Source organism: Sycon ciliatum, chromosome 3 (assembly GCF_964019385.1).
Source record: "Sycon ciliatum chromosome 3, ocSycCili1.1, whole genome shotgun sequence".
Taxonomy (NCBI): Eukaryota; Metazoa; Porifera; class Calcarea; order Leucosolenida; family Sycettidae; genus Sycon; species Sycon ciliatum.
This window is the reverse complement of record NC_088645.1, coordinates 12,130,339-12,202,427: the sequence shown is the minus strand read 5'-3', so window position 1 is coordinate 12,202,427 and position 72,089 is coordinate 12,130,339. Positions and strand designations below refer to the sequence as shown.

At 47.2% G+C, this 72,089-nt stretch overlaps 2 protein-coding genes across 3 annotated transcripts; both read right to left on the bottom strand.

Annotated features, from left to right (window-relative positions):
- Window positions 1-12,190: 12,190 nt before the first annotated feature.
- Window positions 12,191-51,056, bottom strand: LOC135811451 (TNF receptor-associated factor 3-like). 2 transcript variants are annotated; one of them, XM_065324694.1, is made up of 7 exons: window positions 50,760-51,056; window positions 31,626-31,841; window positions 29,118-29,169; window positions 28,357-28,461; window positions 22,423-22,668; window positions 21,367-21,444; window positions 12,191-13,972 (listed from the first exon to the last, which is right to left on the bottom strand). In XM_065324694.1, exons 2-7 carry the CDS (start codon window positions 31,811-31,813, stop codon window positions 12,992-12,994), a joined length of 1,650 nt encoding a protein of 549 aa, XP_065180766.1. In that variant the 5' UTR covers window positions 31,814-31,841; window positions 50,760-51,056; the 3' UTR covers window positions 12,191-12,991. The 2 variants fall into 2 exon arrangements, with proteins under 2 accessions (XP_065180766.1, XP_065180765.1); XM_065324693.1 differs by lacking the exon at window positions 50,760-51,056 and adding an exon at window positions 32,302-32,687.
- Window positions 51,057-53,599: 2,543 nt separating this feature from the next.
- Window positions 53,600-70,477, bottom strand: LOC135811449 (uncharacterized). The gene is made up of 12 exons (XM_065324689.1): window positions 70,273-70,477; window positions 67,763-67,898; window positions 66,683-66,864; window positions 65,624-65,809; window positions 64,479-65,167; window positions 63,413-63,875; window positions 61,815-62,478; window positions 61,313-61,364; window positions 60,520-60,624; window positions 59,569-59,814; window positions 58,630-58,707; window positions 53,600-56,228 (listed from the first exon to the last, which is right to left on the bottom strand). Exons 5-12 carry the CDS (start codon window positions 65,028-65,030, stop codon window positions 55,248-55,250), a joined length of 3,141 nt encoding a protein of 1,046 aa, XP_065180761.1. The 5' UTR covers window positions 65,031-65,167; window positions 65,624-65,809; window positions 66,683-66,864; window positions 67,763-67,898; window positions 70,273-70,477; the 3' UTR covers window positions 53,600-55,247.
- Between the last annotated feature and the right edge of the window lie 1,612 nt (window positions 70,478-72,089).

Genomic DNA, 72,089 nt, shown 5'->3' with positions numbered 1-72,089 from the left:
CAGGACTTTTGCCAGCACACTCGTGACGTTGCAGATATGTGGCTTGATTATTGTAGTTGACGTTGATTTAGTGACTTTGGCAACTTTGAGTCGTGTCAAGAAGTCAGGTAGGATTCAGTACTAGGCAGTAGTGAAACGTGAGTGGCAGTCTTTGCCGGTTTCTGAGGGCATCCTGGATTTGGTTTGCAGCGCTGTGGAAATGGCTTGCTGTGGAGGTCCCAGCACTGGATGTTGTATCAAAGGTACGACCTCGTAGCACGTGCCAAACCTAAAAAAATTCAAAAATTGCCTTGGGTCTGTGGGAGTCCGTGAAAGAACGCCCACTCGTTCCGTTGTGACAGATTCCAGGGCCACGTTGAGGGGCCCTACCCCACCACCCATGGCTGCTTCTGGACTAGTTTTAGGTTTGGGTCCCGCGCACGGACAGAATGGGCACGAAAATGTGAAAAAAATGTAAATGCATTTGTTTGGCTCCTGGGTGGCTCGCACACCGTAGCACTATGCCGGAAATTTGAGTTTTTCCGGCCTGGAAAGCCTGTCAGTGAGACGCAAGAACTTGTAAATCATGTCCTGAGGGCCAGCATAGTGGCAGGAGTGTGTGGTCAAAATTTCACTCAAATCCACTGAGAAACACCAAAGTTACGGTCAATTGAATGCCATATGAAATTTTTGGGTGATGTGCCCCCTTAAGTTATACGTGCGACGTGACGTGGAATTTTGCCTGGCAGGATTCGGGTTTAGTTCGCACAAATATCAAATCTTCCAACAAACTCGATAAATTTCCATAAAATTCCGGAAACTCACACAAATTCGGTCGGGATAACCAAGCGAAACGTCCAAAAACTCACGTCATGAACTTACGTGCGGGACAGTCAACTCACGTAAAACACGTCAAATTTTACGTGAGTTTTTTCACTTTTTGACGTAAAAGTTCACGGACGTAAGACTTTTACGTGAAACTTGCGTGAAAATGCCGGCATATTACACGGGGGCCTAGCTGCAGCTCGAGCGCGCGCCCATGATGAGTCTCGCGCTTGCGACAGGCTAGCCGGCTACATGTAGCCGCTTGCGACAAAAGCTGTCTTTTTTTACGAATTCTGTGACGTCATGTTTTGGAAGAATGTCCCAACACGGGCCAACAGTCATTCGCATATCCGTATACGGAGAGCTTCTCTTACAAGATTGGGTCTGTCACCACGGACTCACAAGTCCTCTTCACAGTGTACCTCGAGGCAGCCCTGAGGAGTGTACGAGAGAAGTTTCCTGCCAGACCAGCAGATGACATCAGATTCTCTATTCCCACAGATACCGAGTATGCGGATGATGTTGACTTTCTGAGTACGTCCATGCAATACCTACAGGATTGTCTACCCGTCGTCATCACAGACACCCTCAAGTCCTGGTACCTCGACGTCCACGTATCAAAAACCGAATTTACGACCATCGACCGCCAAGCAGACCGTATCTCCGAACAATGGAGAAACACAACAAAGCTGGGATCCCTGCTAGGTACCGATGAAGACATCAAAAGACGACAAAGCCTTGCAACTGCAGCCCTAAAGAAACTCTGGGCACTATGGGTCAGACGCAATCTTGTGAGAGAAGCTCTCCGTATACGGATAAATAATGCTATGATCCTTCCCAACACACCTACGAGGCGCAAACCAACAACCTTCCAACTATTATAGGAAAAATTCCAAAGAGGGTACGGAAAGCACAACGAAGATGAGACAGGAGTAGTGGGACATTCAACAACTTGACATGTACATGTACACGTACATGTACATGTACGTGTACGTGTACATGTACATGTACATGTACATGTACATGACTACATGTACATGCACCTCTAACACGTCTACGAGGCGCAAACCGACAACCTTCCAATTTAGAACGCTTAGGTTCGGAAAGGTCCAAAGAAAGGACCGGTTTAATTATGGTATTTTACTACTCCAGGGAGGGCAGCCTGGAACCACTCTGTTTTACTCCATAGGTTTTTAATAGTCCCTGATGGCAACAATTGTCATTTGGTGGAAACAATTTGATGACCGGCTAGCTACTTGTGATCGCAAACTTGTGCGTGAAACTCGGAGTCACAACACAATCGTCCTCCTCTTCCTGTTGCTGAGATTCAATTCCCCGTTGTTCTGTCACCAGATTTCGTGCGATGTGCCTGTTCACGTGCATCACTATCCTCTCGTACACGGCCCTTTGTACTGCTCGTAACTAAACTACTCGTAGCCAAAAATCTCTTGTACGAACTCGGGTGCCTAGGAAAGTAGTACAATCATGTAGTTAGTTACATGATTGTACATTTCATAGATATCACGTGCCTGTTGTCAGGTCGTTGCTAGCATTTGGCCAATCAGAGCAGCACCGTACCAGGGCATTATCAGACGATAATGCCCGGGTACGGCGTACCCATGCCCATTAGGAATGACCCCAGGCGTACTACGTACGCTGGTGCACTGCCAAATATGCACCATGCCATGCCTTTTGGGCAGTGACCTGGCACATAATTGGCATCACTCCAGCGGACATACATGTAGAACACGTGGGACCATTCCTAAGGACACCACATGAACTCGCACACACCACACAAAACGAAACTACTTCCGTGCACCGTCCAAAACAATTATATTTTACTAGCAATGTCGACATAGGAGAAGTAATTTATAACAACGTGACAATAACACACAGCATGTCATTACCATGCAATACTAAATTCAAGTCAATTGAGACGAACAAGTCGACAGGTGAACATGCATCACAAAGTTACCTATCTGGAATAGATCAGATTGTATCTCGAACTCCTACAAAACATACAGTTACATCTACATGTACATATACTTCAAATGTACCCAGCTACATGATTGTCCAGTGTACATAATGGACCTCAAGTAAACTGAAAGCAATGCGAACAAAATCTCAGATGTACATGTATGTGAAAAAGTATCATTGTTCCGAATAAGAACACTTACAATGTACTCTCAAAGCTAGTCTATTTACTAGTGCCACTTGGTCAAGGATGTTTGCGGCCAACGTTAACTCCAAAGCAGCAGCGAATCAGCTAACTTCTGTACCGCCCAATAGGCAACACTAACACCAAAATGCAAAGACATATTCCTGGAACTGCAAGTAAATCTGACACAAAACGTTCTATCATTCCACGGAGAAAGCTCCTTCCGATCTTGTTCGACCCTTCATTCATATGACAGCTGATTGGAACCTTCCTCCTCCCTTGACCATGTTTACCTTATTTGTCTACAACTAGGCACGTGGCATGTATGAACTATAATAAACACATGGTGCGTCGTGCATTATGGCTGATTGTATGCCCTAGTGCGTAGCCCTCGGTCGTGCACCGTAGCCCGCGGGCCTGCGGCTCTTGGGCTATGGTGCACGACCTCGGGCTACGCACTAGGGCATAAATCAGCCATAATGCCCTCCGTACCATGTGTTATTATATACGTACTTCTTGCACCTTCCAGACTCCAGAGTGTGTAGTACACACTGCATTGCACAATACAGAGATCACACAGCAATGAAGCAAACGAAATCACTATAATATTATAGTACCATAAAGTACCGCCAGAGCGCCCCGTCTCGCGAGAGCGCCCCACCTTGATTTTACGATTTACACCCAAAACAGCGCAACCATAAACGGCGCGTGTTCATATTAGCACCCCCAGTACAGCGCGACCTAATGTGACACGGTGTCACTACAGCTCGTCTCATCTCTTGCACGCCCCATTTTGGCGCGACCAATTACGTTAACGTCCGAATATAAGCCAGCTCATTACACACGTGACCCATAATGTGCAGGCTCATGTTAGCAAGCGTGCATAACCAGTTTTATGTACTCTTGATGTTAGTATTGATTGATTGATTGATTGATTGATTGATTTTTATTTAAGGAGTGTCCAAAGGCCGCAGAGGCCTATCGAGGGGCTCTCCTGTGTGCTGTGTAAGGAAAGGGAGGAAGAGAGGAGGAAGGGAGATGAGTGCAGTGTATGGCTTGTTAATCAATACTGTCGGGAGAAAGCGGGAATACCAGAAACAGAATACATACAAGTAGAAAATTCTTGCATTATTATTATTATTATTATTATTCTGACTGGTTTGAGGGAAAGAGACAAACGGGAAAAGTCTGAAGAAAAAATTGACTGTCACCACCAGGACTCGAACCAGGGACCCTCGCTTGTATTATTATTATTATTATTATTATTATTATTATTATTATTAAAAGCAGAAAGGAAAAGGACATATGGAAACGAGTTAAGAGTAACTCTCCACCACTGTAACTAGATACTATAATACAGTCAGAAAGTGCAACAACTAGGCACAAAACTGACAGAGTACTGAGACATTCGACGTCCTGACACCTAGCTTCAACACATCTCCGTAGCGCTAACCGACAGCCTTCCAACTTGGAAGGTTCAAGGTTATGGAAAGACCAAATAGGGGAAGGCAAGCGCAACGAAAACGAGCACAAGCTACAGTCCCAACGGAACAAAGAATGTCGATTGTCACTGGACGATGACGAGACCAGTAGGCGATTTGACAAAGCGGTCTAACTACAATTCGAAGCAGCAAAGCAGCACACCACCCAACTTGGGTGGGTCAAAAATATCAAAGATAAGTTAAGAAGGGGGAAGCTTTGCGAGAACGAATTGTACAAGCCGAAATCTAAACTCCTACAGTACTCCTCATGCATGACATTGTGATGGACTAGTTGACTACAAAACAAGTTGTTTCACACGACGTACGTTTCGCCGTATGGTTCGTGACGGCTCATCAGGTGTGCAATTTGAAACTCGGGTATTGAGCCAATAATAAAAGCAGAAAGGAAAAGGACATATGGAAACGAGTTAAGAGTAACTCTCCACCACTGTAACTAGATACTATAATACAGTCAGAAAGTGCAACAACTAGGCACAAAACTGACAGAGTACTGAGACATTCGACGTCCTGACACCTAGCTTCAACACATCTCCGTAGCGCTAACCGACACTGGTACACTGGTACTGGTCTCATCATCGTCCAGTGACAATCGACATTCTTTGTTCCGTTGGGACTGTAGCTTGTGCTCGTTTTCGTTGCGCTTGCCTTCCCCTATTTGGTCTTTCCATAACCTTGAACCTTCCAAGTTTGAAGGCTGTCGGTTAGCGCTACGGAGATGTGTTGAAGCTATAGGTGTCAGGACGTCGAATGTCTCAGTACTCTGTCAGTTTTGTGCCTAGTTGTTGCACTTTCTGACTGTATTATAGTATCTAGTTACAGTGGTGGAGAGTTACTCTTAACTCGTTTCCATATGTCCTTTTCCTTTCTGCTTTTATTATTGGCTCAATACCCGAGTTTCAAATTATTATTATTATTATTATTATTATTATTATAAATTCGGAACGACGCTTCACGCAGCTTCATTATAGCAACTTGTATTGTGGCAACACTGGCCAACACTCAGATGCACTGCTTCTTCACACAGCTGAACAATTCTTCTTTCTTCTCAACGTTTCGGTCACTCTGACCATCTTCAGGATGAAGCAGACACGGAAGCAAGGCAGACTTTAAAACAACAAGCTGGCTAGGTGCGTGCGGAATACAGCGGGGAGAACAAAACAAAAAAACAACAACTCCCAAGCGAAAAAATGACACATGCCACATGATCACAATAGGGGTGCTAGTCCTCCGTGTGAGAGACTAGGGCGGTGATAATTATGTACAACCTGTGCCACATGACTACAGTAGTGTGGACAGTGCCAACATAATGCTAAAGTCTAGGGTGGTGATACGTACAATTTGTGGGTGCTAAGGTTTCACATGAATAGCTATCACTCCAATGAAAAAGCCAGGCAACCAGAGTTCACAGGAGATCCCAACCACTGCTGGTGTTGATATTAGGCTCCATGTCCCGGATCTTGACCGCTTCCCGAATCCTTCTCCTTGCCCTGTCTGGCTCTGTCGCAAGCACACAGACGTTGGCGAATCCGGTCTGCCCCAGCGACAATGGCTCATCGGCATGGAAGATCCGGTAATGCTCACCCAGCGCCTTCCCTCGGACCTCGTTGCGTGCATTATCGTATATTTTTCATTGGAGTGATAGCTATTCATGTGAAACCTTAGCACCCACAAATTGTACGTATCACCACCCTAGACTTTAGCATTATGTTGGCACTGTCCACACTACTGTAGTCATGTGGCACAGGTTGTACATAATTATCACCGCCCTAGTCTCTCACACGGAGGACTAGCACCCCTATTGTGATCATGTGGCATGTGTCATTTTTTCGCTTGGGAGTTGTTGTTTTTTTGTTTTGTTCTCCCCGCTGTATTCCGCACGCACCTAGCCAGCTTGTTGTTTTAAAGTCTGCCTTGCTTCCGTGTCTGCTTCATCCTGAAGATGGTCAGAGTGACCGAAACGTTGAGAAGAAAGAAGAATTGTTCAGCTGTGTGAAGAAGCAGTGCATCTGAGTGTTGGCCAGTGTTGCCACAATACAAGTTATTATTATTATTATTATTATTGGTAAACAGTTTCCTCTGAGACAAAAATGCGATAATACTCATAAAAAGGACACACTTCAGGCTCATTACAAACATCTTGAAAGTTTTTGTCTTCACAAGTATACTTTCAAGCCTTCTCGTCAGGTGAAATACAGGCAAGGGAAAAGGAACAGGAACAGTGGATTAAATACAGTAAGAAGGTGGTAAAACAGCGCAAAAAAAGAAAGAAGATAGCTAAAGTAAACAGCGAAAATTGCAATAATGACACAAAGGTGCAAGTGCGAGAAAACTCAATAAGCGTGACATGTAGTGCGACAACAAGAGACAACCACTGGACATACATGTAACTAACGAGGTTTTGACGACCTACCTAACAGCCTAAGTGTGAATTTGATTTGTTTCTGCTTGCAAAGGTTGGGTTTCTTTGTGTGGATGTATACAGCTTCCAAAACATTCAGCAATCTAGCACTGCGTACACGTGACACAATCGAAAAACAATCATCTGAATACACAGCACGACAATCAGGATGCTCAAACAAATGACTAGCAATGGACGACTCATACTTATCAGAACTAACACCAGAACAATCAGCATGTGCGGTGGACACATCCGATTTCACATGGCTAGTAGAGTGGACCCCAGCCGTTGCCTCTGTCTGTACTTTAGTCGCTGCATTCGCCGCCGTTGCCGATCTTGTCATTCTTCTGGTTGATGCGGTTCCTGTCACTGCCACGCCAGTAGGTGTCTTGTCCGGTTGTTTTTCTGGTGGTCTAGTTAATTGTGAGGTGACGTTGCTTGGTGTTGATGCCGCTGCGTTGGACCATCTTGTACCAGGATGATTCTTTGCTGGACGTCCCCTCCGTGGTCGAGTGGATCGTGCGTGTTGTGGAATAAGACCACCAGAAAAACAACCGGACAAGACACCTACTGGCGTGGCAGTGACAGGAACCGCATCAACCAGAAGAATGACAAGATCGGCAACGGCGGCGATGGCAGCGACTAAAGTACAGACAGAGGCAACGGCTAGGGTCCACTTGACTAGCCATGTGAAATCGGATGTGTCCACCGCACATGCTGATTGTTCTGGTGTTAGTTCTGATAAGTATGAGTCGTCCATTGCTAGTCATTTGTTTGAGCATCCTGATTGTCGTGCTGTGTATTCAGATGATTGTTTTTCGATTGTGTCACGTGTACGCAGTGCTAGATTGCTGAATGTTTTGGAAGCTGTATACATCCACACAAAGAAACCCAACCTTTGCAAGCAGAAACAAATCAAATTCACACTTAGGCTGTTAGGTAGGTCGTCAAAACCTCGTTAGTTACATGTATGTCCAGTGGTTGTCTCTTGTTGTCGCACTACATGTCACGCTTATTGAGTTTTCTCGCATTTGCACCTTTGTGTCATTATTGCAATTTTCGCTGTTTACTTTAGCTATCTTCTTTCTTTTTTGCGCTGTTTTACCACCTTCTTACTGTATTTAACCCTTTATGTACTGATTTCCAGCACAGAATGAAGCAGAATTTGAATTTTCAGCACAATTTTCACCTTCAACAGGCTATAAATTTAGGCCTCCTTTGCTCCATTTCCACAATCTTGGGCTCTTTGGAAAGCTCCTGGCGAGAGCAACGCCAGGGTACCAGGGTCCATCAACTAGCTGCCATAAATCAGGCGCAGGAACACATCAAAGTCGTCTCCAAGCCCAATATGCGAGCAAATTTCCCCATCAACGCCATTCCACTCTCCTCTATCGCAGAACGCTCAAATCTTTTCGAGGCAATTCAAACTTCAGCCAACTACGTCATTATCATGTGCTGAGTTGGTCAAAGAGCACACGAAAAGGGATTTCCCCCTGAAATGGCGAAAAGATCGATAAAAAATTTGAATTTGCAAAGACAAGATTACGGCGGGCGATATCTCTGGATTCGTACATCGTAGCTCTTCGGCGATTGTTGCATTGGAAAGCGTAGAGTTTTCGCTACTGAATAGACCCTTCGATTGTTGAATTCGGACAAGACATGATGGAGTTACGAAGGTTTTACGGATCGATCATGAATCGATCATATGTGATCGATTCGCGTACACACCGTACATAAACAGTAAGTGTAAATGGTTAATCCACTGTTCCTGTTCCTTTTCCCTTGCCTGTATTTCACCTGACGAGAAGGCTTGAAAGTATACTTGTGAAGACAAAAACTTTCAAGATGTTTGTAATGAGCCTGAAGTGTGTCCTTTTTATGAGTATTATTATTATTATTATTATTTGGAAAGGATTGGGAGAACTTCATATTCAAAGGATCAGTCGGGGAAGTGAACTGCCTGAAAAGAGAAAAAAACGCCAGACCCACCAGGACTCGAACCTGGGACCCTGCTTGTCATGAGCAATGCTCTAACCACTGAGCTATGGGACCAGGCTGAACCTAGAAGGCGCTGACAAGTTTTTCACTCCAAAGGCAGCTCACAACACGTGCCACACATACTGATGGCACTTGGGTCTTTTTCCCTCCCCCAGGGGACCAACCACGGTCAGTTTCTGGAAACTACCAGAGGTGAAAGAAAGTGATTAAATTTGGAAAGGATTGGGAGAACTTCATATTCAAAGGATCAGTCGGGGAAGTGAACTGCCTGAAATTATTATTATTATTATTATTAATTCAACATCTCCTGGCTCGTCAGAAGACTGCCAATATATATGAGAAGTCGGGTGGTAGCCAACCACGGCGAACTGAATAATAGGGAGAGAAACAAAGAGCATGAGGTATTACAATGGTGGATATCAGGAGGAAACCCGTTCTTAAAAAAGATATGCAAAAAAGAGAAGAAACACATGAGAACGAGTTGTGCTTCAACTTGTGCAGCAACTATCCACGACTGTAACAAGATGATAAACAGTCAGAAAGTGACTGTGCGATAATAGGGCACGAAACTGACAGGCCACTGAGACATTCAGCGGCCCGAGACCTAGCTCTAACACATCTCCAGTGCGCAAACCAACCTTCCAACTTGGAAGGTTCGTGGTTCGTGGACTACAACCTATTTGTATCTGAACCTGTTAACGTCCATCCAGGCAATATCGCCATTTAATACTGAACTGGTGTTTTTGAGTCGATAATTGCTTTTTTTAGTTCATCATTGCTTTCTAGAGATGATTATAAATTGAGTCCAGGCAATATCGCCCTTCAATACTGAACTGGCCATTTCGAGTTGATCATGATTTGAGTCTTTGACAAGTCGAGTGTCCATCTTTTGGGTTTGAGTGTAAATGAGTCGACCTGTATTGAGCGTGCGCGCTGACGGGGTGGTCTGTTTTGGGGATGTCCAGTTATGGGGATGGGGCTTTTGGGGGGCGCTGAAGTCAACGGCGCTGTTTTGGGTCGCGCTCATGTGGGGGCATACCGGTGCATCCCTCGTGATGTCCACGAGTGTGCGTGTGTGTGTGTGTGTGTGTGTGTGTGTGTGTGTGTGTGTGTGTGTGTGTGTGTGTGTGTGTGTGTGTGTGTGTGTGTGTGTGTGTGTGTGTGTGTGTGTGAGTGTGTCCCATATGGTGCAGTGGTATGTGCAGTCGATTTCCAATCGAGAGGTTGCGGGTTCAATTCCCGACGATTATGGTCGCACACGTCTTTCTTCTCTTTCTCGGTCTCTTCCTGACTTTTCTTTCATTCTCCTGGGTGGTTACCAACAGCCAGTGTATGCCGGAGTATGTGGTGTGGTGTGTGTGTGTAGAAAAAAAGAAAAAAGAAAAAAATGGAAAAATGGAGAAATGAAAAATAGGGATTCACTGGCCAGAAAAAGTCACTTCAATCAGCTGTGTGGTGGATACCAAGCTAAGAATAGTGGCGGTCAATTCATCAGCCTTGCAAGCTGTTGAATGGTGTAATCCCAGCACAAGTTGCTATGTCTAACATAGCTGTTCGCTACCATCGCTTCCGCGATGGGCAGGTCTGAGGTCTGAGGTCTGAGGTGAGTGTGTGTGTGTGTGTGTGTGTGTGTGTGTGTGTGTGTGTGTGTGTGTGTGTGCCTCCTCCTGGCTTTTCTTTCATTCACCTGGGTGTTTACCAACAGCCAGTGCCTTGCCGGAGTATGTGTGTGTGCGCGCGCACGTGCACGTGTGTGTGCACGCATGTGTGTGTGTGTGTACGTATGTGTGTGTGTGTGCACGCATGTGTGTGTGTGTGTGCACGCATGTGTGTGTGTGTGTGTGTGTGTGTGTGTGTGTGCGCGTGCATGTGCATGTGTTATATTCATGTATAATGTATGGGTGTGTTGTTCACGTTTGCGTGTGGCAAAATGCAGTGTACGATCAGATGCTAGAGTACTTGCCAGGGAGGTCAGGGAGATCCGACCACACAATTAAAATAGCACCAGGGCAATGGCTACTCGGTCCTAGCACCACACACACACACACACACACACACACACACACACACACACACACACACACACACACACACACACACACACACACACACACACACACACACACACACACACACACACACACACACACACACACACACACACACACACACACACACACACACACACACACACACACACACACACACACACACACACACACTGACACACACACCATTCCGCACGATTTAATTTTAACTCGTCGTTACTTTTACTCATGAGGTCGTATTTCTCTGGCCAAGAGGCAATATTGTACAACGTGAAGCTTCTCAGCTGATTTCGAGTGAGAGCTAGCGGGTGCCGTGTAGTGAGAGCTAGCGGGTGTGTAGTGTGAGCTAGCGGGTGTGTAGTGAGAGCTAGCGGGTGTGTAGTGAGAGCTAGCGGGTGAATCACTTACTGCATCCTACAACACATTAGTACCACAGTCATACCTTGCTCAACCGCACACATCCATTCTGCAAACAAAATATCCCGATAGGCAAGGGAACAGGATAACCGAACACAGGGTATGTTGGATGCATCGCGTATGCTGTTAGTCTGTAACCGGCTATTTTCTACCGGTTGGCGAGGGATCCGGATAAAACTTAAAAGAGGACCGGATAAGCGAGGTCTGACTGTGCTACACGTAGCAGAAAGGTTATACTAGTAAGGTTGTCATACTCAATCTCCCAACAGCCAGCTTCTTCAACCTTGCCATAGGGCTTGAAAGTGCTACGTCACAGCATAGCAACAATTTCAAAAATTCAAAAACTGGATCCACTTGGATCCAGTTTTTGTATGGATCCAAGCACATTTCAAGCGGTCTTACCCACAGCATGGTGATGTAGCCAGTGAAACTGACTGATTTGGCTACTGGGGGCGGGGTTACAACTGGTGGCGAAAAAAAAGTCACACCTGCATTCGACGTGAGTGGGTTGTTGTTGTTGTTTGGCTATATTTAAATGGGTTGCTATGCACCCACATACTTAGGCAATAGCAAAGTGTTAGTGGATCCAAAAATAGAAATCTGATGTCAACTTACTACTCCCTGGCCATTTTGACGTCATCACTTTCAAGCCCTATTACGCGATCAGATAAGGGCTGGCTTTTTCTGGCAAGCTACGGTTTTGCCAGGTGATCTGAAACCCGATCTCATGGATAATGCGTTACAGACCCCCCCGTCTCCATGGGCTGGATTAGAGTTTGTAGTGCTACAAGCACAATACCCCCCCCCCCCCCCCTGTCTTCCTGAGCCCAGGTATGCAACCACTGTTTCTCACAACAGCGCTTGGTTCATGGTTTCGCATCAGTCATAAATTATAATAATTATCATCACCACTGAAGAGTAGGCTGATTATGCATGCAGCAAGCGACACAATCAAAAACAGAAACGTGAGAAAGATCATGGGTGTCAATACAATTATTTCCTCAATTCCAGTCGGTAGTCATAAAAAATCACGTGGATCCAGAACATCAACAACAATCCACGAATTCATGTCAACATCCATCAAGGCCGCTAAGCCATTCTTAGTAGGGGGGGGGGGGGGGCGGTGGAAATGTGGTGTGTGATGGTGTGTGCGTGCGCATGCGTGTATGTATGTGAGTGTGTGTATGTGTGTGTGTGTGTGTGTGTGTATGTGTGTGCGTGTGTGTGTATGTGCGTGTGTGTGTATGTGTGTGTAAGCATATAATGTGAAACCAACAGGTACACAGCCAGTAGTGGTAGCATAAGCCAGAGCATAAGCCAGAGCATAAGCCAGAGCCATAAACATTCCTTTTCAACAGAATCAATTACGATAGTGAGTATTCAAAGCAAGTCCGCAGGGAGCATGTAGCCGCATCGGCGCAGTCTTGGATCTTCAGAGTAGTCACATTCTGACAGATCAAAGTATGTAATGCATTCAAGTTCATAGTAATTTCAGTTCCAGTACGAGACTCGCAGGCAAGTTCGCAGAGTGTTCGGGACATTGGGCTGCAGAGACTGGCGCGTTGCCCAGGACAAGCCTCCTCACAGCCACAGCTGATGTCAATGGCTCACAGGTTCAGAGCTGTTCTAGCGCTGGGAGTAGCTTGAAGGGATGCGCCGGAGGTCCTCACAGGCGACTTACTTGCGCTGGCAATTGGGCCACATCGGCCATCACCCACAAGCAATCACCCGCCAAGAAGTTCTCGGCTTGCCTGTAGAGCTCGCAGTGGCTGATCATCTTCGGGCATCCGCTGGCAATGTTCATGTCGTTGACGGGTTTCTGGAATGAACTGCTGTTCGGGTCCGGGATGAACGACTCAATGCGGTGATGGCGAGCTGGTCCCTGGTCAAGGATGGCAAACGTCACCTTGGCCCTGAACGGCCAATCGAGCAACGCGTCAAATTCTCCCTTCATGATGGTGAAGAAGACGGAGATGTGGGAGCCTTTGCCCGAACCATCACCATTGAGGTAGACGCGGAGGCAGACTTTGTAACCGTGACGGCTGGTGTAGAACGTTGGACTATAAAGACTGACTCGTCGGCCGGTACGCGCCTCCTCGTGCCTTCGTGCAAAGTTGTTGATCTTGAAGATGATCAGACCATTGTGGCTATTGGTTTCCACAGCAAGCAGACGTAAATCAACTTCAGCCAGCGCGGCATCGCTGCGTGCTGCAGTAACGGTCATCTGGCCCAGTGGGTTCGCACTTTCTTGAATTCTTTCCCTCAGTAGCTGGCAGCTTTCATCGGCCTGCATGCTCCTCTGTTCGCACAACTGAACAGATATCTGGATGTTCGCGGCCTTAGTTGCCATCCTGGATTCAAACTGGTCACCGAGAAAAACCTTCAGCGCCGCTTGGAACCGACTGTCAGCCATCAACGCAGCAGGATCGAGAGACGCTGACGATTTTTGCATCTCTGCCAGCCGCTTCCATTCTGCTTGTTCTTCTTGGAGCTTTTCTTCCAACAGGGATATAGTTTGCTGCTGAAGGGACAGTGAGTTACGCATCTTATCCATCGTACCTTCCAGAGACTGGGTTTGCTTAGCGACCATGTCCAGATGCTGTTCTTGGTTGTCTTGACAGTGCTTGTTCATTTCCTCACGTGTGGCCTGGCCAAGAACAGAAAAAAACTGAGCAGGTTAAAACAGTTGTGGATGGGCGATATCAACGGGATAGTTGAGCACAGCAGTTAAAAACCATCTCACGCAGAAGCACCCTACAGTCCATTAATAAAAAGATGAACTTTAAGCCATAAATGGGTCAAGCTTTGAGCTTTTAGAAAATTTTCTGCAATCCCCTATGGAATCCTCTTCCAAATATGGTTCTGAAGTATATTTCTCCAAAAACAAGCCGTAACGAGAATAGGATTTCGGCCAGGTTTTTGCCTCCAAAGTACTGAAGTAGGAAAAACAATGAAAATCCAGTACATTTCACTCCGCGTTCAACAAAACATTATGCGTTAAGAACCCCAGTTGAGGTACCATTTTTGGACCCTTTTTCAAATTTCAAATTCTTTCTTTGCAATTACCGGAATCTACTCTGCCTCATTCTTTCCGCAATCGGAATCGGAATTTCACCGAACAAACGCTGTCGCGTGCATTAAACAAGCGCACCAGAACCAAAACATGGCGGAATGACTTTGGAATGGTGTCGCAATGGCACCAAAGAAACGCTGCCTTAAAGGGGAAGTTAAGGCAAAAATTAAAATGTCACCAGTTGTAGTCTTCGGGGTGCTGAGTCGAATGGTCTTGGGCCGAGAAAGCTGAGACGCTCCCTTCCTACTTGAATCCCAATCGAACTCGCGCACTTCCACCGAAACTGGGTGACTGCGCCCTACTAGATGGGGATTTGTATGCAAAATGTCACTAAAAGCACCATTTCGTTCTTATAAAAGCACGGATGACCGCGATTGGCCCATATGTTGTAGTCTTTTGGACGCTGAGTCGACTGGTTGTGGTCCGAAAAGGCTGCGATGCAGCGTTCCTCCTGTATTCCCAATCGAACATGGTTGAACAAGCGGTCACGTGCTCCTGGGTGCCAAAATCACCTGGTCACCACGCCAGTAGGCGACAACTTTCACACCAAGGTTCAACTCGAGTTCAACTCGAGTGACAGGACTGCACCCAAAAAAGGTCAAACAGGCTAGTAAGTTGTACCCTGCAGGCACGGTGACCAGGTGACTGGTGTACGCAGGAGCACGTGACCGCTTGTTCAACCATGTTCCATTGGGAATAAAGGAGGAACGCTGCCTCGCAGCCTTTTCGGACCACAACCAGTCGACTCAGCGTCCAAAAGACTACAACATATGGGCCAATCGCGGTTATCCGTGCTTTTATAAGAACGAAATGGCGCTTTTAGTGACATTCCCGTCCTCACAGCATCCCGCTACCGCAAGGTCCACAGCCTCAGACTGCATGTCAGAACTGCCGCAAGTGTCTTTTGGCGAAGTAGAACGGCTTCTCCGACAGATCCATCCTGCCAAAGCAACAGGAAGCGACGGGATACCTGGTCACCTTCTGAAGTGCTGTGCCGATATCCTAGCTGCGTCCGTGGCCACGTTGTTTAATGCCTCGCTTGTCAATGGCACTGTCCCCACAGCCTTCAAACTCGCACACGTTATCCCGCTGTTCAAAGCTGGGGACCCGTCTATTCCCACTAACTTCCGTCCAGTGTCCCTACTTCCCATATTATCAAAACTCTTGGAGAAAGTCGTACAAAAGAAGCTAGCCCAGTTTTTGGACATATCTGGTACCCTCCCCACGACTCAGTTTGCATTCCGCGCAGGCCACTCAACGGAGGATGCCCTGGTACTTATGCTAAATCGTATTCTTAGTGCACGGGACAAGCGTTTGTGTACTGGCATATGCCTTCTAGATATGTCAAAGGCATTCGACAAGGTTCGTCACGAACGGCTACTCCAGGACCTATTCGATATCGGCATAACAGGGACAGCCCTAAAGTGGTTTTCCGCCTATCTGTCGGGCCGTACTCAGCGTATCTGTATTGGACGGGATCAGAGTGCCATTTCTGCACCATCCTGTGGCGTGCCACAAGGTTCTGTTCTAGGACCGATCCTTTTCAGTATCTACACCCGCGAAGTTCCAACCATAGATAACCAGTCTTCATCAGTTCAATTTGCCGATGACATTGCGCTGATCAGCAGCAGCACATCCCTGGACACGGTATCTGCTACGCTATCGGCCTCGGTTTCTGCACTTGCTGACTGGTTGCAGACCCGTGGTCTCATTTTGAATGCAGCCAAGAGCCACGTGATCCCTGTATACCCCAACAGGCAGCCTCAGCAGCCCCAGCATACGATCAATGTAAACTGTCATGAAACGCCGATTCCTGTCGTTACTGCGGCCAGGTATCTTGGAGTGCTCCTCGACTCGGATCTGTCATGGACGCCCCATGTTGATCGCTGCACTGCTCGACTGGCCCAGACGATCGGAGCACTATGGAGGTTGCGTCGCTGCTTGACTCATCAGAGCCGAGTTCTCTACTCTAAAGCGATCATCATGTCTGACCTGATGTACGGATCCAATGCGTTTTCCCCGCTTCTTACTGCCAACCAATTGGATCGGCTACAAGTCATGCAGAATCGGGCGGCAAGGGCGGTTTTCGGACTCTCGCATCACACCTCCGCGCGTGCGCTCCTGCTGCAATTGGACACCTACAGAGTATCCGAGATATTCAGGCAGAAGTTCATCGTTCTGGTCTGGAGGTCTCGGAATGAGCACGCAAGTTCTGAACTGCAAGCCCTCCTAGTTCCTTCGTCAGCTGGCCCAACTAGGTTGCACTCCACCATGGGTCTGCGCCAACCGCCAGTTTCCACCAGGTTCGGCAAGGGTTGCCTCGCGTTCCGGGGCGCCCAGCTGTGGAACACATTACCCAGCGATGTACGTGCCATCTCCACACTCCGCCAGTTCCGCGCCAGCATGATCCCGCACACACTTACTGGCCTTTAATAGTACCTAGAGTACCAAACGTCCTGTTTGATGATCAGCTGGCTTAGTTTTTCTCCACCTCTATCCTAATTACATCAGTCCCCAATTTCATTTATTACTGCTTTCTATCTGCATTCGCCACCTTTTCATTGGGCAGATCTGCCCGTTTGGTTTGCGAATTAAAATAAACACAACAACAACAACAACAACATTTTGCATGCAAATCCCCATCTAGTAGGGCGCAGTCACCCAGTTTCGGTGGAAGTGCGCGAGTTCGATTGGGATTCAAGCAGGAAGGGAGCGTCTCAGTTTTTTCGGACCAAGACCATTCGACTCAGCACCCCGAAGACTACAACTGGTAAAATTTTGATTTTTGCCTTAACTTCCCCTTTAATCTACCAGCAATATCACGTGTTGACATGTGTGTGCCATTAAATTTGTCATTGAATTGTGCTAATTACTGTAAAGTTCGCTGCAAACGCCCACCCCATTTTGCAAGATCTGCTGGCCTGTACACACTGACCCCATGCACTGTCACCCCTACTGTACGAAAGTGCTACTCAGGAGACGAATCGCGTCCTGTCAGAACAGCAATTTGGCTTCCGTCGCGGCCACAGTGCAGCAGACCTGCTGACTGCTCTCCACCACCAGTGGGTGCACACCGCAGGAGATCAAGGAGCTTCTCGAGTGCTGGCCATCGACATTGCTGGAGCATTTGACCGGGTGTCTCACACTGGTGTATTGCACAAGGCTAGAGCGTATGGCATCTCGGGAGACCTGCATCGGTGGCTCCAAGACTACCTCTGCAACCGCACACTTCAAGTCCTTATCTCCGGCCAGACATCAGCCAGACGCCCAGTTAAGGCTGGGGTGCCACAGGGCAGTATCCTGGGCCCCACCTTATTCTTGGTCTACGTCAACGACCTTGAAGACCACCTCCCAATCGGCTCCAACCCTCATTCGCCGACGACACAACCCTTTACGCCGAAATTGCAAATCTCGCTGCTATTCCTGACAACGGTAGAGTACTCCAGGCTGCTGTTGACCTAGTATCCAGTTGGGGTTCAGATTGGAAAGTGCAGTTCGAGCCAGCCAAATCTCAGGCCCTTACAATTTCCCACCATCGTCGGGACTGGCCAATACCCCCCCCCCCCCCCATTGTCTTCAATGGAACTCCTGTCGAGGAGCAGCCCTCCATCAAAGTACTCGTTTGACCATCAGCTAAAATTCAGCCAGCATATCCGAACTGTTGTAGTCCGAGCAACGCAGAGACTTGGAGCCTTGCGCAAGGCATTTCACTTGCTGGCTATTCCTGCCCGGCTTCGAGCCTACAAAGCCTTTGTCCGGCCGGTTATGGAGTACTGCCCACTCGTCTGGATGGGGGCAGCTCCTTCCCACTTGAATAGGCTGGACTGGGTGCAGGAGCGAGCCATCAAGGCAATACATCCGCAATGCTGGCTTCCTAGCCTCATAATTCTCCGCACCATTGCTACCCTCTGCCTCCTGTATAAAGCCCTTTGCGATTATTCTTCCTCTCTTCTCTCGAGAATGGCTCCACCCCCGACTCACCAACCCAGGACCACACGCCTCACCCACCAGGCTGTACGACTGTCCACAGCGCATCCCCATCAGTTACAGAATGTTCTTCCTGCCAATTCCCGGAACAATGTGAGCCGAGCCTTTTCCCACTTCGTCATCCCAATTTGGAACCAGCTGCCTTCCTCTTTCATTCCCCACCCATCTCACCCAAAGATCATCCAAAAGTTCAAGACAGCAGCTTATCACCATCTCCTCAGAACGAACTGGCACTGGGCCACTCATAGCATACGCGAGTAAGAGGGTACAGTGTCCTACCCTGCTTGGACACACGTGTAATCTCTCCTCAAAGACAGTCTCCTCTTGAATTTAAAAGTCTAACAGCGTTCACATCAATACTCAACTTATTCTTTTGCTCACTGAGCAATACAATCTTTCCACTTTCTTTCTTCTGTTTTCTTTCTCAATTTAATCCTCCCTACCCAACATCCCTTTGGTGCGTCCATGGAGCTATGAAGCCGAGACCTCTGGTCGGCAGCGCTTAATGGGCCCCACCACCACACTCCATTATTCACCCCAGTGTCTGGAGATATGTGGATTTTGTAGAGAGCAAAAAAACTCACACTGTAGCACGAGAAGCGCTTTGCTACGGTAAACTAGGTCCACTTTCATGGTTTCAAAATCTCTTTGGCCACTAGCAAGAGTACTTAAAGTACTCTTGGCACTAGCTAGTGATTTTATGATGACGGTTGTTTTAATTCGCAAATCCAAACGGGAGTTTCTTTCGAATAACAAGGTAGCGAAGAACAGAGTATTGCAGGAACCAAATACACTTCTGACGGTCATTTCTAAATCACGCAACGCGCCAAGGCAAGGAATTTTCTCGAGCACTTCAGAGTTTTCAACAAGTTAGCAGCGACTGTGTAGGTGTGGCTTCTGTGACATGCACCCCTGTTCGACTTGCAACTGCAATACTGCGACCGGTCAAGTCGTTGAGTGACGCTTCGTCAGAACAATCACCGTTCCATTCTGAAAGCGCGACATCGTGGCACTGCAGAAATTTCAAGATTTGAAAACCAGATTGATCCTTACGCATTACCACATGGAGAACGAGCTAATAACAAAGACGACTCATTTATCGAATGAAAGGAAATCTTGACAGAAGTTTTCTTCGCAGCATGATGATGACAAACGCTTTGGCAGAGCCTCCTGGTAAAGCCTAGTTCACATTCAACGGGGCGCGACGGAACCCGATGTAAGGATCGACGGGAAGCGACGGGACAGTCGGACGGCGTCCAATGTGAACACCAGGAACGGGAACGCAACCGTACTGCCGTACGGATCGGGAAGCGATGGGAAGAGTTAGGTTACGTTTGGTTGGTCACATTCCCAAATGGGAATCACTTGGAATCACTCAGAATCATTCTCGCTCATTTGGTTGGTCAAAAAAGTGCGTTAGGTTGGTCACATTCCACATGATCCCAGAATGGGAATCGCTGAGAATGATTCTTTTTGGAGAATGATCATTCCACCTCACATGCTAGAATGAGCATTCTCATTCCGGAATCAAAAATGATAATGGCTGCCACGAGCCAAACAATGTAGTAACAGGTTCAAGTGCCTCAAATCCTGCACTCAGAAGTACCATGACTCTCTCAAGGAAACTAGAGTCGGGTAAAAGAAAAGACAGCCGCCGTTCCACAACGACATCATGGAATTGTTATGTCAAGTGATTCCTAATTGATTCTGGCGCGTTAGTTTGGTCAGGTGATTCTTGCCGATTCCCATTCCAGAATGGTTGTCATTTACATTCAGAAAATGCCCAACCAAACGCAACCTTAGATCGATCCAACTTTTCATACCGTAGACGGGCGTAGACGGGGACGCAAGCGTACAAAACAGCTGCATTTTGAGTGTGAACAGGAGACGGCGGCGTGCACCGACTACTCCCGATTCGTACTTGGAATGTTGTAGCATTTCGAACACGGTGCTTCCCATGATAACTCGCAGAATGGCTAACATGACTTGAGTTGAATTTTAGCAAGATAAAGTCTGATGTCATTTATGGTATTTAGGGATAGTTGAGGAGCGTGACAGACGAACTGTTTAATCATTTCCTGGAGCTATTATTTGAATGGCACACCTTTCGAAGCTACTTTTTTGGTGTTCATGAAAACCGGTATTGTGAACTTGATTCCGCTTTATTCAAGAAGAAATACAGTCAGACCTCGCTTATCTGGTCCTCGTTTATCCGGATCCCTCGCCATCCGGAAGAAAATAGTTGGTTACAAATGTACAGCATATGCCATGCTTACATACAGTATGTGTGTTCGATTATCCGGTTCCCTCGCCTATCCGGATAATTTTGTGGAAAACGGATGTGTGCGGTTATGCGAGGTCTGACTGTAATTGAAAAAAAGTCTCAAAAAACAAGAAATTAGGTCCAAAAGCCACCCTGCCACGGACCGTGCCTTATGACTGGCGCCGTTCGCTGTTGAATGACGCAACGACTGCAGCTTGTCGTGTCGTAGGATCGTACACGATTTTTACAGCTCACCTCAGCCTTCCCGACAGGCCCTTACGCCCCGTACCGTCAGCGCTCCGTCGAATGTGAACTAGGCTTAAGACATAGGCAGTTTGTAGGCATTACAGGCGTTCTCGTACGCATTTGACCTTCATGCCAGCTTTCTACAACTATATTGACCTGAAAAAGATGAAAATAGTATGGCCCCGGCGGGGTGGGCGTTTGCTGCGAAGTGTGCGTTTGCAGCGGACTTTACGGCAATATTCTGGCATGGTGAAACCCAGGTAGCGAGTTTATGTTCAGCAACGGCTTCGTAATACAACACAGTAATGGTTTAAAAAGAAGATCAGGCTGGTAAAATATTATGTGAGGGGCGCAAACACCACACACACACACACACACACACACACACACACACACACACACACACACACACACCCACCCACACACACACACACACACACATACATTATGAGGAATTATACTATAAACATACCTCGAACTGACACGAGTACCTTTGGTATGGACAAGTACACACAATGTGTGAGCAGTCCTGAGCCGTATGCCGCTCAAACTGAGCATGGTGATGACCAAGAGAAGCACACATGCACGTGCATACACACACACACACACACACACACACACACACACACACACACACACACACACACATACACATATATACACACACACAGAAACACACACACATACATAGGCACACACATACGCTGATGAGTCCACAAAGGACGAAACAGTTCTGTCCGCAGATTGAGTATTTTGCTCCTGCGCTTGTAGCAGTTGAGCACTCTCATGTGGGGTAGTGCCTTTGCTGCTACCGTTGTGTAGAGCTCACTGACTTGTCAGTTTGAGCACTCTGGCAAGGTAAGTTTGGGCCTGGTTTAAATCTGGCTTCGGAAATTATATTTTCATTGCTATCAGGTTCGGCCTCATTTCCTCTGTGCTGCGCTGACGAGTCCACAAAGGACGAAACAGTTCTGTCTGCAGATTGAGTATATATATATATACTCAATGATGCAGACAGCCAGACTGTTTCGGCCAATGAGGCCTCATCAGTGCAACTCCGACCTTAAAACAGGATTGAACTGCCAGCCATGGCTACGAGAATCACAGACATTAGGACAGCTCGATGTACTAGCGCTGAGAGTGCTCAAACTGCTAGAAGCAGCGGGCAAAGCATAAAGCTAACCAGCGCAAGTGCATCCTATTGAGAGTGCTCTACAAGATCGAAATCGAGGAGCAAAATACTCAATGATGCAGACAGACAGACTGTTGCGGCCAATGAGGCCTCATCAGTGCAAGTCCGAGCTTAAAATAGGATTGAACTGTCAGCCATGGCTACGAGAACCACAGACATTAGGACAGCTCGGTGTACTAGCGCTGAGAGTGCTCAAACTGCTAGAAGCAGCGGGCAAAGCATAAATATAAATATAATTTTTATATATTCACACATACAAGTACCTGGATGCCCACACTCAGGTATTTTGCACAGAATTGTGACATGGCAAATCACTGGTCTGTTTTCAAGACTTACATCTCTGCGTTTAACACTGTTTCCACAACCGTTGGGGCACTGGATCTCGTAGTCCATGCAGTCCTGTGAAAAGTGGTCGTGCATGAGGGCTTGCGCTACGTTCATGCGACACAGGCGACATGGCACTGGCTGATACAAACATTCCTCGTTGACGTGACGGTGCAGATCGCACTGGAACATGGGCTGCGCCTCGCAGCCGCGATTCGGACAGCGCACTAGATTGTACCTGCAAACGCCCATGTGGTCCTGGAAAAGAGCGGAGGTAATAACAGACAAAACGCTATTGAGCATGAGGATGATACAAGATATGTTGGAAAGGGCGATATGATGTGATACACCGGGAGGGAGCTGTGGTTGAGATGGGTCAGGGGGAAACTAGCCTGGAGATATGTTGGTCTCACGAGAACCCCTCCCAGTGCATCTCGATTGAATTTGGATTCAGTGCAATCCATAATAAAATGTGATCCTTACATTCCAGGTACACGTACATGAAATTTATAGTAAAGAAAAGAACCAACGAACTACACATTACGCTATAATGTCCAATAACAGCACCAGTTACTAAACAATCAGCTCATGCGATAACACTGCACGTCACTGCCCGGCGTCGTAGCATTATAGCGTAACTTGTAGTTCCTTGATCCTTTTCTTTACTATAAATAAATCCTTCGCTCTCCATCCGAGTATGTACATGAAATTGTGCTCGATTCTACAATGCAACTATTTCACGCAAAGTCACTGCAATGTCACTCAGGTATAACTATCATCACCCCCCCCCCCCTTAAAAAAGTATGGTCAGACCTGCATATCCAAGTGGTTGTATGTATGTATGTATGTATACTTTATTTGAATTCGCAAATCCAAACGAGCACAAATGCTCAATGACAAGGCAGCGAATATGTTATTATGTTACAGGGAAGGAGGGTTGGGGAGAAAATAAGGAGAACAAAGAGAGAATGGTAGATATCTCAATGAAGAGCGAAGCGTTATCAAACTACAAGTAAGCCAGCGAACGATAAGTCGATAGTTCTGTAACCCGCCTAATAAACTAAGTACTTTTTTTCAGGCGTGCAGTGGACTGTCATTAAAACAGAAACAGAAAAATAATAATAAGGCACCCATTTTGTTTGTCCAGGGGATGGCCCACGCCTGGTTCACTCTATTACCAAGAGTATATAACCCCCCCCCCCCAATAGTGTGCAACTCATGGTACCCTTTCTATGGGGTACGGCGACGGCGAAAACTCACATCACGTGGTGCAGTGTCACAGTTGTACGTTTCCAGCCCGTTTCTAGCGAGCAGCGGAGTAATAGAAAAAGCAATCTCTGACAGAAACTCACTGCGGGTATGCAAATCACCAGCATGATTATGGCAGAAATTCGGATGGCGCGTACGCTATCATTCGTTTGTATGTAGTACGAACGCATCTGAGACACGTTATGTGAGTTTTCGCCGTTGGAGACCCCATAAGCAGAGTTGCACACTCTTGGGGGGGGGGGGGGGTATATACTCTTTCTATTACTATATTAGTATTGTAGATACTAGTTCTGGGTAAACAATTGTACAAATAAAGTTTTTTTAATGCTTTGATTATTACCGACGTCCCTTAAAGGGGAAGTCCGGTGAAAAATTTAAATTTCACAGTCTGTAGAGTTCGGGGCGCTGAGTCGAATGGTCTTTGTCCAAAGAGGCTGCGGCTTATGGTTCGTCAGATACGCCCAATCGAACATGCGCGAATTTGAGCGCGCATCACCCAGATCCAGGTGATGACGTCACAGCGTGCAGCCAGGTAGCCACGCCATCTAGTTGTGTACAAAAATGGCCATATTCGGAGCGCGTTCGATTGGGGAACCGTTTATCGCAGCTTCTTCGGACCAAGACCATTCGATTCAGTGTTACAAACACTACGTACCCTGTGATTTTCAGCTCGGTATACCTGGAGGTTATACCGTATTTTAGCCGTTTCCGAGTTGGACTTTTCCGTTAGCCTAGCCCGTCTACATGGTCTATGCGCTCTGCGCGCGCTGCGTGCATGCAGTGCGTGCAGTGTGTTATCTAGCTGTAGTGCAGTCAACAAACTCATGTCACAACTGACACAAGACTCAGAAAACTAGTCAACACCCGGACTTGTCATGTACTACACTCGTATCAGTCGTATTGTACAGTCATGTAGTCAGAGAACATGCGTTTCTCCTTGCCGGTACCGGTGGTTGTGCTTTGAGAAAGAAAATTTTAGTTTTCTGCACCCGCGGCGCCTCATTATTTTATGCTACAGCGATGAGTGCACAACCGTGACAAGTGACAAAACAGCGAACAGCTCTCGGACCTAGAACTTTCAGATTCTATAGCGTTGCGAGCGAAGAGTCGTGCCCGTGGTTCAAAGAGCCTGCACTGTTCTCCAATTGAGTAGTCCGAAATATTCCAAGTTCGCACCAAAACATCACCATGTGGCAGGCTACTGGAGTCTAAGCGAATCTAATCGGTATGGAACAACATTTAGAGCACTCGCATCACTCTTCTCCATTTTGGCGACCCTGCTCTCCAGCGACCTGATAATTACATCAGCCTCGTCTGCAATAGCTGCTGCTTCTTCATCAGTCGGAAACTCAGTAGCGCTCACTCTTGACCGGCCCGCGCGGCCATTTCTTCAGCTGACTACCGAGGTTCTCAGCCCCAGACCGAACTCATGAAGGTCAGCCATGGCTGCATCCTCACTCTCACAAGGAGTTACATGTCTTCGGGGTCGCTTGCACCACCTAATATCAGTCGCCAAATCATTTGAAATAGCACTGACACTATTGCTTTCACGCACTCCTTTTGTCAGTTTTGACCTAGCTGCACGCTATGACGTTGCAGAGGGTGTGGCGCGGCCGCATGACGTCATGGCGCAGCCCCCGAAACTCAGTTTTTCAAACGGAAATATCTCGAGAACGCTTTGTCGGAGACACGTGGGACCAACACCATTCGACTCAGCGGCCGAAACTCTACCGACCCTGAAATTTAAAGTTTTCACCGGACTTCCCCTTTAACAACTTTAGGGTTCACGGATTGGCATGCTAGCGTCGCCAGCTACATCATGCACGTGACAGGCGCGTGCATATACTGTACCACACAATCGGTCAGTGCTCAAATCGCATTTTCCCATCAATATCACTCACTTTCAACTCTACGGGATTCATTACGGTTGGCTCAAACTGCCTGAATTTTCGAATCCACACGCACGAAAGACGTTCCAAGACTTCCACCGTTCGTATTTTTTCAAACGAGTTTCGGGTTTTCCAGTAACTTTGGCCAAAGTTCGGCTAAAAAAACAGGGGGAGCCGTTGCGTTTCCGTAAAATATTGAACGGTAGAAGGATAGCCAAGGTCGAGAGCAAAACAACGAGCCACTATTTGTCAAAATCGAACAAGAAACGGCTCAGCGTATCTATTTTCCGTGCACGCGCGCGCGTACTTTGGCCGACAAGGTGTCAGAATTTCTAAAGAAGAAGAATAACAAGAGCTGCAGCGCTCGGAACAGCCATGCTGGATACTTCCAATCCCGACACGATGGAGCGTGTTGGCTGTCGTGAGCTGCTGAAACGACCATGACATTTCTTTTTCTTTGTATACCCTACATATCTTGACGTGCCCTTGCTCAGTTTCGGCCTCTTTTACAGGAAGAGTATTTTCTTCCTTGGCATCAGCGGCCAAACAGCAAGAAGAGCAACAGATCGAGATTTGCAGGGCAAACAAAGGATGCGTGCAGCTACATCTAGTCAGGTTCGATGCAGCTGCGCATTGCCAGAACCTCAGCAGATAAGAAAAGACGACAGAGTGTCTCAGATGGAACTGGATCTTTCGCCAAGACCACCACCGCCGCCATCATCAAGTCCAGGTCAGTCAGAAAAACCGAAGCAAAAATGCAAAGCCCGAGTGAAGTGAAGCCACTGAAGCGAAGGAAAAATTCAAAAAGTACGCTCTCCGGCTAGACTTCGATCCGAGTCGATATTTTTTTACTTCGATAGGCGCTGTCGCGGCCTGTAGCGCGCGTCCATAATCCAAAATGGCGGCGCACGTGACGGGTGCTTTTAGTGGCAAGCTTTGAACCCTAAACTTAGAAGTTGGGACATCGGTGGTATTAGTCATGAAGTTGGTTGTTCCAACGAGGAACACATGCTTCTTGCCGAACTTGACACTTGACTAACTCACGACTGCCATCCGGAGCACACGAAGAGCACGTTGCACCTTCCACTCGGCAAACCTGCAAGAAAGCACCACTCCATGCTCAATACACAGTGCTTCAGGGAATTCACCTCTCATCAGTTGAGCTCGAGTAGGCTGAGGAAGAGTGTGCCTGAAAAGCACCATTTATATAGTGCTCTCCAGGCCAAACCATCACTAGGGATACAACCTTACAAAGACGCTTTGTTTCCAGCGACTAATACCGCCGAAGTCGCAACTTTTAAGTTCGTATTGTTGTCCCTCACAAGGACGTGCGACTAGCTGTTGGAGGTGGCAGCGGTGTGAATAGCTACTAGCTCTCAACGTCTGTTTACCACAACTGCGTGAGCGACTCTGACTCCCGCTGCTACCTGGTGCTTCACGAGGTATTTGTCGTGCTGGAAACAAAGCGTTTCTGTAAGGTTGTATCCCTAGTGATGGTATGGCCTGGAGAGCAGTATAAAAGTGGTTCTTTTCAGGCACAATCTACATGAGCCTACTCAAGCTCAACTGACGATGGGTGAATTCCCCGAAACACTGTGTAATGAGCAGGGAGTGGTGCTTTCTTGCAGGTTTGCCGAGTGAAAGGTGCGACTTGCTCCTCGTGTGCTCCGGATGGCAGTCATGAGTCAGTCAAGTGTCGATTTTGGCAAGAAGCGTGTGTTCCTCATTGGAACAACCAACTTCATAAACCTTAACATTTTTATTAAATCCGTCAGCGCCGAGCGAAGGGGGAACACACGTGTATGTGTGGCCGCTGCATCTTAGCTTCTGAAAAAGCGGCTGCGGAAGTGAAAAGCGTGACTATGCTGATACGTATGTAGATAAAAGTGTGGCCGCAGCCTATTAAAATTTACTCAGCATGTGCAAGTTCCGTGGCTTTTGGATGGACTGGGCGGACCACTTCAGGCGAAAAGTGGCGGTAAGACTGGGGTCATACTGGTTGTACCATGTGTGACACCAATGAACGGTGACCAAAAAGGGTGACTATCTGACTGTATATTATCAGATCTTTTACCTTGATGGACTGTTAGTCATAACTCGTAACAATTTGGTCCGTCTACTAATACAAAAAGGGGACTGTGTCTAATGTTGCCGAACATAGGAGGAGCTGTCTGCCAACCAACTACTACTTGAGTGGCTTCCAACTTCTTTCTGAAACATTCAAGAGTGTTTGGTTTTCGTGGTGTTTGGGATGCGTGCGCCTAAACTTCACATGTCCTACTCAAGCTCAACTGATAAGGCCTTAAGGGTTAAATACACCGAAACACTGTGTAAAGAACAGGGAATGGCACATTCCCTAATTACGGTAAATGGAAACTTTGAAATATTTCTCAGGTGCTGCGCAACGCAGTTGTAAGGCAGTCAAACGCCAGTCAATCAGCACAAGAGCAAACCCCGTGCAACAAAAGAAGATTCCACCTTCTTCTAGATGCTTCTGGATGCTTTCTGCACCCAAAAAGGAAAAGGAAAAACGGTCTGCTCCATATGTTGGAGCTCGCGCTTCTGCCAACTGGTCCGACACTTGACTGACTCATGACTCCGTCTGCAGCACACGAGATGCAGTCATGAATCAGTCAAGTGTCAAGTCAGTCGGCAGAAAGCACGAGCTCCGACGTATGGAGTAGACAATTTCTACACTAACGTCCGCAGATGTAGCAATGTTTTTTAACCCGAAAAGGAATTCTAGCAAATGACAAGCGAAAGTCATAATCTGAAAACTTGCTCCTACCATTAAATCTCGGAGTGCACCACTCCATAGACAGCCGTTGAGGTAGTTATCGCAGCGCACTCCCAGTGATAGGACCTCACGCTCACAGCACTTGTCCGCAAACGTCTGTGGTGGGGAAGACAGAGAGACGTACACACATGACCTCCTATTTGAGCACACATGCCATAGTAGAACACACAAGCCGGACTGATGCACAACAGACACCAGAAGCATTAAAGGGGAAGTATAGCCTTAAATCAATTTTTCACCATTTGTAATCTTCGGGGTGCCGAGTTGAATGGTCTTGGTCCGAGGAAGCTGAGACGCTCTCTTCCTCCTTTATTCCCAATCGAACTCGCCATGCACTTCCACCGTAACTGAGTGACTGCGCCCTACTATATGGGGATTTGTATGCAAAATGTCACAAAAGCGCCATATCGTTCTTATAAAAGTATGGATGAACGCGATTGGCCCATAGGTTGTAGTCTTAACTAAGTTAGCCTCTTAAAAAAACCTCGGCGGACCTCGGTCCTTTACTCGGCCTATATTTCCAATATACCTAGTAGACCTCGTCTTGGTCAATATCCTTTACATATAGGGTGCTTTCTCGCAAAGGTAATAGGCAGCAAAAAGATAAGGTGAGAATTGGACCCTTACCGTACCAAAATCAACTGTAGTCGAGTACAAATCTCAACAAGGCTATTTTAAACTACACTACCCTTGCCAATGGGTGCAGAGCAATGTCCTGCATGACACACCACAGCCCGAAGCCCTCAATTCACCTTGTCCACAGGTTCACCGTCCACAGGACAATGCGCATTCTCAACACCAGCACTGGACAAGAATTGGCAAACACCAGACCAAACAAAAATACTCACAACAGTACAAGCACTGACTCCATACAGGATAAAAAGCACGGAATCTTTCACACTGAGCCACCAAAACATCAAAGCGACCAGGTGAAGCATTTCTCTGAAAACAAGAATCTGAAAACCCGTGCTCGGTGCTTGTCGTGGAATTGACATTACACCTGAAAAAGATTGGTATTAGTGGGGTTTTGTATTCCGAAATTCGGCAAAAGATTCGGCACGTGGGACCAAGATCAAAAATGCGCTCGGAGATTTGGCATGTTTGTTCAGAAAAAGATCACTTTGCCGAAATAATTTTCGCAAGAATTTTCTTGTAGAAGAGCGCTAGCTCGTGATTTATTCAAAGGTTTCTTATCGCGACATGGCTTCGCAGGCGTCTTCGGCGACATCTGCATCGTCAGCTACCTCTGATTGCTCCTCTCTATTGCCTGTCTACTCCCTTTCGCTTTATCCTCTGTGTGGCTGAAAAGACCAGGCGATAGGATAAAATTTTAACCGGCTTGGAGTTGGTTCTTCCGAAGCTACTGACGAGGCAGATTTGACCCTCGACTCTTTGGGTGATCAAAAGTTCGGTGTACTTCCTCCACTAAGCTTAACTTCGTTGCATTTTTACAGTTCAGTCCAAAGCATTATAATGGCTATGAAAACGCTTTGCAAAGTGGAAAACAAAGCACCCTATGAGAGATAGTTATTTACAGATGTCACACAGCCCGTTTCAAAGCAGTCCACCTTCATTCCTCGTCTGAATTTGATGACGACTCAATCCTTGATGACATCAAGTCGGCATCCTCGCTGACTTTCGCCTCCAGCTCTGCCAGCTTTTGTCCTGCAGCCTTTACAAGTCTCCAGGACACGATTGGATCGTGGAGATCGTCAAGTTCTTGGTTCGAACTGTGAGCTTGACGACCTCCATGTCTGCGCTGGTAGTTGTTTTCTCTGCCGCTGAGACTCTTCAGAATGCCATGAAAAGAGCCATATGTACACAACAAAACGCTCCTCATCTTGGCAGCGGGGTACTCGTGCCAGCACGTTTCCACAGCCTGCAGAAGCTCCTTTCTGGTTATTTTCGCCACAAGTAACACGTCCTGCAGGCTGCGGAAGAACACCAAGGGGTCGATGTTGAGATCGGGACTTTGTGCCGGCTGAACAACCGGAATGTCGAACCCTTTTCCTTTCCCCTGCGCTGCAAACACACGTGCATTGATTTATTTTGGCTGTGTGCGGATGTGTACCATCGTGCTGGTACAACAGTGGCTGGCCGGCTTCTTTATGAATTTCGGGCACTTCTTCGAGCCACGCGGTCTTTCAAACGCTCATTTTCGCACTTCGGTGTCATACGCCTGGGTTGTGTTTTGGTGACATCCTGTCAAGAACCGGTTATGCTTCGCTTATTTGTTCAAGGACTCCACGCTTTTCTGAGGTTCAAAAGCCTGTCAGAACAATGGACGACACTGCGGCTACCCTATGTAAGGGATAGATCACTGACATGTTTGTCTAATGAAAACACATGATGTTCGACTTGCAAAACAAACGTTTGTAAGAAAATTCGACATCTGATGTTCGAGAAATGACCGAAGAACGCCGAACCGAAATTTGGAATGTAAAACCCCACTATTAACTTGCTGAATCGACTCTTTTCCTATATTCCAAACTGGCAAGAAGAATAACATAAGCTCTGCATGATGAGAGGTTAGACTCACCCATCGGTGTCACGCGAAATTACGCATCTATGAGCGACATCCACAGACCCGGCTGGGAGAGTACGCGTGTACTCGAGTCTCATCCTGAGCACGTTTTTTCTTCGCTTTTATTTCCAGCTCCAGTATAGCTGTATTTTTCATTGGAAAGCCGTCCTCGATTGCCGCGATGCCCGTCTCCAAAAAGAACTCCATCTTCGTCTAAAAAGGCTTGAAATACTCAATATTCAACCGAGTTTCGTCGTCTCAAGCTTTCTTAGATCGAATCATTTTTTTGTTGCAGTTGCAGGGCAGATCCCTGCCACTACTTCAACAGGGTTCCGCTTGAAAGTATGCCTGGAACAAGCCATATCGAAGTTGCAAGTTACCCCTCTCAGCAGGAAATTCGAAATTTCAATGGTGGAAGGTATACTACGAAGAGAATTAAAAAATGTATGTTTGGCCGTGCGATCCTTCAACCTACATCATTCAAACTTTGCAAGATGGTTCTGACCTACATGCTAGGCATGGAACCACAGGGTTTGATGTTATAGCTGACACACAAAGTGACACACATAGCACATTAGTGTGCACAGATACTAAATTAGTGGACGTTGTCATCTTTCCCACTGGTCTCAAATGCACTATGACGTGCTATTTCGCCTAACGTGTGCAACAGACATCCTTCACTAGATTAGTACAACACGGAAACATGTTTCGAAAGACACAACCTAAGATTACTCACATAGTGGGATTGATGCAAGTCTTGCAGAATCGATGTCCGCAGCTGGTCTGAACCGGTGTCTTCAGGGCCATGGTGCAGATCGGACATTGGTGAGCGGCGCGCAGTGGGTCGATAAAGAACACATCGTAACCGCCAGCACTGCTACCCATGATGTCGGCCATTACCTGACCGCGGCCCTCTTCCGCCATGTAGATTCTTGGGTGTTTCACTCAAGACCTTTAAAAAATAGAATAGAGAGAACAGACCAAAAAAACCCACAAAATGACAACAAAAAAGACGTCAGATTTGCTTTGCCATATAGCTGCCATTCGATGTACCTTGATTGCAGATTTGGAATTATGCAACAAGCTTGAACGGGAGGTGATGTGATATTGAGTCGCGTGATAACACATACAGTGTCACACATTGAGTGCGAGATTAGAAACATTGATATTATCACTTATGTGTTAAGTTAGAAGTCATCTTGCATTGTGTTCAGTTTATCATCAATGGAACAATAAATGAGTTCAGAGTCCGATCAGGACACAACAGGTACTAAACGAGTGCACGAAACGAAAACAGTCAACAGCAGAGAGGCTTGTATTACTATTTGGAAACTGAGCACAGTTGTCATTCCACTGACGGGGCAGAATAAAGAGAGGGCATTTTTTCTACCACGCAGCGACGCCACACTTACCCTGACGCGACGCAGCTTGGTCAAGCTTTTCAAAGCACGTGGTCGTAGCGCAGCGTGTCCTTGGGCCCTGGGGATCTTGAATGAGATCGCTGCGTGATTATCATAACGATATGCGCAAAGGCCCCTGAGGTTAGACTCCGCAGCTTTGCTAGAAGACAACACTCAGACACCCTGTGCTGTGCTGTCGTTCAGTCGCGTCAAACCGGGGACATTAGGAACTAGATCTTCCTGTCTATTATCCACAAATTTAGGTTCCTGCTACTCCGCAACCCGCAAAGAGTTCCGAAAGCAAAATCAGCGTCTACCATGCATGGTCTAACTGACCTACCACGATTTCAGCAGCAGCACCAGAAAGAAGCAGAATGGAGAGGAACGTAATAATAATTATGTACTCCAAGCAAGTAGATCTACTACTACTGTACTTGACTACATACATGTACTGTCATTGTACTTTTTTTGTAGTACTGGTACTTTTCTAAGCACTCGCAGACTCCATTGCAGCCATTCACACATTATAGGGTACCTCACTTCAAACTCTCCAACTACGGTCTCTTCGCTGCATATGTTCACTTCACTTCCAAAAAAAACAAATAATATTAGATATAAATTGAATGCACCAAATTGGTACTACTACATGTACTAGAATGAAGTAACACTGCAGTCTGCAGTTGTACTTATGCCATATTATTGCCAGGTGTGTCTTTACCACCGTATATCTACTACTATTGCTAGTACTATATCATTTGAGCAGAACAGTAAACATGGTAAATTTCATCATGTAACATTGTTTCGGACATACCGTTCTCTCTGGCCGATCTTCACCTTTACTTCAACTAGTTCCAGTAAAGGAACGCCAATTTTTGCATGCCAGACGCGAAAAAAAGACTGCATGCATGGGTACTAGTACTACTACCGGGTAGTACTCAGATCTACCATGTACCAGTTCAGTACCACACTCCACAGCTACTCAGCTGACACATGTACACATGTGACATGGCTGATGTAGTCTTTGTAGACCATACATGGTAAACACGCTGAGCCTGACGAGAAGCTAGACGCACGCGTTCTAGAACTACATACCGTATTATCTCTAATATAAGCACGGTCCTTTATTTTTTCAATGTACCTCCGCCCCGTGCTATTAATGGAGACGTTCCTTTATTGGAGACTGTTCCATTATTATTTCAACCCCATTTCAGAGGCATGTTGCCATGCCAAATTCATGTATGACACACACATTTCAGGGTTTTTTTTGCCGGTACAGATAGTGAATTTACACAGTGTGCTTATAATGGAGACTGAGCACTTTATTTTTTGAATGCCGCCCCAAGGTGTTCTATTATTGGAGACGTGCTATTATTGGAGACTGTGCTTATATTAGAGATAATACGGTATTAACATAGTCATTGTGTAGTACATGTACTACTACTAGTACTAGTAAAGTTTGCACGTCCGCTTTCCACCGAATGTACTTTTTTTGTTGAGAGGTCCTCCCGTCCTAGATCCTCTACACCAGTCCTGGTGATGACCATGATCAGATGATGACTGATGTCCTAGATAGGACATCACGGAACCCAACATGCCCCAGCATACATACTATGCTGTTCCCATAGTAATCGTGACACGTGACTCAAAACTTTGTGTCGCTTCCGAGGAAGATGAACATGTCGCACTCAAAACAAACGCAATCAGAGTGCGATGTCCTACACTTGTACTACTAGTACTAGTTGTAGATAGGACATCTCCCCCGACTGGCATCATGGTACAACCAGCTTTGGAAGTTTCGCATGTGCCAGGCCACCACCATGCAGGCATGCATGCCTGTGCTACCAGTACCAGGGTGGCTGATGCACATAATAATTATTATTATTATCAAGAGTACATAACCCCTTGGGGTTATGTACTCTTGATAATACTTACTAGTGTAGTATCCCTGCCCGACCAATACGGAAGTAGTACGGAACTAATACGGAGCTTTGCCTGATGTATAGTTAGTGTATCTCCGTATGTAAGCGTACGGCATCTGCTGCATAAAAGCAGCTGCGCTTTTCTGTTTTAATTAGATTAGATTAGATAGCAACGAAAGATAACTCGAAGAAGTAGTCAACCTCTAGGTGAGCACCGGAGAGATCTTGAATCTTATTTATTTTGCCGCTTCTTCTTTCACTAATAATTATATCTCAGGTGTGTACCTGAAAGTAGAATAAAAGTAATTCTTGTTGATTTCACCGCGCCTACCACTCGGCTACCCATTACATTGGTGGCAGCGGTGGGATTCGAACCCACGCCTCCGGAGAGACTGGAGTGTCATTCGTTGCTCGCTTTCATAGTAAGTTTCGGTCGCTGACCATGCTGACCGCTCTGATCTGGCGCTACTTGCCGCTAGCCTAGTGCTGGCAACTGAAATCCGACCGCCTGAGCGGTGCGCTCACATCGCAAATAATGCGAACCCACCGCTCAGGGGGTCGGATTTCAGTTGCCACCACTGTAGTACTGTGTACTCAGACTGTGTAGTACAATACTGCAGTATTGTTTTTATTCCATTTCTCATTTTTCATTCGTGTTGGGTTTAACTACTCACTGTACGGATACATGGTGATGATTGTGCTTTGCTTTGCCTGTAAAAGAGGCCTTCCAATTCCCTATCATACAAATTACCATTCTGCAGTCTACACTTCCCAGGGCAATCTCTCGTATACCGTAGATGTCTACGGATGACATCATTGTAGTTCTTTTTTTTTCTCTTGTATTATTATTATTTTTACATGTACTTTTTTAATGCAACCCAATTATTGTGGAAAGGTCACAACAATAAGAGACAAGATCAAAAGGAAAGCTTTACAATAATAGAATTACAGATGGAGCGGACTCGCTCCCTTCTATTTACACTGCAACGTTCGAACACATTTTTGTAGTTAAAACAACGTTTCGGCATATAGCCCTCATCAGGTTTGCAATGATGTGCACTCTACAAAGGAGCAGCAAATATACTGTGCTGTGCTGTGTTTGCGCCAAATGTGTCAGCTACAAAGGTGGCGAAAGGGATTGGTGATATATTAATATCCAGATACGATATATTCACAGTAGTGCCCAGCCAGCATTAGTGTTTACTTGCGGCCGCAAGTTGCGGATTTCAACAGCTTCTCGCAGTTTTCTGCTTGCTCTGTCGCCTGCCCTTGCCAGGACTGACACAGCCGAGAACACACTATCCGCAGCAGCTATACTCTCGCCAGAATGTTTGTCGCGCACGTGGTCACCCCATGGCTTATCGAGAGTGTGACGGCGTGCCTCGCCATTGTGCTCCCGAATTCTTGTTTCCAAGGAGCGTTCCGTCTCCCCTACATACGTTTCCCGGCACCATTTGCATTGCAATTCGTAGACTACATTCTTTGTCATACATACTCGTTCGCCTCCAGACTGACAGGTAATGCAAGGCCCTAGTGGACGTCCTCTTCGTCTTTTTCAGTAATGTTGGGCTCGTTTACGCATTTGGGTGGTAACAGCGCCGAACGGCACAGTTGACGCCTGAGGCTGCCCGAGTGCTCGTATACGACACGTACCGGCAACTTGTATTTCCGTATTGCTTTGTTCACATGGTGGTGTACTTCATCGGATTTGATCGGTAGTTTAAGGAAGGCAGAGCGGGGATTACCGCGTCGTCTACGCCGAGGTTTCCTGGCAGCTTCCCTTGCTTCCGATATGGTAATGTCTGGGTAGTTATGTATGCGCAGTTGTTTGCGTATTTTTTGTTCGCTCTCGGCTTGCATCATGGGGTTAGACGATAGTCGCTGTGCCCTTAGGAATTGAGATTGAGCGACGGCTAACTTGATGTGGTGAGGAACTGCCGATGAATAATCCACCAGTAGGCCACTACTGCATGCCTTCTGGAACAATTTGAATGACAGCTCTCCGGTTTGCCCAACCGCGATCGTTACGTCCATGTAGTCTATGCAGCCACTGTCACAACTTAATTCATGCGTGAATTTGATACGTTCGTGGCTGGCGTTGAATCTTTCTATGAGCTCCAGAGGGTGCTGCCTACCATGTGTCCATAGGATGATGATATCGTCGATGTATCGTCTGAACAGAATAGGTTGGAAGGGTGAGTCCTGAAGAAGTCGTGTCTCAATGGTGTGCATAAACAGGATGGCAAATGGAGGTGCCAGGTTGTTCCCCATAGCAACCCCATTTAGCTGGTGGTAGATCTGTCTGCCAAATCTGAAGTAGTTATGACTCAGAACAAACTTCAGTAGTGTCCTGACTTGGGTCACGCTCAGCCCGAGCATATCAACTCTGTTATAGTGTTGCTCTAGCACGTCACTAACGGCATTCACGCCCTCTTCGATCGGTATGCTGGGATACAAACCCACCACATCCATCGTAGCCAGAATCGTTCCAGTAGGTGCTTTAAGGCCAGGGTATATGGTGCGGATATTGTCTAGCGCGTCTTTGGTGTTGATGAGGTGCGATGGGACAAATGCAAGCAGTTGATGCAATATGCGTTCGAGAACCACCGAAATTCCTGTGACTGGACTGTCACAAGCAGAGACAACAGGTCGGAGGGGCAAATTTTGCTTGTGGTCCTTTGGAAGACCGTATATTTCCGGGAATCGTGTGTCATGAGGGAGTATTGCAGTCAGAAGATCAGGATCCATATTCGTGCATTGCTCTTCCAGTATGGATTTAACCTCTTTCTCATACGCAGTGATAGTTAGATCCACTTTTCTGTACATAGAGCTGTCAGACAGAAGTGCCTCTGCCTTCTCCAGGTAGAGTTCCTGTTTCATAGCTACTAGCTTCTTGCTCTTGTCGGATTGCTTTATCACTACACTGGGGTCATGACGAAGTTCTCTCAGTCCGTCGCGTTCCTCTTGCGTCATATTATGCTTGGGAGGTCTTTGTTTGCCATATGCTGCCAAAACTTCGTCCTTGAAGTTGGCCATCTTTCTTTCCCCATCCTGGCTCATTCTGGGCGGTTGCTTGAAGCCATGCTTTTTTAGCTTCCACAGCCTGCGATCACACTCGGTACCGGTATCGTGGTCGTCCTCTGGCTGGTCCACACCCTGAGGCCGCGCCTGCTGCCATCTCAAAGTGTAGGCCATCCGTTCTACGGAGGTGACCACTTCTGATTTCTCACGACTGGTTAACTTGCCCGTGGACGGTACAAAACCGGGTCCCAGTTCCAATACCCGTCTGGCATTGTCTGTTACACACGAGTCCATGACAAGCGTTCGCCGAGAACGCTCCATTCCCGTCCGGCCGGGACTACCCAGGGCTGTCCCACTCTGGTAGGACGACGCGGGCAAACATGCCTCATGCGCTTCCCTGGCATCTTCTTGGGCTTGAAGCCTAGACTGCTTCCATCGAAGCCTTGCATTGGTACGGATGCGCTCCTCCGTAACCACACAGCGCCGCAGGGCGCGAATACGCACGTAATCCTCCCTGGAAAACGACCAAAGCTGTTCGCAGAAGTACCGGCACTGTCTTGTACGGAAGTCCCTTTCTGCGCACTTGTCCTGTATTGCGTCGCTCAGAAGTCGGAGACAGTACTGGAAGCGTCTTTGCTGTCGAACACTCTTGTGCCTTGAGGCTGGAGGTGGCCGAACCGATTGCGTGATGAACCGTGGGGTGATACGCTCCCGCCGGCATTGAAGAAGAAACGACAACTGGCACTGGCTCCTCTGGAGTTTGCACCCCCATTGCAAGTATCGCCATGGTTCGGCGCTGTTACCACCCAAATGCGTAAACGAGCCCAACATTACTGAAAAAAGACGAAGAGGACGTACACTAGGGCCTTGCATTACCTGTCAGTCTGGAGGCGAACGAGTATGTATGACAAAGAATGTAGTCTACGAATTGCAATGCAAATGGTGCCGGGAAACGTATGTAGGGGAGACGGAACGCTCCTTGGAAACAAGAATTCGGGAGCACAATGGCGAGGCACGCCGTCGCACTCTGGATAAGCCATGGGGTGACCACGTGCGCGACAAACATTCTGGCGAGAGTATAGCTGCTGCGGATAGTGTGTTCTCGGCTGTGTCAGTCCTGGCAAGGGCAGGCGACAGAGCAAGCAGAAAACTGCGAGAAGCTGTTGAAATCCGCAACTTGCGGCCGCAAGTAAACACTAATGCTGGCTGGGCACTACTGTGAATATATCGTATCTGGATATTAATATATCACCAATCCCTTTCGCCACCTTTGTAGCTGACACATTTGGCGCAAGCACAGCACAGCACAGTATATTTGCTGCTCCTTTGTAGAGTGCACATCATTGCAAACCTGATGAGGGCTATATGCCGAAACGTTGTTTTAACTACGAAAATGTGTTCGAACGTTGCAGTGTAAATAGAAGGGAGCGAGTCCGCTCTATCTGTAATTCTGTATGAAACTGCAGGAGGCCTCACCGCTTCTAATCTCTTGGTTCTCCTCTTCTAGGAGCGAGGCGCCATGGCGATACTTGCAATGGGGGTGCAAACTCCAGAGGAGCCAGTGCCAGTTGTCGTTTCTTCTTCAATGCCGGCGGGAGCGTATCATCCCACGGTTCATCACGCAATCGGTTCGGCCACCTCCAGCCTCAAGGCACAAGAGTGTTCGACAGCAAAGACGCTTCCAGTACTGTCTCCGACTTCTGAGCGACGCAATACAGGACAAGTGCGCAGAAAGGGACTTCCGTACAAGACAGTGCCGGTACTTCTGCGAACAGCTTTGGTCGTTTTCCAGGGAGGATTACGTGCGTATTCGCGCCCTGCGGCGCTGTGTGGTTACGGAGGAGCGCATCCGTACCAATGCAAGGCTTCGATGGAAGCTGTCTAGGCTTCAAGCCGAAGAAGATGCCAGGGAAGCGCATGAGGCATGTTTGCCCGCGTCGTCCTACCAGAGTGGGACAGCCCTGGGTAGTCCCGGCCGGACGGGAATGAAGCATTCTCGGCGAACGCTTGTCATGGACTCGTGTGTAACAGACAATGCCAGACGGGTATTGGAACTGGGACCCGGTTTTGTACCGTCCACGGGCAAGTTAACCAGTCGTGAGAAATCAGAAGTGGTCACCTCCGTAGAACGGATGGCCTACACTTTGAGATGGCAGCAGGCGCGGCCTCAGGGTGTGGACCAGCCAGAGGACGACCACGATACCGGTACCGAGTGTGATCGCAGGCTGTGGAAGCTAAAGAAGCATGGCTTCAAGCAACCGCCCAGAATGAGCCAGGATGGGGAAAGAAAGATGGCCAACTTCAAGGACGAAGTTTTGGCAGCATATGGCAAACAAAGACCTCCCAAGCATAATATGACGCAAGAGGAACGCGACGGACTGAGAGAACTTCGTCATGACCCCAGTGTAGTGATAAAGCAATCCGACAAGAGCAAGAAGCTAGTAGCTATGAAACAGGAACTCTACCTGGAGAAGGCAGAGGCACTTCTGTCTGACAGCACTATGTACAGAAAAGTGGATCTATCCATACTGGAAGAGCAATGCACGAATATGGATCCTGATCTTCTGACTGCAATACTCCCTCATGACACACGATTCCCGGAACTATACGGTCTTCCAAAGGACCACAAGCAAAATTTGCCCCTCCGACCTGTTGTCTCTGCTTGTGACAGTCCAGTCACAGGAATTTCGGTGGTTCTCGAACGCATATTGCATCAACTGCTTGCATTTGTCCCATCGCACCTCATCAACACCAAAGACGCGCTAGACAATATCCGCACCATATACCCTGGCCTTAAAGCACCTACTGGAACGATTCTGGCTACGATGGATGTGGTGGGTTTGTATCCCAGCATACCGATCGAAGAGGGCGTGAATGCCGTTAGTGACGTGCTAGAGCAACACTATAACAGAGTTGATATGCTCGGGCTGAGCGTGACCCAAGTCAGGACACTACTGAAGTTTGTTCTGAGTCATAACTACTTCAGATTTGGCAGACAGATCTACCACCAGCTAAATGGGGTTGCTATGGGGAACAACCTGGCACCTCCATTTGCCATCCTGTTTATGCACACCATTGAGACACGACTTCTTCAGGACTCAACCTTCCAACCTATTCTGTTCAGACGATACATCGACGATATCATCATCCTATGGACACATGGTAGGCAGCGCCTTCTGGAGCTCATAGAAAGATTCAACGCCAGCCACGAACGTATCAAATTCACGCATGAATTAAGTTGTGACAGTGGCTGCATAGACTACATGGACGTAACTATCGCGGTTGGGCAAACCGGAGAGCTGTCATTCAAATTGTTCCAGAAGGCATGCAGTAGTGGCCTACTGGTGGATTATTCATCGGCAGTTCCTCACCACATCAAGTTAGCCGTCGCTCAATCTCAATTCCTAAGGGCACAGCGACTATCGTCTAACCCCATGATGCAAGCCGAGAGCGAACAAAAAATACACAAACAACTGCGCATAAATAACTACCCAGACAGTATCATATCGGAAGCAAGGGAAGCTGCCAGGAAACCTCGGCGTAGACGACGCGGTAATCCCCGCTCTGCCTTCCTTAAACTACCGATCAAGTCCGATGAAGTACACCACCATGTGAACAAAGCAATACGGAAATACAAGTTGCCGGTACGTGTCGTATACGAGCACTCGGGCAGCCTCAGGCGTCAACTGTGCCGTTCGGCGCTGTTACCACCCAAATGCGTAAACGAGCCCAACATTACTGAAAAAAGACGAAGAGGACGTCCACTAGGGCCTTGCATTACCTGTCAGTCTGGAGGCGAACGAGTATGTATGACAAAGAATGAAGTCTACGAATTGCAATGCAAATGGTGCCGGGAAACGTATGTAGGGGAGACGGAACGCTCCTTGGAAACAAGAATTCGGGAGCACAATGGCGAGGCACGCCGTCGCACTCTCGATAAGCCATGGGGTGACCACGTGCGCGACAAACATTCTGGCGAGAGTATAGCTGCTGCGGATAGTGTGTTCTCGGCTGTGTCAGTCCTGGCAAGGGCAGGCGACAGAGCAAGCAGAAAACTTCGAGAAGCTGTTGAAATCCGCAACTTGCGGCCGCAAGTAAACACTAATGCTGGCTGGGCACTACTGTGAATATATCGTATCTGGATATTAATATATCACCAATCCCTTTCGCCACCTTTGTAGCTGACACATTTGGCGCAAGCACAGCACAGCACAGTATATTTGCTGCTCCTTTGTAGAGTGCACATCATTGCAAACCTGATGAGGGCTATATGCCGAAACGTTGTTTTAACTACGAAAATGTGTTCGAACGTTGCAGTGTAAATAGAAGGGAGCGAGTCCGCTCCATCTGTAATCTTTACTTATAAAAGAGAGGCACCTGTGACGTGTGTCTGTGTGTGTGTCACGCTCCTTATAAAGAAGAGGCACCTGTGACGTGTGTTTTTGTGTCACGCTGAAGCGCTGCGGAGCAGCGCTGCCCTGAGCACGCGAAGCGTGCGAACAGTGTAGCACAGTGTAGCTAGCGGCCGCAGAAGCACTGAGCACGCGAAGGGTGCGAATCGTGTAGCTAGCGGAAGCAGCCACAGAAGCACTGAGCACGCGAAGCGTTCGAATCGTGTAGCCACCACCACGCGCTGAGCACGCGAAGCGTGTGAACAGTGTAGCCTGTAGGTACGGTGGCATGGTAGCGCTTATACTTATAGCAGACACGATCAGTACGAGTATATAGCAGTAGCAGCCGCGCGCAGAAGCACTGAGCACGCGAAGCGTGCGAATCATGTAGCCACCTAGCCTAGGCCATAGGTAGCACTAGCAGCCGCACAAGCGCTGCGGACCACGTGAACCGTTCTCTGCAAATAGAAACATCTGCAACAAAAGGATACAAAAGATCTGCACTGACTGCACTCTGCATCTGATCTGCAGTGAAGAGCGCATCGCACTTTTGTTCGTAAGTTTATGAATTTTTTGAGCCGCTTCATCCGCCACCAGGTGATGGACAACCCTGACCAGCCTCCCGAAGGCGTAACAGACGTCCCTCTTTCTCCTTCCAACGATGAAGTACCTCCCTCACCAGGACTTCAGCGGTCTGGCCACCACCACGTGCTGAGCACGTGTGCTGTTCATGTACTTGCTTCACCCGCATGCCACATTCGGCCAGGCAACGCTGGCGGGGGTGCTGCTAGTTCTGTATGAAACTGCAGGAGGCCTCACCGCTTCTAATCCCTTTACAATAATAATAATAATAAAACGTAGCCTGTAAATCATGGTAGTTCTGCTACATGTATCTAACACTGCGTACAGATTGAGTAACACTACGTACATGTACATTGTACATGACATACTACGATACTACATGTACATGTGACTCGGACAAGGTAGAAATGGTCCTGGAACGTTAGCTGCATGACATCATTAATTTTTGAGATACTGTAGCCATTATAATTATTATGAGCAAAACAGAAAAAATAATGATCCTCTGTTCAAATGTCATAATTATCATAATATGCAGAGGCCCACTCGCTGGTACCATATGCATAGTTAGATTCAGTTAGATTCAGATTTGTTCAGCTACAGTACTCTACACACCCTCATATACATGTACATTGTAGGACTTCTACATCAGTCGCCATGGATACAATGTCTCCTGAAACTCAGTCACAGTACACGTGTACGTTGTTTCTTCTTCACTGGTCGTACATGTACATGTACATGACATTGTACATGTACAGTATAACAGTTTGTAAAGTTGGCGAACGTCACATTAACTACACACAAGTCACCATTTATAGGCACCGGCGGATTATGCCAGCATAATTATTGGCATAATTTGGTGGTTGAAAATTTGGAGCATAATTTGGCATCCTCTCGGAGGTAGGAGCATAACTACACGATTATACCACAGTTCTAGTATGTAGTCTATACAATTGTGTACAATGCACCTGATCAGTGCTGGTGGTCTGCATGGCAAATGGTTCGGAAGTCATGCAGATAGTGTTTTCAATGAAAAGCAGGGTAGAAATCATGGCAATACATTATTGTATGCTCGAACTCGTCTTCTTCAAAGTTCTTTCTCACACTGTACTGACACAGTACATGTAGCAGAAGATGCCGCGGGGTGAATCAGCCTTCATCAGGTATCCCGGGGTGGACGAGATAGTGGCGGGTAGTCCACAAAACTCCGTGTACATAATTGTACATTACATTATTATTTTGTACATTATGCTTGTGAAGTCACGACCAGTCTGGATTTTAGCAGCCATGATATGACTGCAGGCTACGGATATTGCTCTAAATAATGTATAGTTGATGTTCGGTCATGACTCGGATGTAGTAGTAGTACTTGTAGTAGTAGTATTTTATTTATAGTGGAAAAACCCAAACAGGTAGATGCCTAATAACAATCACCCCGGGACCCACTGTGTAGGGTGGAGGAGGAGGGGAGACATGGCTAATGGTAAATAGTGGCGGCGAAATAGAGCAGTTCCAGCACAGCTACAGAAACATGGGCGTAAAGCTAAAAGCAGGCAAGGATGTGTTGCAAAGCGCTTGACTTGATGGAAGGAGAAGTGGAGCTACGGGAGAGATGAGCTGATTATTCGCAGGGTGAGGCCAAGGGTGACATCGGATGGACGAGTATGATGATTACGAAGACAGTTGAACATGATAATTTTCAAAGGTAACTCAAACTAATTTGGCAATGAAATAATATTTACTGAAGTACAAAGGAAATCAAGTAATGAATAGAAGAAGTAATGTTTTCTCTTTTCCATGTTGACCTCTTACGTGCATGGGCACCTTGGTGTGGGGATACTCATGTACTTTGTTGTACTTACATGTATGGCCACTTGCAACTTGCAAGTACGAAAAAAGGGCAAAATTTCCCGAACTTTGAGGCTCCATAAGTACAACAAAGTGAATATTATATCCCCGGGTGCCAAAGCATAATATGAGGATTTTACGAGCATAATGCGAGAATCCATGAAAGTATAATTCCTTGATTTGATGCTCGCAAAATCCTCGTATTATGCTTTGGCACGCGCGGATACATATCCACTTTGTTGTACTTATGGAGCCTCAAAGTTCGGGAAATCGTGCCTTTTCGTACTTGCAAGTGGCCATAAAGGCCCATAAGTACAACAAAATACATGAGTATCCCCAATATCCCCATACCAAGGTGTCCATGCATGTAAGAGGTCAACATGGAAAAGAGAAAACAATACTTCTTCTATTCATTCGTTGACTTCTTTTGTAAAAAGATTTTTTCATTGCCAAATTAGTTTGAGTTACCTTTGAAGATTATCATCACGGTTCAATTGTCCTCGCAATCATCATACTCGTCCTACCGATGTCAACCTCACCCTGCGATCAATCAGCTCATCTCTCCCGTAGCTCCACCTCTATTTCCATCATGACCGAACATCAACTTTACCTCAATTTGTTTAATTATTAGAACAATATCCATAGCCTGCGCAGTCATGGCTGCTAAAATCCAGAGGTCATGACTTCGTGACATGCGTAATATACATGTACATGTACATGTTTTTGCGGACTACCCGTCCCTATCTCGTTTGCCCCGGGATACCTGACCAAGGCTGATTCACTCGCATCTTCTGCTACTGTATCAGTGTGAGAAAGAACTTTGAACAAGACGAGTTCGAGCATACAATAATGTATTGCCATGATTTGAATTTTCTACCCTGCTTTTCATTGAAAACACGATCTGCATGACCTCCGAACCCCTTACCATGCAGACCACCAGCACTAATCATGTGCATTGTACCCAATTGTGTAGCCTACATAGAACTGTAGTACAATCCGATGTAGTTATGCTCCTACCTCGGCAAGGATGCCAATTATGCTCCAAATTTTTCCCCACCAAATTATGCCAATAATTATGCCGGCAAAATCCTCTGGTGCCTACACAACGGGCAAATCTCTCTACATGCATATGGTGTGAGGCGCTGCAAGCAGAAACACTACGCAGGGGAGTGCAGAGGGCCATGCGGCGAGGTTGATGATGCTCTACCCTCGCCCCTCCATCAGCATGTTACTCTGCGAACAAACGGCCGCAAGAAGGAGAACAAGTAACAAAGGCCGAGGAGCACAGTGACATGGGTCTCAATTGGAAACTGTCAAATCCAAACCCAGCTTTGGACCTGGATCGCATCATGGCATGCGCCCAAACAGGCGTGTGTTGGTCATCTGATGAACGTTTGACAAGACCAGCACTCATTCAGTCTTGGCAGAGCTAGAGGTCGCCCTGAGATTAATCAATGCCAGCTTTGACAACACTCAACAGGTACCAAATAGACGCGCTGCGGCCATGTGGCTGTCTTGCCCTCTCGCTCGCCACCTCACCGCATTCTATCATCGGGAGAATAGACTGCACGATTTTGAAGACGACCGTCACATCAAGCCTGGTGAAGTCCGCTGGACTCATGGTGGTCTGCAGCTGCTATCCACTTGTGCCAACACATCTTTTTTATTGCAGTAGAATGAACAGCTAGGACAATCTCAGCTATCAGAAGTCAGTCTAGCTGACATCAAGAACGATCGTCCGTTCTTGTCCTTCGCTCGGATTCCATGATCGCAGCATGGAGGACGCGAGCTTGTTGTCAAAGGCCAAATCGCGCTAACTGCGGCTACCCTGGAGTTGGGCCTCTTCCGCCTCTGGCTAAATCGTGCGAGCGCTCCTGTCCTCAGCAAATCGGTTGCCTGGATTCCAATGTCATCGTCCCCTGATGCATTCGCAGTACATGTACTTCGAGTACGTACAGAGAGGAAATGTCCATTTACATTGTACAATGTAGCTAGCGGAGAGGGCTCAACACGTAGAGCACTAGTAGTAGTACATGTCAATGTACATGTAGATCGCGCGCCGGGCCGAAGCGGACTTGTGGGTGGCCGTCTGAAGCCAGCACTGTTGGCGTGGTGCCATCGACAAGATAACACCTGATATGAACTAAACCGCAGCCGGCAAACAATTTCAGCATTTGAATTATTGTGAGCCAGAAGTGTTCACGTTCAGCCAGTGTAGTAAACAGCTATGTACAATGTACATTTGTACGTGTCAGCTACGATGATGAACAATTTCATGCAGTGTGCAAGAAACGAACAATGCAAGAACATGCCCGGAGCAAGAACAAGGAAATCAGGAAAGGACTTCGTGTTGGGGAACTTCCCCTCAGTGACAATAATAATATATTATTAATAGTAGACCTGTCCGCGCCTTGACCCATGACTCTAGATGGCAGGCCCATGGCAGTCTTTATGGAATACATGTAAATAGTCCATGCCTTTTTCGCGTGTAGAGCTAAGGTGTGTCGCGGGCATGCATGCAGCAGACGGTACTTGTACAATGTGTACTTCTAAGTATGTGCATGTAAATTTAATGTATAACTATTGTACTGAATCTCGTACATACCCGAGGTCACAAAGGTTAGAACTGCACGCCAATGTTACATGTACATGTTGGTACCGTTACTGACGTTTCCGTTTGTTTTCTTGCCCTAAGTTCTCCTGGCATGGTGTTCGTGCTGTTAGTTTGGCAAAGATTTCGGATCATACAAGTATTGTACAAACATGTGTCGCAAGGGCAGAAGAGAACAGAGACAACCGCCTAGGTCATTGTTGTAACGCTGCGCTTCACGCACATGGCAAAGCTAAGGCAACCCTCAGACAACTGATAACCTGTACATCGCTTGGGTCCACAGTTATACCCAGGCAGGTAGCAAAGCTGTGTAATGTACAGATTTTAACAAACCATGCGTTTCCTTGGAGGGACGTGTACATGTAAACGGTTGAGCAATATTTTCATAAAATATAACAATTCCGTTGCTGCTGCTCACACCATGCTCTCAAGTCAAAGCAAGCTAACAGCTCTTTTCTTCTGACTCCCACAATTGTCCTTCGGCGGATAATGCCTGCATCGAAACCGGCCGAATTTGGTACTTCTCTGGAATGTTCCTGCATGTTTCGTACATGTACATGCAAAAGGCACAAGGGAGTTTTACAGAGTTCGTCGTAACTCCGACTCTGAGTGTCGTGCACAATGGAATCATCAGGCGATTTGTGATATACATGTATTCCTCGGGACTTGACCAATATAAAGGATAGTTTGGTGATAGTGGGGGTATTGATTCAGCGCGGAAATATGGCCGTGATGGTGGTGTGGATGGTCACTTGGGTGAGGAACCTACAATGTACATGTATTGGGGGGGGGGGGGGGGTGTACAATCATGTACATGTAGATCGCGAGTGTAGAAGTGGAAGGCGGGAGTTTGTAGACAGTAAACAGAAATCATTTTTAAGGCAACATACTCAATAAAAGGATGAACAACAAATGTTACGAGTTATGACCAAATGTCCACCAATGTACACGTAATCAGATCTTTATTATACAGTCAGCTAGTGCGGCAGCATGGCACAAAACTGGTAAGTATTACGGAGACATTCGACGACTTGACACATGGCTCCAGCATATCTAAGTAAAAAAACCCATCAACCTTCCAACTTAGGAAAGGTTCCAAAGAGGGGACGGAAAGCACAACGAAGATGAGACAGGAGTAGTGAGACACTCAACGACTCGACACGTACACTTACATGCACCTCTAACACATCTACGAGGCGCAAACCGACAACCTTCCAATTTAGAACGCTCAGGTACGGAAAGGTCCAAAGAAAGGACTTGTTTAATTACGGTATTTTACTACTCCAGGGAGGACAGCCTGGAACAACTCTGTTTTACTCCATAGGTTTTACTAGTCCCTGATGGCAACAATTGTCATTTGGTGGAAACAAGTTGATGACCGGCTAGCTACTTGTGATCGCAAGCTTGTGCGTGAAACTCGGAGTCACAACACAATCGTCCTCCTCTTCCTGTTGCTGATATTCAATTCCCCGTTGTTCTGTCACCAGATTTAGTGCGATGTGCCTGTTCAGGTGCATCACTATCCTCTCGTACACGGCCCTTTGTACTGCTCGTAGTCGTAACTAAACTACTCGTAGCCAAAAATCTCTTGTACGAACTCGGGTGCCTAGGAAAGTAGTACAATCATGTAGATGTACATGTAGTTAGTTACATCATTGTACTTCTTGCACCTTCCAGACTCCAGAGTGTGTAGAATAGTACACACTGCATTGCACAATACAAAGATCACACAGCAATGAAGCAAACGAAATTCATCTTTTTCTACTGCTACTCGGAGTTTCGTGTGAAATTTCCCATTTCGCTAGCAATGGTACATGGTCATTGTGACGGGAAGTGGGAGTTGTGCTAGGAACTGAGAGCCAGTAGATAACAGTGTTATACACTGTTGAATATATCGAAGCATGAAGCTCCGATGCGCAACACTCATCAGACAGCATTGTAGAGTACGTGTAGTCAATTCCAGGATCCGCATGCCTGGCCTTTTGTTGCGCGCCCTTTTGTCAATTCTCATCCACGTATGTGCATGGTGTGGTAACATCCAGCTGTTTGACTTCATCACTCATCAGAGATGACAGGTCTTTTGTCCAGCGTGCTCCACCGCCGCTGGCAGAGTGTGACTGCGCGTCATCAGCTGCTAGCAATCATGAATTCAATGGTCTCCTTCCTGCCGCTTTCAGGAGACAACGCTAGGATAAAGTGAGATTACTTCTCGCCAGTGCTCGAACACATTAATTCTCCTAGGCAGAAGTCCTAGTTTGGGTTTTCCTGATGCTCCATGTTGAGGTCTTTGTCTGAATGCAATACAATGGCCAATGGCAAGCTGCTTCCAACTTACCTACATGTAGGCTATTGACGCACCTGACTATCAGACCTTTTCAGCAAAACATCGCCACCCCTCATATCCAGGCATGACGCCTTTTTTCTGCTGCGCTAACTAATTACTGGCCACACTTGCTTTTCTCTCTCCTCTCCCGTACCCTTTAGCACATACCACTAGCATCTCCATTGGTGTCTGACGATTGGCGAAGAGTTTAGCAACCTAGAGTGTATTCATTTTGTTGTGTGTGTGTGGGAGGGAGGGGGGGGGGGGTCAAGGTGAAGCATTACATTTTTTTACTCTTTCACCAGTCATTGTCAGCACAGTTCTACATGCACATTGTGAGTGGGGATTGCTGATGGCCTACATACAGTGCAGTCATTCAGGGCGGACGAGAATGACAGATGCTTGTTGGGTACGGTGATGTTTTCAGAGTGGAGGAGAATGACAGAATGTGTCATTCTCCTCCACTCTGAAAACATCTGATGTTTGTTGGGTACGGACAGTAGAAAACAAGTTAACTATCCAATAGTATCCATGCATATCCTGATTATTCGCCTTTCTGATGGTAGTAGCAGATTTTCTTGTGACCAGACGACACTTGCAGACACCAGCACAAGCACTGCACCCGTTACACTCCACAACAGGTAGAAGTTGCTCCTGACTAGCCTTGATCCTTGCATTACGATATCGGGTACTCATCAGAAAAGAGGCAGATATTGAATGAAATGGGCTGACCTACATGTACATGAAATTGTTTTATAGGAGATATTGGCGCAATGTGTGTACACTAAACGAAATATCATGTGTGACAAATCAACACGAATGGAATAGTGTAGAACGGAGGTGTTTATTCTTGATGCATGAGCTTGTAAAGTTAGTTCTCGGAAACAGGTACGTGTACAAGTCATGTACAATGTACATGTAGCTAAGGAAGAATCCCTCGAGAACGCAACATACAGCAAGTGTTTGTTCCAACGAAGTAGTACAATCATACATGTACAAGTAAGTGCAGGGGAGACATCAACAGTAGTAAGCATTGCCCTCGATCCTTGCAACAGAGCTCTAAGTAGCTTTCCCTATCAACCAGAAGTAAACTTGCCGTCTTGGGAATGAAGAACCTACTTGTAGCAGTTCCTGAAACAGTCGGTGCCTAGCTCTTTTCGTCGCAGTGCGACCCCGCACCAGAGCCAGACAACTTGAACTGCGATTCCGACGTGTTTGATTAGGTGAGCCAGAGTATCGCGCTTTCAGAACTCGATATACACTCAACTTCACGGTTTGCTGGTGAATCTGCAGCCTACTGCAACTACTTCCTGACTAGAGACACCCACATACGGTATTTATAGCCAGTGCCTCTGCGCTACAAAATTAATAGTGAAAGTAAACGGCTTTGGCATGATATGGCTCGTGTCTATCTTCAGCAATTACCTTATGAAAACACACGTATATCGACGAGTTTCCCAAGCTCATTAATTCGTAGCAAGAAAGCGGTAAGATCCAGTCTCAACACGAAGCGCCGCTGTAAACGAATGCGATCATTTAGCACAAACGCAAATTTCATCATCCACATCAACCTAATGTCAGAGAAACGAGACCAAGCCGGGAGATCATGCAAAAATGCCGGTATTCGCCTGTAAGCAGACAGTTGTGTACATTTGAAAATGAACTACTGTAGTATTACAGTACGACACTCCCCAGTGTCAAGCCACAAATAGGAAAGACTTCCTTAACTGGCGATTGTAAACAAAACTCGACTAGAGCTTTCAGCATGGTTCTCTTACCTTTACTAGCAAGATTAGGAAGGACTTTGCCAGAGCGCCGTGCACAGTAGAACTCCACACGCAGACACGGCGTAGACAATGAAGACCTGTACAACAGCTTAGGTGTGAGTTGAGTAAAAAATAGGAGTCGATTGTGTCGCCAATAAGCGGCTGTCGGAGTGCAAGGCGCGTTGCTCGGGTGGTAATGGTGGCGACATCGACCTGTTCTTCGTCAAGCCTTCACCCGCAAACTGACTCAGCACCTTGTGAAACTTTATATTTCGCTACCTTACCCAATGCCTTCCGCTACTCTTATGTTCCCTGACTTATTATGACCGCCAACTCAACACGGCGAGATCCAGCAGGTCGTGGGCCACCACGCACGTCACGCGCCAAAGAAAAGCAGGAACTACAGCCATACAGTAACCTTTCTGGCATGAGTATCTACTGTACATGTGGCCTTCTATGGCCTGGATTCTGCATTCATGGTGAAAAAAATTAGGGATGGTTGGGAAATACATCGTAATCATTAATACAGAGCCGGTTGGGAAAGTCCCGGTGCTGTACAAGTCCGGGTGCGCGTGCATTAACTACATACTAGTAGTAGAAACTGTCAAACTGAACAATGCCAATGGAGTGTACTAACTAGCTGTTTACTTATCTAGGGCATTGCACACCCTGCACAAGTACGCTGCGTATCTGTACTGAAATAAAAACTCACCGTCCAAGGCAGAACAGTGTATGTAACTTTATGAACAGCTTTGGCAAGTTGACCTGACAAGTGCTGCAGTAGTAGCTTAGAAATACATAGTTCTCTGAGAGGTAAGAGGGGAGAAACAGTATCATTCTATTTGTGCCATCATGTGTGTCCAGGGGAGTGAATCATGTTTTAGCACAAAACTCTTATAGAGTTCGCTCATGCTTGGTGTACAAAGTAGGACCTTGTTGATCTGTTGACAGTACACCAAAGAAAACCCTTTGTTGTATTAGAAAGACCGTAGTACCACAGTAACTGTTGCATTAGAAGTTACTTTCAGGGTGCATGCATTGGGGCAGGCTGCACTGCTGCCAAGGCCTGTCAACTATGCCCAGGCTGTGCGGTTTGGTGTTTGAAGGGTGAAGTGCCCGGCGCGAGCTCGGAAATGAGACACAGACAGCTGCCTATTCCCGTTATAGATATGGACATGATGTGATGAACACGTCGCATAATTCTGCGTCCACTTCACCACCACCATAATCTATGCGTTCTGCGGGCGACCACGTTCATTCCCCACAGCAGCAACAAGAGGTTTGGAATACTGAAAAATGAGTGAAAATATATTATTTTTTAATTCCTCCTGACAGCTGTTTCGGTCATCAGAGACCTCTTGAGAGACGGTAGAATACTTTCTTCTTACATCACATAATCTTAGTTCTTTGGTCGAACTGACCAGTCAGTGGGCTCTGCATAACGCAAAAGAGCAAAGGCACTACCCCACGCAAGAGTGCAGAGTAGATATACAGTGTTTACCTACTCTTGGTATTGCCCATATTAACAGTTACATGATTGTGTACGCATTCTTCGGACAGCGTAGATGACTAGATGTGCATGATTGTGTACTGTGGATACGTCTATAGTGTACATGACTGTACATGTGCAGTAAAACCTGGTGTAAGCGACCTCTGGTTTTAGCGACCACCTGCTCTTAACGACCGTTTTCCATGCACCCACAGTTCTACACCGATACTGTGGGATTTGGCTCTAAAGACCACCTGGCTTTAACGACCGCTTTGGCTTGCACCCCAGTGGGTGGTCGCTTAAACCAGGTTTTACTGTATTACAAAGGCAGAGGAGAACAGAGACAACCGGCTAGGTCATTGTTGTAACGCTGCGTTTCATGCACATAGCGAAGCTAAGGCAATCTTCAGACAACTGATAATCTGTATATCTTCTGGCTACAAACTTTCACCCAGGCATGGTTTGTACGATTCTGCCAATTTCACTGCTTTTCGAGAAGAATCTGCCAATCAGTCGAGGATTATCCGCCAAGGGCTATACCATAGTCGGCATTTCAGCAATTTTAATTTTGCAGTTTGCACACTGCAATTGTACAATGTCATGTTGGTGCATCCCTCGTGATGTCCACGAGTGTGCGTGTGTGTGTGTGTGTGTGTGTGTGTGTGTGTGTGAGTGTGTGTGTGTGTGTGTGCCTCCTCCTGGCTTTTCTTTCATTCTCCTGGGTGTTTACCAACAGCCAGTGCATGCCGGAGTATGTGTGTGTGCGCGCACGTGCACGTGTGTGTGTGTGTGTGTGTGTGTGTGTGTGTGTGTGTGTGTGTGTGCCTCCTCCTGGCTTTTCTTTCATTCTCCTGGGTGTTTACCAACAGCCAGTGCATGCCGGAGTATGTGTGTGTGCGCGCGCACGTGCACGTGTGTGTGTGTGTGTGTGCACGCATGTGTGTGTGTGTGCGCGCGCGTGCATGTGCATGTGTTATGTTCATGTATAATGTATGGGTGTGTTTTTCACGTTTGTGTGCGGCAAAATGCAGTGTACGATCAGATGCCAGGTCTGACTGTGCTACACGTAGGAGGAAGGTTATACTAGTAAGGTTGTCATACTCAATCTCCCAACAGCCAGCTTCTTCAACCTTGCCATTACGCGATCAGATAAGGGCTGGCTTTTTCTGGCAAGCTACGGTTTTGCCAGGTGATCTGAAACCCGATCTCATGGATAATGCGTTACAGAGCCCCCCCCCCCCCCCCCCCCCCCGTCTCCATGGGGTGGATTAGAGTTTGTAGTGCTACAAGCACAATACCCCCCCCCCCCCCCCTGTCTTCCTGAGCCCAGGTATGCAACTACTGTTTATCAAACAGCGCTTGGTTCATGGTTTCACATCAGTCATAAATTATAATAATTATCATCATCACTGAAGAGTAGGCTGATTATGCAAGCAGCAAGCGACAGAATCAAAAACAGAAATGTGAGAATGATCATTGGTGCAATACAATTATTTCCTCAATTCCAGTCGGTAGAGCTCAACCTCATAAAAAATCACGTGGATCCAGAACATCAACAACAATCCAGGAATTCATGTCAACATCCATCAAGGCCGCCAAGCCATTCTTAGTAGGGGGGGGGGGGGGGATGGAAATGTGGTGTGTGATGGTGTGTGTGTGTGCGCACGTGCGCATGCGTGTTTGTATGTGTGTGTGTGTGTGTGTGTGTGTGTGTGTGTGTATGTGTGTGTATGTATGTGTGTGTGTATGTGTGTGTGCAAGCATATAATGTGAAACCAACAGGTACACAGCCAGTAGTGGTAGCATAAGCCAGAGCCATAAACATTCCTTTTCAACAGAATCAATTGCGATAGTGAGTATTCAAAGCAAGTCCGCAGGGAGCATGTAGCCGCATCGGCTCAGTCTTGGATCTTCAGAGTAGTCACATTCTGACAGATCAAAGAAGGTAATGCATTCAAGTTCATAGTATTTTCAGTTCCAGTACGAGACTCGCAGGCAGGTTTGCAGAGTGTTCGAAGTAGAGAATATCCAGTTTGAGATCGCATACTGTCGCAGGTGGTCCTGGACACGAGACGCTACATCATCTGTGCGTCACCTTGCACGGTTCGCATCCGAGTGTTCCCAGGCTGCACCGAGTGCTCCCGGGCTGCACCGAGTGCTCCCGGGCTGCACCGAGTGCTCCCGGGCTGCACGACGCCCGGCGTGGCATAGACTCTCTCTATTGGATTTCACTGAGAACTGGCACCCTACAACATCAGTAGAGAGCAGAACCAGCAGAGGCTCTCCGGTGTTCGCATCTGCAGATACTGGCTGGGCAGTTCGTTGCCTGTACGTCCAACTGGAACCGGGCGTTCATCGTCGTCACGAAGACGCAGCTTCTCTTGTCAGCAGTGAAGAAAACCGCACGCCTGTCGCAAGTCGACGCTGTTCTCTCCATGGCCGGCCTCAACGGTAGGTGGACACCAGGGCACATGACCATTGCCTCTTTTCGCACACACTCGTAGCATAGCGTTGACCGGCACCGTTCGGTTGCTCGGTGTGGCTGCCAAGGGAATGAGGGGGTGGTGGTGGTGGGATGGAAATAATAAAAATGTGAGACTAGAACTAGTGTAAAAATGAATGGAAAGTGCTCTATGTGTAAGAAAGACTAGACACTGATGAAACGAAAAGGTGGTAACATTGAAATTTCAAACAGGGAGCAGCGTAAGTACGACACCATGGCAACACTGACACACGATGACGTGGTCGAGGACGTGCAAGCATGCCATCCCATGAGCACTGGCAGATACCGACAGAGTCGGGATTGATGCGATGTTGGCCACACCCGGTGTGTACAGCTGCTCTGGATACGCAGGCTGAAAGCAGAGAGTCGGCAGTCACTTGGCAGCCAAGTGGCAGTTTAGAGTCGGCAACAAAGCGACGGGAGCCACTGAGGAACGCTGGTGGTTGCTTTCTGTGTAATTTTGTGAGCACAAGGCACTTGATTCGGTTGTTAAGTCCATGTGCCAAGCTTAGCCCTCCAATCTGCCACAGACCGCTTGATCAACGGATGCCTTGATGTAGAGGCAGTCATCTCGAAGGTAGCTGGTTTGCTTGTCGTACAGCTCGCTGTGGCTGATCATCTTCGGGCATCCGCTGGCAATGTTCATGTCGTTGACGGGTTTCTGGAATGAACTGCTGTTCGGGTCCGGGATGAACGACTCAATCCGGTGATGGCGAGCTGGTCCCTGGTCAAGGATGGCAAACGTCACCTTGGCCCTGAACGGCCAATCGAGCAACGCGTCAAATTCTCCCTTCATGATGGTGAAGAAGACGGAGATGTGGGAGCCTTTGCCCGAACCATCACCATTGAGGTAGACGCGGAGGCAGACTTTGTAACCGTGACGACTGGTGTAGAACGTTGGACTATAGAGACTGACTCGTCGGCCGGTACGCGCCTCCTCGTGCCTTCGTGCAAAGTTGTTGATCTTGAAGATGATCAGACCATTGTAGCTATTGGTTTCCACTGCAAGCAGACGTAAATCAACTTCAGCCAGCGCGGCATCACTGCGTGCTGCAGTAACGGTCATCTGGCCCAGTGTTTTCTCGCTTTCGTGAATCTGTCCTTTCAGCAGTTGGCAGCCTTCTTGGGCCTGTATGCTCCTCTGTTCGCATAAGTCAACAGATTTCCGAATGTCCACTGCCTTAGTTTCCATCCTGGACTCGAACTGGTCACCGAGAAAAGCCTTAAGCGCCGCTTGGAACCGACTGTCAGCCATCAATGCAGCAGGATCGAGAGACGCTGATGATTTTTGCATCTCTGCCAGCCGCTTCCGTTCTGCTTGTTCTTCTTGGAGCTTTTCTTCCAACAGGGATATAGTTTGCTGCTGAAGGGATAATGAGTTACGCATCTTATCCATCGTACCTTCCAGAGACTGGGTTTGCTTGGCGACCATGTCCAGATGCTGTTCTTGGTTGTCTTGACAGTGCTGGTTCATTTCCTCACGTGTGGCCTGCAAGACAACAGAACACGGAGATCAGGTTATTAAATACGGATGAGTGAGGGCCAGCAGCAAAGAAGTTGCCAATTCGTGGACACCTTGCGCAGCTGTAAACTGACTTCTCGCACACAGAATTACACTCGAGTGATCTGCTGCACGGATGGCCAATTGAAAGTGGGTGGGAAACGGCGCCACTATTCCTAAAACCAGAGCACACATGGGTAGAGTACTGTCGGTCGCCGAAGAACTGGAGGTCAGCCTCCTCCTAGCCTCTTCTTATTTGTCATTGTATTACAGTCTATGCACAGTCGAGTCACCATGTATACAGTAGTATTATCTCCCTGATAAACACGGTACTTATATTTTTTCAACCCACCTCGCACCCGTGCTTATAGAGGAGACCGTGATAATACTGGAGACCGTGTTTATATTTTTTCAACCATGAAAAGGTCAAGAAAGTTGCATACCGGTAACACACTCAAATTGGAATTTAACTCAGATTTCATGATTAGAGAACAGAGAGAAGAAAAAGTATAGATGCTGGCATAACGGGTGTTGCCTAGGTACGCGTCTATAGTTTTGAAATGGACTGTAGTCACTACAGACTACAGTGCACTCTCGATCAGGGAGTAGTTATTTTCGTACTACGCCATGGTAACAGATACCAAGGGAAAAATGGCGACAGAAAAGGGCAATCGCTGGTCGCACAGCTGCATTCCAGTATTATCACTGTGACTATGTTGGAGACTGTGCGTTCGTAATCTCAACAGCCCTCCGACCTGTGCTTATAATGGAGACTGTGCTTATAATGGAGACTGTGCTTATAATGGAGACCTGTGTTTATAAGAGAGATAATACGGTATACTGTGCTTGGTGAAATTCAAGCCTGCTCTTTCTCCGGCACTTTTTTCTTCGGCACCCGACAGTCCTGTCCTACAGCCATGCACTGGAGTACGGTGGGTGCCGTGCCTCAGGCTCAGTAACGATTGCATTAGCCTCTACTGTCTATAAGCAATATTAATAGCGATGCAGCGTTCCTCCTTTATTCCCAATCGAACATGGTTGAACAAGCGATCACGTGCTCCTGCGTACACCAGTCACCTGGTCACCGTGCCTGCAGGGTACAACTTACTAGCCTGTTTGACCTTTGTTGGGTGCAGTCCTGTCACTCGAGTTGAACTCGAGTTGAACCTTGGTGTGAAAGTTGTCGCCTGCTGGCGTGGTGACCAGGTGATTTGGGCACCCAGGAGCACGTGACCGCTTTTTCAACCACGTTCAATTGGGAATAAGGGACGAACGCTGCATCGCAGCCTTTTCGGACCAAAACCAGTCGACTCAGCGTCCAAAAGACTACAACATATGGGCCAATCGCGGTCATCCGTGCTTTTATAAGAACGAAATGGCGCTTTTAGTGACATTTTGCATACAAATCCCCATCTAGTAGGGCGCAGTCACCCAGTTTCAGTTCGGTGGAAGTGCGCGAGTTCGATTGGGATTCAAGTAGGAAGGGAGCGTCTCAGCTTTTCGGACCAAGACCATTCGACTCAGCACCCCGAAGACTACAACTGGTGAAATTTTGATTTTTGCCTTAACTTCCCCTTGAAGGGGGTGGTGCACGGCAGCTGTATCATATGTGTAGCCTAAGATGGCTGCTGCATGCCATCATGGTCATTATGTGCATGCTGAACATAAGTCGAAAATTGGGGCGGGGGTGGAGCGTGGCTAAGTGCCCCATACGTGCTACTCGCTTCAATATACTAGTACTTACAGAATCATTGAATTCTCTGCAGCTAAGTTTTCATCTACCGTGCTGAAAGTTTTCACCGTCGCTTTCTCATATCTTCAGTCAAAAACCAGCTTCTTTCCTGCTATGCTCTTCAATGTAACCCTTTTTGACACACACTGCGCCACAGCTTGTTATTGCAGTTTTCTGTTCACCAGCCCCACTATAACCGTCGACACCTCCCCCTCCCTATTACTGGTGTTATCACAGGATCGGCCAAGCTAGTGCAATGTAGCAGGACAATTAATTTTGTTTCCTGCACTATCAGACATGCGTGCAAGCTCAACTTTGCATATAGAGCCCTCTCATAAGCCAAGGAGGGCCCATTAATTAAGCTTTTAGACGTCACCGGATTATGTTCTCATGGTTTTGTATGGAGCACGAAACGTGAGACTCAAACGGCCACGTGATGCGATACCTCCACAAAGGCCAGGTACAGATAACTGTTGGCTATTTCACGTTTTTATTCTACCCTGGTTCTGTGACATTCAAACTTTCTGCCCTTGGTACAGAAACACACACACACACACACACACACACACACACACACACACACACACACACACACACACACACACACACACACACACACACACACACACGTGCATATGAGAGGTGCTATAAACATACCTTGAACGGACACGAATACCTCTGGTATGGACAAGTACACACAATGTGTGAGCATTCCTGAGCCGTATGCCGCTCCAACTGAGCATGGTGATAACCAAGGAAAGAATACACACATGCGAGCGCACACACACACACACACACACACACACACACACACACACACACACGCACACACACACACACACACGCACACACACACACAAAATACACATACAGAAGCGAAGTGACTACATTATAACAGGCACTGCCGACTACGGAAAGAGCCACAACATCATCACATTTTTTTTGCAACAATACAGCCACCTACCCACACGGCAGGATTTAACGGTAAATCAAGGAGAAGAAATGCGGTGACACACTTTAGATTCACCTAAAGCGAGCTTGCAATACAGATGCACAAAGTTCCAGGATCATCACAAGATCAGGACACAGTTAGCGGGTAAACAATGCGTGCATGCAGTCTCAACGCAGAATGAGCAATGTCAGGTACAGTAAAACCTGTCAAGGTGACCACCTGTCCCAGAAGACCACCTGTCCCAGAAGACCACCTGTCCCAGAAGACCACCTGTCCCAGAAAACCACCTGTCCCAGAAGACCACCTGTCCCAGAAGACCACCTGTCCCAGAAGACCACTGCAACCAGGACCCAAGGATGCTACTTCCAGTCAAGTGACCCTGGATAAGGAGACCACCTGGTAACAGAGACCGTGTTTTGACGGTCCCTTGAGCAGTCGTCTTAGACAGGTTTCACTGTACATAGGCCACAGCGGCCGGTAGATGAGCAAACGCTTGGGATTGAAAGAGTTTGCTATCGACGAGGACAGACCATAACTATTCTGTTATATACGCATACAAGAACCTGGATGCCCACACTCAGGGATTTTGCAGAGAATGTTCAACACAGCAGGGCAAGCTACACAGATCTGTTTTCAAGACTTACATCTCTGCGTTTAACACTGTTTCCACAACCGTTGGGGCACTGGATCTCGTAGTCCATGCAGTCCTGTGAAAGGTGGTCGTGCATGAGGGCTTGCGCTACGTTCATGCGACACAGGCGACATGGCACAGGCCGATACAAACATTCCTCGTTAATGTGACGGTGCAGATCGCACTGGAACATGGGCTGCCCCTCGCAGCCGCGATTCGGACAGCGCACTAGATTGTACCTGCAAACGCCCATGTGATCCTGGAAAAGAGCGGAGGTAAAAACAGACAACACGTTACTGAGCATGAGGATGATACAAAAAGTAACAAAACATGTTAAATTTGTGAAAAGCAGTGATTGAGCGTGAGCCAGTGTTGATCACAAGCCAAAAACATGTTGGCCTTCACAAATAAAGAACGTGCTACGCATGCAGCAAGGGAAGGGTTATTGAAAAGGGATTGTGTTCCGCATAAGAACATTTGTGTAAAGCTTAACCAGGGGGGGGGCTGGTGATTCCTGTCAACTATCTAACATTAGACTAGTTTCCAATTTTTTTGTTTTTAGTTTGTTTTGTTTTTACTCTTAATTAACACAGCCCTACTGGAAAACAGGTTGAGATCCAAAAAGGAACGAGGAAAAGGACAAAACATAGGGGATATACGACTGCGGTCTGAATCATACAATAGTGGTTGGGTTTTATAACGTGGGATGCTAACGCAAAAAGAATCACTCGCCTAATGAAGCTTAACTGGTGAGGAATGCATTCCCCAGCAAACTGTGTATTGAGCGGGCAGTTGCGCATTTCTTCTGTTTCGGGAAATGGAAATTTCCACATGCTTCTTATGTGCTTTATGCGGAAGTCGGGCGTCATCAAAGCAGCCACCATCTTCTGAATGCTTTCCACACTCTAACAGGAATTCAGATTTGTCGAAGCGAAGGTCACTATCTGAGAAAGTTCTTTCTTACCGGTAAGTCTTTGAGTGGTCCGCACCAAACACATCCATTCAAGTAGTTGTTGCAGCGCACTCCCAGCGATAGGACCTCGCGCTCACAGCACTTGTCCGCAAACGTCTGCGGTGGGGAAGACAGAGAGACGCACGCACATTACACCCAACATGAGCATGCATGACATAATTATATTACAAGAGCACCGCAGAGGACACATCCTGTGTGCTGACAGTGCTCAACACTGCAGAGGATGTACCCTGTGTGCTGACAGTGCTCAACACTGCAGAGAATTCACCCTGTGTGCTGACAGTGTTGGACACCTTGGAGGATGTACCCTGTGTGCTGACAGTGTTGGACACCTTGGAGGATGTACCCTGTGTACTGACAGTGCTGGACACCGCAGAGGCAGAGCGTAATACAGAATAACAAGGGCATTCAAGGCTTGTTTGTCGCTACTTAAAGTATCATGCTGTCCCAATCATCAGGCAACACTGTAATAGCACACAAGCTGGAATGATGCACAACAGCCTCTGGAGGCATCGGCCTGCTTTCTATAAGAGGACCACTGGAACATAATTGGAAGACTATCGCTATATCTATATAATTAGATAGAAAGGGTGCTTGTGAGTCCAGGAAAGTATCGGCTGCAATAAAGAAACGGCGAGCACAGAGCCCCTGCAACGCTCCCTCTGATATCCATTGCACGTGCAGTGAAAATCACCAACGAGCTAATATAAGCTGCACCAGCCTCGCCAATTGGTGCAGGGCAATGCCGTGCACGGCACACCACAGCTCGAAGCACAGAACTCACCTTGTCCACCGGCTCATGGTCCACCGGGCACTGCGCATTCTCAACATCAGCACTGCACAAGAATTGAAAAACACCAGACCAAACGCAACTGCTCACAACATTACAATCACTGATCCCATTCAAGCTAAAATGCACGGGATCAATCCCACCAAGCCACCAAAACATCAAATCAACCAGGAGAGCGTTCTTCAGTAACCAAGAAGCTGAAAAACCCGTGCTCGGTGCACAGTCGTGAAATTGACAAAGCACCAGAAAATAATTGGTACAAACTTGCTGAATCAACTCACTTTCTACAGTGCAAACTACCAAGGGGAAGGGCAACTACAACACAAACTCTGCACTATAAGAGGTTAGACTCACACTGCTGTGTACAACAGCAATGATTCTTACTGCCGTCCTCGCGCGATTAGAGCCCTCCCTCGAAAATAGTGCCCTATCTCGAATAATGCCCTATCTCGAATCGTGTCCCAGTCTCTGAGAGGCACAACCTAAGATAACTCACATAATGGGATCGATGCAAGTCTTGCAGAATCGATGTCCGCAGCTGGTCTGAACCGGTGTCTTCAGGGCCATGCTGCAGATGGGACATTGGTGAGCGTCGCGCAGTGGGTCGATGAAGAACACATCATACCCACCAGCCTCGTCGCCATGTGGTCTACCCGGTGGTACGGGATCTACATAAACAGTAGCCTCTGCACTTGTTCTCGGCAGCTCGTGTTGGAGGTATTCATCCGAGTGCGGATGTGTGTGTCCGGCCACGTTAGAAATATGTGGATACTGTTGGCCAGAGGTGCGGTCCGGTGGCCGCGAATTCAAGTTATACGGCTGATGCTGCTCCGGTCGGGAGTTGGAATTTGGCTGGTGGTGGGTGGACTGTGGCTGCAGCTGAGGCTGCTGAAGCTGGCGGTGAAATTGCTGTGCTGACGCGTCGGGTAGGTGCTGCGGCTGGTGACGTAGCGGCGGTGTGCGTGTGCCCATTTCACTGGTGTCAGGGTCACTGCTGTAGTTCCTTCGGCCGCCGGAATGATTACTTGCGGCCGTAGCTGCCGGTGGCCGCTGACGGTGTTGTGCCATAGGTCTGGACGTGCTTGAAGATGCAGGTAAGTCAGAGAGGCTTCGCCCGGAGGATTCACCGCCCATGAACTCAGGTTGACTCTCAGCTTGCCCTACGAGACGAGCAAAGCAGGATAGGAGAGTGCATAAAAAAACATCGTTTACAACTCTAGCAAACAAACGAAAAGTATACGTAGGAAGAAAGTATCAGGAGGAAGTTGGTTGCCCCCCCCCCCCCCCACACACACACTGGAGCTCGCACTTTTCCTGCCAACTTTGTGTGTGTGTGTGTGGGGGGGGCAACCAGCTTTCGTATAATATCACCAAAATCGTCACCACGTTTTCGGAAAGTAACATGTACCCAAAACTCTCACAGTTCCAAACCAGAGTGTTTTTTCATTATCGATTTCCTGCCTTGTCTTCCTCCACCCCCATCCCCTCCACCTCCGAATGATTTATTCCCAAAACTATGCTAAAGACCTTATGTAGTGGTGTCTGGACTCTGGACTAACCAGGCCTGACAACTCTTAGTGTCTTTAATCATGTGTGTGTGTGTGTGTGTGTGTGTGTGTGTGTGTGTGTGTGTGTGTGTGAGAGAGTGAGAGAGAGACAGAGAGAGAGGTAGTATGTGTGTTTTCGTGTGTGTGTGTGTGTACGTGTGTGTATGCGGACACGCGTACACATGGGTAGCGGGTGGGTCGGTACATAATTATTACGAGGTAACTGATCAAGCGGTGAGAAGATCTGTAGGTTTTTGATGATTAACACAGTAGACCAACCGGTACCCTGACGACCAGGTCAGCCAAATCAGTCGTCCGTATAATGATTCAGACAGATAACAAGCATATCAAGGGTCTTGAGCTGGCATTTCTATCATTTATTCCTGTCGTGAACCAAGTGACACATGTTTTCACTCAACGCAATCGTACATAAGTGGTCTGTCTGCTTTAGTTAAATATTGAGCAGGAATTATCAGCCGCACACAGTATTGGGTCATATTGAATGAATCCGGTTAAATTCATCAAGTATAACCGAAGCTCCGCTCACCTTCTGATCTGCTCTCATTCTCGAAAGTACCAGCTACGTTCTGATGTATAGTATCTGTCTTGGGTGGCCGGCGCACGGATAAATTGGACGCGTCTGACAAGACATCCTGACTGGCAAGTTGATTACTAGGCGGGTGATGCTGGAAGGGATCTATTGAAGAGCCGCTTGTTGTGGACATGGAGTTTTCGGTCTCCGACGCTGACGAGGACGGTAAATAGGCTTGTGGGCGGCTGGAGAACTGCTGGGGTTGGCTAGGTGGTAGACGAACTGATTCATTGCCGCTTGGGTCCTCGTCCGCGTCGGCCAATTCGGCCAGTGCTCCTAAATTGGTGCCGGACGGGGACTGTCGTATTCTTGGCCGGGCATGTGGTACCGGGGGTTGCGTTTGTGTGGCTTGTGATCCATGCGGCGCTGATGCTGTTTGCAAAACGTTCGCAAAGTCTTCACGCCCACTTGAAAACACCTGAACAGGGTGTCAAACCGCATACCGCATAAGAGATCATGGAATTACAGCGAATAAGCGATTGAAAAATAATAAACAACAGGGAGCCAACCATAAATCCCCACAACACTCTCCAAGCGGTCTCTGCGCTACAACAATCAATGAGAAAAGAAAAAATCCGAATTTCCAGCCATCTAATCCGGATTTTATGATAATAATGAATGTGTACAGTGGAGTCTGTGCAGACTGAGAACTGAATAGGGTGCAAAGATGAAAAAATTGTGACGACCTTGATTTTAGCATGTGCCTTGTTCTGGTCAATTATTCTTATTCCTTTTGGTATTTAAGTGTGCAATTCTCAATCTTGTCTCCAATCTTCTTTATCGATACTGACACTCGCAAAGCTCATTGAAGCAGACAGATATCGCAACATAATTGTCCGCTTTCTACAGCAGCAGCAGCAGCAGCGCAGCAGCAACAGCAGCAGCAGCGGCAGCAGCAGCAACAGCAGCAGCAACAGCAGCAGCAGCGGCAGCAACAGCAGCAGCAGCAGCAGCGGCAGCAGCAACAGCAGCAGCAGCAGCAACAGCAGCAGCAGCAGCAGCAGCAGCAGCAGCTCCTTACCCATGGTGATTGGCTGGAATTAGTTGTGGCTACAGGCTGGTGTTGAGATGAAGGGTTGAACCCTCGGTTGTTGTGACTGATTGGTTGAACTGTTGGTTGAGACTGGTGTTGGGAAGAATGGCTTGATGGTGGATAGTTTGATGAGGAACTACTAGATGACGAATGACCTAAAGGTGGCTGGCTTGAAGATGGATGCTTGGATGATGATTGTAGTCGCGATGACCTCGGTTGGCCACTAGGAGAACCTGGATCAGCGAAACGTGGTATGGACGTGGAATACTGTGATGCTAGAGGCGACTGTCCTGATGACTGGGTCATTGACTGGTATTGATGAGAATTGGCGGATTGTAATGGTGGACTGTTTTGCAAGCCAGCCTGTGTGAGATGTTCGCGGAAGTGCTCATTCCGCAATCCTCGGTTACGAACATACGGCTCTTGTAAAACTTGATGCCGTTCCCCGGCGCTGGCTATCATGCCTGAACTATTTCTGGTGTCGGCTGAAACGGGACGACGGAAATCGGTCTGAGACCGGCGAGAGTTGCTTGGATCCATACTTTTCAACTCTTGGCAATGCAGATACGAGTATTGATGCGATAGACGACCTTATGATATACTATAGCAAAATGCGTGACGTATTGACGAATTAATTACAGGAATCTGTTGATATCCACGCAGTACAATCTATCTGTCTGCAAACACAGCACGCGGGGAAGAAGACCGGAACAGAGCATAAGAAACAGAAATAGTGACTGGGATTGCACACGGCATTGGGATTGGCCAACAGCTACTTATCACAATCAAGCCTCAGGGTGTGTCAGAGATCGTAGCAGCGTATAAAGAAGATGTGACAGATTTTTATCCTGGAGCCTGGCTACATCGCTACTAGTCAGTACTGCAGCAGACTGGGCGCAGACAAGCGCAATCCTTGACTGCTAACTCTCCAGCGTGTTACATAACTAGAATGCATGAAGGCCGTGTGTGTGTGTGTGTGTGTGTGTGTGTGTGTGTGTGTGTGTGTGTGTGTGTGTGGTACATGGTGTGTGTGCGTGTGTGTGTGTATGTGTGCGTGTGTGTGTGTGGCTTTTTGCTTTTTGTTTGGGTGGGTGGGGTCAATCAAATCAATCAAATACTAAGTATGTATGTACCTTTGACGATAACGTGGAGGAGAAGGCTCTGCCTGAAGTGACCGCAGAACCTCCTCGCTGTCCTCTATGACGTGGATTATACACTCCCCACTGTATCAGCAATACTCTTTTCTGTAGAAGAGAGTAGTAGAGCCAATCACTTGATACTCGACTCTGGCGGATTGGAATCCCAGCGAAAAACGTGCCCTACGCAGAGGAGGAAGAGTAGAAAAATACGAAACACATGACACTTTGGTGAACAAGTAAAATGTCGTATGCAGCCAAGAGACGGTGTCTGGAGTGTTTGAGTTGAGGTACCCTACACATGTGACAAGCACAAACTATTCAGTTGAATTCGTGATGACGCGAGATCAAATACTGGTTAGATACTCCTTTAGGAGTACACGCGCAAAGCAAAGGTTTGAGAACTCTTGTACTGTAAAGACTGTGTTCTGCTCTACATTCACGCAAATATATCACGTGGAACGTGTAGTGGAAGGTTCCTGCATTAAAATCATCCTGGCAGTCCGATGACGAAATTGAGTGATACATAGCCGATCCGGTCGCATTTTCTGATGTGTGTCGCACAACGTGGAGATCCTCATCTCCGCTTAGAAATCTGTCCCTAAAACATTCCAAGCCGTACTCTGACTCAGGCCCATGGTCTTAACGTGATTTCGGTACGTTTCACCGGGGTGGGTAGATTGTCTACTTCCGTAAGGAACTCCTCTTTGCCAATAGGCAAGAGAATCACAACTCATTGAAATAGTACCGTACTGACTTGATATTAGTTTCTAAGACACAGTTTTTCAGTTCCATATCGTTCATTAGCGTGGATGTTTTTTTAAACATCAACGCTATTAAAATAACGAATTTTCAGATTTCCTATCCTTTCTGTTACACACGTCCGTGACGATACACCCAGTGTGATGGATCATATGCACGTGCACAGAGGCAGGAAGATCATCACACATCCAACCCAGTGCTACTGTGCATTTGGCTGTGCAACAGCTGGGTTACAGTTCCACTTTCAAACACATAAGTCACTTGCCCAGGGCAGCTGTTGATTTTTACACTTACCGTATCAGGTACGACAGCTCCAAACTTTCTCACAAACTTAAGCACTGGTGACGGAGGGTGGAAGATCTTTTTGAGTTCAAACTCAGCAAGAAAGCGCAACCAATAGAGACTGTTCGCTACCACACTCACAATGAAGGCGATTGCCAATACCAGCAGATGGATACTGCTGTGCAAGTCGCACTCTGCAGTGACACATGTAGAAAGAATTCGACTGACTCACTTCACAACTTTTTCAAACACTTGCCACGGGTTTCAACCAAGTAAGTTAAAGTTATCATTTTCCCGTAGCTATGCAAAAGACATTATGAAGTGTAGCGTCTGGCGCTAGCCAGGGCCCACAACGCTTTAATGTGTATGTTCATGCGCGTGTACAGACGGTTGATACTGATCATGCGAGCGAGCTACTCAGATTCGCCGTATCTAGTTGTATGAAAAGAAAAGCAACAGGCGCGTACAGGAGCTCACCCGTGCCACATTTAGTTCTTGCTGATGCCCTACAGTAAGTACAGGTACGTAAAGATCCAAAATAGTGAAGCGGCCCCGTGCTGAGCTCTCTCGTTCATTGTGTACATCGACTTTATCCAGCAACGGACATTTGCGCAGGGAGAGCAAGACACTGGACGTTGTAAGTCACAACAGCATCGAGAAGTACATCTCATGTTCTCGGACGTCAAGGTCCGCATTTATACAGAATTTTATAAGGAATTTTGTAAGGCACATTTCAAGAATTTCTTTTGCATTTACATTATCAACTGAACGATTTCTCAGGCGAAGACATGCGACTGTGCCTAAGCTACAGCAGCTACAACTAGATGATCATCGTGACGGTCCTCACGAAAACAGCAACTAGTTATTCTACTGGTTGGTTCACATAGTTCAGACAAAGCTGCCCTTTTCTCCTCACGACAGTGCGATGCGACTTGCGAGGGGTGTAGCCGTTGTGGCAAACGCTTCGCAGTGCATTCCGTGGCGCCCGAACTTGCTCGAAGGAACAGAACAACATCACTTCAGTTCGAACGTATACCGCGCTCGTGTCGATGGAAGGAGAACTAACAAGAAGTGTGGGACATTTCCACTTACCGTCCAGAGCATCAGCTGAGCACTTGGACTCTCCGCGCGTTCGCTCTGAAAACGGCACAAATAGCAGCTGCAGCGACCCCTCCAGTAGCCAGGATGTCGCTGGAATGATACGATCGCCACTCCGCGAGGAGTAAGGCTAGTATCGGAAAGTCAAAGCACAGGGAATAATACGCTAAAAGCAAGCTACGATACTTCAAGTTCAAGCCAAGGACAATCGGCTCGGAGGAACATTAATTTTTGTCGTGCAACGACGACGTTTGGATGTTCATTTCAACTCATGCATAATTCTATGTGGCACATGCGTTAGCGCTAGCGCCATGTTTTTTTGCTACAGTATCTTCATAAAAACATGTAGCCGATCCGACATGAGTGTATTGTACACGTCATTGTCTAATTTTTGTAATGTCAGTTCAAATGCGTGTACCAGAAGTGGCAGTACAATGTCATGACTGTCGTCTGTAAATGTTTTTTTCACGTAACTGTCGTTAACGTGAAGAGTGAAGACTGACGTGGTACGTACATGTACATGACGATTGTACATGATGGTACTACATGTATATTAAAACACTGGATAAAAAACCCAATATTTAGATAAACCTTGTTATGGTTCACGCTGTCAATCTAACCATAATGATTGCACTAGTATACGGTTGGTGTGTGACATGATTGTACAGTCATTAGTCACCGACTCAGTACAGGCTCAGGATGCATGTGCCAGAAACAGGGAACACTTACATGTATGATTATTAATAATATTTTATTACTACTACTATACATGTATAATATACAATGTACAGTCGTCCAGCACTTTATAAAGGCCAGCACAATTTTCAGTAGCCCAACATGTCCTCTTCATGCACATTGAAGCCGTCAATCAGATTTCTACCACCCTCGCCTCCAGCAGAATTCCCGGAGCGCAAATGATGCTGGATTACATCGGGACCACTGTACAGTCGTGTACATGTACAGTGTAGACCTTGTATGTGACAACTGACAGCAATGGTGTAGGTATTACGAGTCGAATACATGTATGATCAATGTCTAAGATCAAGGCAAGAGACTTCGACAGAACGTAACCCCCTACGACTGTACTACTGCTGCTACTGTTTCTCAGTAACTACCACAGGGAATCTTAAATTTAATAATATCATTAAAATACCATATTATGCCATGGTATTTTAGGACTCCCTCTTGACTACATGCTATGGCGCTCCAGACTAAGCAACTCCTTGTTGCTATTTGAAGTACATGTACAATGTAGTTGAACTGAAGTTACTGAGCTCGCTTCAACCAACAACTGAACAAGTATCAGTATGACTGGCTATGACTTATACGTCCAGGTAGATCTGAGTAAGACTATTACCTTTTAAGACTATTAGTATTACTATTATTAGTATTAGAGTCACATCGTCAAGCCATACGCGCCATGGCATGAGTCAGTTTATCAGTACTTTTTTTGTTTTTTTCACGAGCATGCTGTCTGACAACTCAGCTTTTTGGAATGCAGAATTACCCCGAGCTGACATGCATTGATCAGGTGCGCTACGTGCACACACGTGAAGTATGTAAACGACACGTTCAACGCCACTACGTGTAGTAGTACCGGGCCGGGCACTAGCATAGCACTAGCGCTAGCCAGCATGCATCGCGCCTCCTCCCGAGTCGACTAGTCCCCGCCAGTATGGCGACACCAGGGAATTTCTGGCCATTGACACGCCACAGAAAGCATGTTTCTAACACGTCCCTGGGAAAGTCCCCTTGATTTTCCCTCCGCGCCTGGCATCTAGATGTCACGTCCAGCTCCACAAATAAAGGCATTCACTGATTTGACGGGCGTGCGCGAAGCTGCTGTCTCGCCAGCGCAGCAGCGTCACCCGTTCTACAGTGAGAATTGGTGAACATCCGTATCTGATCTTCAAATCCCGGCAGCATTCACGGAAGCGGCTGAATGGTGAATGCCCAATGAAGTCATGGATGAACCAGCCGCGTATTGGTTTCCTACAGCAACAGGAAAGCGATGCTCACATCGCTTGGCTGGTTGTCTGTCCCTCTCACGGAGCAATGGCTACCACCAAGACCGATCACACCAGACGTGGAAGAGGGGGATGGCAACACAAGGCCAATGGAGGCCAGAACATCACCTTGGCCCAGTTGTCATTTTCTAACACGACCTTGGCCCAGTTGTCTTTTTCTAACACGACCTTGGCCCAGTTGTCGTGTCGAGCTATCCCACCGCTGGCGGAGCTAAAACTAATAGAAGGAATCTTCCTGGAAAGATTCTACAATGGTTAGTTCCAATGACCTACTGCTAGAGAAATAAAACAATGGTCACGAGACAATTGGATACTAGTTAGCCAGAGCTCATTACAATTATTATGTGACAGTCGCAGGCTACAACCAGTTGGTCTCCAGAAGTGAACACATCTGTTACGTTCACGTTATGACCGGCATCATTTGAACGCAACTCTAAGCAAACGAGTGGAAACCTCTCCTCTCCAATAACGTCTTACCTGATTAGTAGTAGTAGCAACCATCTTTCCAGAAACTGGACATAGTTATCGGCAAAAACTGCATGTACGTCTACTCTAGGTTAGCAAGATGTCCATGGCTATTCCAAAATCTACATGCAAGTCCAGTGTGATTCTATACGCATAAACTAGCTGGTTGTTTAGATAATGTTTCTTCCCTTTCCAGCATGCAACGTAGACTTTCTGAGCGGTGGGCAAAAGTCAATCGAGGGAAGAAAGAGGATCAAAGGCACTTATATACATGTACATGTAAAAAACGGGGAGGAATTTTCCTTGGGAATACATGTTTTTTTTTACTAAGACCACAGCTTCCAATCATGACATGCAAAGCAGCTGTGCAGCATCGCAGGCATGAATCGTGGACGTGGTGACGGGGTGTAATTTCCCCTCAAGTAAAGTTGCATGAGCCAATGAAGGGAGATTGCTAATTTCCCCGAATCACAGCAGTCCATTGGTTGGCAATGATCCACACCAACCTGTCATGCTAGATTTCACGAACATTGCGGGTCAATGCGTGATACAGTAATATACGCACCTGGACCCCGGGGCTATCTACTTTAATTGGTCACGTGAGGAACATGCTGTTCAGGTCAAAAGTGAAAAAATGAATAGCAGGATGAAGTACAGTCATAAAGTAAGGTTTGCTCCCCACAACACTAGTACTGTCACTAGTGTTGCACTGGAGCTCGCGCTATTCTGCCGACTTGACTTGACACTTGACTGACTCACGACTGCCATCCAGCGCACACGAGTAGTCCATCGAACCTTCGACCTCGGCAAACCTGCAAGAAAGGCTGCACCACTCCCTGCTCAGTAGTCAGTACACAGTGTTTCGGGGAATTCACCCCCGTCAGTTGAGCTTGAGTAGGCTGAGGACGATTGTGCCTGAAGAGCACCACTTATATAGTGCTCTCCAGGCACAAACACCACCAGGGATACAAACTTACAGAGACGCTCCGTTTCCAGAGCGACAATGATAGGTGGGACACCACCTTCCAGGGGTCAAAAAATCAACTTTCGATTTGTCACCTTTTTGCTATTGGAAATCAAAGCATATGCCCTGAGGTGTCAGTATTCCAAATTTGAAGCGATTCGGACCAACCGTTGCAGTCATATGACCGTTTGAAATTTGAAAATATTTGAAAAATTTGTACACATCGATGTTCGTACACTAAAAAGTTGAAAAATTGTGTACACATCGCGATGCTCGAGTCGTGCATAACGAGCTGTCAAGATTGTGGCCGTGGAGTTTGGGAGTTTTGAAGCGCTTTTACTTCCAAATGTTGTTGCCATGGCAGCAGTGACCCGTGCCACGTGCAAAAAAAGTGCAAAAATTCTTTCCCAAAGGACTTCTTTGCTCTTGCAATTGCAGTTTCGAGCGCGATGCACCATGTGCACAATGGGGAACAAGAAGAGCAGGTCGTGCAAGCGTCCTGCAAAGAGAAGATTCTCACTGCACCTGTCCAGGAAGCTGCTGAGGGAGTTTATGAAGCTGAAGCAGTGCCAGAGTCCGCCTCGAAGCGCAAGTTGTACGATGGCGTTCCAAAAATAAGAATACAGTGATCATAATAAAAATTAATGGATTCAACTGAGCGATAGTGAGTCGGATTCGGAGGAGAGCTTTGATGGATGTGCGCTGGCCTCGAACTCAGACAGTTGCTCCCTCGAGTGATTCCTCGTTCTCTGAGGACTTTCATGGCCCAATCGCTGAAAGTTGTGATTCAGACGCCACTGGACTTGAATTGTTTACGAAATTTGATTTTCTCTGCTTGCTCGTATAAATACTGTGGAGGTGAGCT

Coding starts and splice junctions, on each gene's coding strand:
- LOC135811451 (XM_065324694.1), bottom strand. CDS start 31,813: ATGGCGGAAGAGGGCCGCGGTCAGGTAATGGCCGACATCATGGGTAGC. Junction 28,462..29,117: donor ACGGTGAACCTGTGGACAAG/GTGAATTGAGGG, acceptor TCCCCACCACAG/ACGTTTGCGGACAAGTGCTG. Junction 13,973..21,366: donor GGTACTCGTGTCAGTTCGAG/GTATGTTTATAG, acceptor GTTCTTGGCCAG/GCCACACGTGAGGAAATGAA.
- LOC135811449 (XM_065324689.1), bottom strand. CDS start 65,030: ATGGATCCAAGCAACTCTCGCCGGTCTCAGACCGATTTCCGTCGTCCC. Junction 58,708..59,568: donor ACAGTGTTAAACGCAGAGAT/GTAAGTCTTGAA, acceptor CACCATGCTCAG/TTGGAGCGGCATACGGCTCA. Junction 56,229..58,629: donor GGTATTCGTGTCCGTTCAAG/GTATGTTTATAG, acceptor GTTGTCTTGCAG/GCCACACGTGAGGAAATGAA.